The sequence below is a fragment of the Ursus americanus genome, chromosome 24, assembly GCF_024610735.1.
Source record: "Ursus americanus isolate L20-20 chromosome 24, mUrsAme1.1.p, whole genome shotgun sequence".
Lineage (NCBI taxonomy): Eukaryota > Metazoa > Chordata > Mammalia > Carnivora > Ursidae > Ursus > Ursus americanus.
Window position 1 is genome coordinate 32,529,217 of NC_142150.1, and position 72,089 is coordinate 32,601,305.

Below are 72,089 nucleotides of genomic sequence, written 5' to 3' on the forward strand. Positions count from 1 at the left end.
ACTGTAAATCTTCTACCACTCTGTCTATCCATACACAATACTTTTCAAGGGCTATGGTCTTCCTTTTCTAATTTATAAAAATTAACCTGAGCATTTAGTAGAAGCATATGTATACATCTAATAAAATCTAAAGGCATTTACTAGAAGCATATGTAAAAAAAATGATGCCAAAGCAAAGGATCTGTTTTATTTTTATTTTTTTAATAATAATTTTTTATTATGTTAGTCACCATACATTACATCCTTAGTTTTTGATAGTGTTCCATGATTCATTATTTGTGTATCATGCAATATGTGCTCCATGCAATATGTGCCCTCCTTAATACCCATCATGGGCCTATCCCAATCCCCCAGCCCCTCCCCTCTGAAGCCCTCAGTTTGTTTCCCAGAGTCCATAGTCTCTCAAGGTTCATCCCCCCTCTGTTAACCCCCCCTTCATTCTTCCCTTCCTTCTCCTACCGATCTTCCTGCTATTTCTTATGTTCCATAAATGAATGAAACCATATGATAATTGTCTTTCTCTGCTTGACTTATTGCATTTATCATAATCTCCTCCAGTCCCATCCATGTTGCTGCAAATGTTGGGTAATCGTTCTTTCTGATGGCTGAGTAATATTCCATTGTATATATGGACCACATCTTCTTAATCCAGTCATCTGTTGAAGGGCATCTCAGCTCCTTCCACAATTTACCTATTGTGGACAATGCTGCTATGAACATTGGGGTGCATATGGCCCTTCTCTTCACTATGTCTGTATCTTTGGGGTAAATACCAAGTAGTGCAATTGCTGGGTCATAAGGTAGCTCTATTTTTAACTTTTTAAGGGAACTTCACACTGTTTTCCAAAGTGGTTGTACCAACTTGCATTCCCGCCAACAGTGTAAGAGGGATCCCCTTTCTCCACATCTTCTCCAACACTTGTTGTTTCCTACCTTGTCAATTGTTGCCATTCTGATTGGCATAAGGTGGTATCTCAATGTGGTTTTGATTTGAATTTCCCTGATGGCTAATGATTTGGAACATTTTTTCATGTGTCTGTTAGCCATTTGTATGTCTTCATTGGAAAAGTGTCTATTCATATCTTCTGCCCTTTTTTTGATTTGATTGTTTGTTTCTTGTGTATTGAGTTTGAAAAGTTCTTTGTAGATCTTGGATACCCGTCTTTTATCTGTAGTGTCATTTGCAAATACCTTTTTCCATTCCATGGGCTGCCTCTTAGTTTTTTTGACTGTTTCCTTGGCTGTGCAGAAGCTTTTTATCTTGATGAAGTCCCACAGGTTCATTTTTTCTTTTGTTTCTCTTGCCTTTGGAGATGTGTCATGAAAAAAGTTGTTGTGGCCGATGTCAAAGAGGTTGCTGCCTATGTTCTCCTCTAGGATTTTGATGGGTTCCTGTCTCACATCGAGATCTTTCATCCATTTGGAGTTTATCTTTGTGTATGGTGTGAGAGAGTGGTCAAGTTTTATTCTTTTGCATGTAGCTGTCCAATTTTCCCAGCACAGTTTATTGAAGAGACTGTCTTTTTTCCACTGGATGTTTTTTCCTGCTTTGTCAAAGATTAGTTTTAGAATAGTTTGTGGTTGGTATCCTTCTCCTCATTCTAGGAGTAGAAATGGAGATGCTGATCTAAGCCCTTTACATTTATAAAAATCATTTAATCTTTATATTACCTTTCCATTTTATAGAACATGATACAGAGTCACAGAGTGGTAATCTGGCCTATTCGTTGTACTCAGAAGTGAGAACTGATTGTAGTGTGTAAAGTCAGGAATTTTATATAGATCTTTAAAATTATGTCTCTTACTACCTATTCCCAGTTGAACTCCAGTCCAGCAAGGTTTATGTACTCAAAGCACCTTTAACTAGTGTAGTAGGGGTGTATGTGACTAAGTTTTATGAGATACCAAAACTATAACATCCTAATACACATTTGAACTATAATTTTTGTTAATATCTTTTCACATTTAATGTTTATAAATGTAAATATCAACATCTAAACTGTAATGCTAGGAGCTTATGATGTTTAATACAACAATTCTGAAAAAAAGCAACTGAGATTTGAAGAGAATTTGTAACTTCCAGTTAATTACATCCCTGGAAGGTCCAGAATGAAATGTAGGTTTGTGTGATGTCCAAGTCCATGTATTTTGACTATGTACATTATGTTTTTCCTTCATGCCTTTCTCATGCTGTTCCTCTTCTTGTTTACTTTCTACATTATAAATTTCGAGTTTGCTAAATTCTCATGTGAAGGCATAGCTCATTTCATTTTCTTTGAAATCTATAGACCACACTGATAATTTTCCCTCTGGAAGTGATATTATACACGCATTGTTTCAGGAGCGCTTATCCTGTCTCCCTTTCTATGGATAGGGCACGTCCTATATCCTCACATTCTTGGATATGCTCTAGAAAGGAAATACGCACTGCCTAGGTAATAATTAGAAAACTGAAGAAATGTAATTCTTCAGTTTATATGAACAGATTTTTTTTAGCAATGGTATTTCACAGGGTCACTGGAAAAGAGGATCTGAAGGCAGTTGATTCAACACTGAACTGGAAGTCCAAGGTATGGCTCTGCTCTTGGGTTTGGTTAAAGCCTGTGTAGGAGTAGGAATGAGAGAGCTGAAAGGTGGTAAGTGGGATATGTGAATATGTGAGCCTGGATGCCAGAGGAAACACAGCCAGGATCTGACAACGGCACTCTCTCATTTCTGGAGGCAGGACTGCCACCACCATTGCCTGGGCCCCATGGTTCGATGCTACTTTCCTTGGCTGAAATCAATTTCATAGATTTAATTAAATTTAATTAAATGCCTAGTGTGTACATAGCACAGCATTAGAAATTTGTGAAAATAGAATAAATGAGCTATCCTTAAGCATCCACACAAAAGAATAAAACCAACCTGAAATTAAATTAAAAAATCAGCTAAGAAAGCAATTGAATTATTGCTGATATGCACCCAATATGGGTATTGTAACAAATATCCCAGATGTTGGTAGTGAAAGGGACACTGGGGTGGAAGTAAGGCAGAAGGGAAGAAGAATGGATTTTTTGAAAACAGACGGCATTGACAGAGGCAGAAGGAAGTCAAGAGTTTAGAGGAATAGAAAGTAATCATGGGTAGTAAGGAGGGCACGTATTGCATGGTGCACTGGGTGTTATACGTAACTAATGAATCATGGAACTTTACATAAAAAACCAGGGATGTACTGTATGGTGACTAACATAATATAATAAAAAATATTATTAAAAAAAAGAAAGTATTCATGAATATTTGGTTAGTGTTCCCCAAACATTCTCATGCAGGTACTTCCTTTGATGCTCATGAAATTATTGTTAGGCAGGGTATATAATTCTTAGAGAGGCTTCAGAAGCTGGTGGTTAGTAGCCTGTGCTATGACCTTGGTCAACGGCTCACCCAAAGTGCACAGGCTCTCCAAGCATTATCCACTGCATCAGAAAATCAAGACAATACTGGTTCCTGTCTCATATGACTTTTGTGGGACTTAAAAGAGGAAATCATGAAGCTCTTAGCACAGGACCCTCAAATAATAAGTCCATGACATGTACTAACTTTAATGATTATTACACTGTTTTACTTTTGCAGGACTGAAGATTATTTTAAGTCAGTAAGTGGCGTGAGTGGGACAGACATCTAAGTCTGCTTGCTCTGAACCCATGGCCTCTCCTACTGTACTACATAGCCTGAGGTCTGTGTTCTGGTAGTAAGACATGGACTTGACTGCTGTGGGAGGGGGACATTAAAAAAAATTAGGTTGATTAGTTATGGGCAAAGTCTTGAATGTCAGATTCAGGTACGTATTAGTAGCCAAAAAGAACTGTGATGAATTTATAGCTTTTAAGACAGAAGGGCCATTACTATCTATTCGTGTATTATGCTTTAAAATATTTTAAGTCCTCAGATGGCTCAAAGAACATCTTACATGGAAGTATGAACATTCCTTGCAGGTAGGGATGGAACTGCTGTGTTTGAGAGGGACAGAGTCCCTGAGCTGGCCTCTTTGAACCCCTAGCATGCCACTCATCTACCACAAATGCCTCTTCTCCAGATGAGGAAATGGAGGCCCAGTGTGGTGAGAAATGTCACAACACATCCTAGGAGTTAGAGGAATAATTTGAAATAAAACCCAGTTATCCTGATTCTGAGACTATGTTCCTTCTACTATAGCATTTTTGAAGTTTTTGGGCTGGAGATTGGAGTTAGCCCATATTGTATATTGCAAACAGTGTCCTGGTAGCTGTGTACCTTGTTTAGTAAAAGGGATAATATGAAGAACGTGTCTTTGGGTATATAGAGGAGTCTTGCAGAACCTTATTTTATATTCTCAGTTAAAATAGTGGTCTCTAATGTATTCCCACCAAGTGGCAGACAGCCTCTGCCTAAGGATCCATAGCCAGGAGAAGTTCGCTACTGGAACGGTACTTTCACTGTATCATTTGGCTGCACTAACACTTGTATTTAGCTGATTGAAACCACTGTTCACTCCTTCAGGACTACAGTATCATAGTTAAGAGTTTGTGTTTCAGTCTGGTCGCGTGCGTGCTCCCGAGCTCCTGGTATCAGTCCAGTTCCAGTGAGCATTAAAGAGTTAAGAAACAGAAAAAAATTAAATAAAAATAAAATAAAATAAAATAATAAAATAAAAAGTAAAAAAAAAAAAAAGAGTGTGTTTCAAAAGGAGATCACACGGATTCCTAATCCCCAATCATTTTAGATGAGATGCTCAATGTCTCCAAACATCAGTTCCGTCATCTTCAGGAAGGAATTTGTGACAGCACCCACCTCATGTGATATGAAAAATAATTGCTATAATGCATGTAGCAGACCAATACCTTGCTGGTACATAGTGAGTGAAAAATAAATGAGTTGTTTCATTGATGTTTTGATTATTCTTTAGAATCCCTTGTTTCATCTGGGGCACTCCTTCACAAGGAAATGGGGAAGGAATGACTTATACTGATTCAGGCTCCTGTGCAGGGATGGATCTGGGTCTTCCTGGAGCAGCAAAGGAGGCAAAGTTTTATTTTCTTTAATCAGCATATCTGGAAAATTATTAGAATCTTGGAGCCTTAGTTAAGGATTATAACTTCTAGTTTCAGGATTGCATTATATATGTAATTAGAACATGTTCTTTATTGTAGAATTGTCATCAAATTCATAAAATTTTACTCTATAGAATTTGTTTAGTAAAATGAGCACAGGAAGCACAAATCACTCACTGGATTGTGTGATACTGAAATTGTACCATGAAGCACATGTCTCTATCATATTGAGCACTTGATAGGCTCTTAAGAGAAGTAATATAGCTTGCTGCTTGTATTTGATTTTGTTTCAGAAGAAGCTAGATTTGAATTTGGTTTCAATGTTTTCTAGCTAGGGAACTTAGTTTCATTATTTTCTACCTTAAGCCTCCATAACTTCTCTCTGAAATGAAGAAAATGTCTCATAGGGTATTCCACTGCCTGAGACAGAGTAGGGGTTCATTGAATATTTGCAATATGTAATAATAATCCAATTTGAGAGGAAGGAATGTATAGGGAAAGAGTATCATTCTTACTAAGTGGAGAGTCCTTGGGATATGACCTGGCTTGTAGGTTGTTCAACTAGTTCATTCTAGATACTCAATAAATATATGGAGAAAAAGAATGAGGATTTTTATGAAATGTTCCAACTTCTTAGCTCTTGGGTATGTCTAATTATAAATTAATGTCAGCTTTCTAGTTTGAGGTTACCAAAAGTCAGAGGCGGAGAGAAAGATTTGTATGTAGGTGGTTTATTCTGGAAAACAGAATGGAGAGAGTGAATGGAGAGAGTGAAACAGGGAAGAAAGGAAAGTTAATCCAAGATTGTGTTAAGTTGGTTATCATTTATTCACTGTCTCCTACTTACTAATGATCTAGAATTTCTTTACAGTATGTTAATCCCTTCATATTTCCAAGTGTAAGCATGCTCCAGAATAATGAAGCAGGATTTTCCAAGTGTCTGAAGTGCAAATATTGGGACAGAAAGCAAGAAATTTACTGGGACATGGAAATGTTGCTGGAGGGTCAGTGAGGATGGAGGGATGGAGCTGTTGTCAGGTTACACTATTAGCAGCTGGTTGCTGTATCAGTGGTAGAGAAAAAAGTAGCTCAAGAGGGTATATCCTCAGATAGGGACCACTGCAGTCCTCTAGGGCATGACTATAATCAGAAAGACAGACATTACCAAGTTTTGGTGAGGATGTGGAGAAACTGGAACCCTCACACACAGCTGGTGGGGATATAAAATGGTGAAAGTACTTTGGAAAATAATTTAGTAGTTTCTTAAAATGTTAAATATAAATTTACCATATCACCTAGCCATTCCAGTCCTAGGTATCTACCAAGGAGACATTAAGACATATATTCCCACAAAGACTTGTATGTGAGTTTCATAGCAGCTTTATTCATAATAGCCAGTGAGCAGAAGCAACCCAAATGCCCATTAAGTAGTGAATCTGCAAACAAAATGTACTATATCCATAGAATGGAATATTATTCTACCATGAAGAGAAATGAAGTAGTGATTCGTGCTTCAACATTGATAAACCTTGAAAACATTATGCTAAGTGGAAGAATGCAGACCCAGAAGGCCACGTGTTGTATGATTCTATTTATGTGAAATGGCTAGCAAAGTCAAATCTATGGATAAGGGAAGTAAATTAGGGGTCAGCTGGAGTGGAGGGGTGGGAATGAGAAGTGACCGCAGATGGACAGGGAGGATGTTTTGGGGGTGACAAAACTGTCTTAAAATTGGACTGTAGTGATGGCTGCACAACTCTATAAATTCATTAAAAATCATTGAATTGTACACTCAAACAAATGAATTTTATAGGATGTAAATAATAACTCAATAAAGCTGATTTTAATTAAAAAGAAAAATTACAAAAATGAAAAGAGGGCATGAGTCACAGTGTAAAAATTGGACAACACACTTAGTGACTACTAATTAAAAATAATATTCTTTTGTAGATTTTCCATCTCAGAGTGGTGTGCTTATATCAGACCATAGTAAATGGAGAATCCAAACAATGTGACTGAATTCATTCTTTTGGGCATTACAGAGAACCCGGAGTTGCGGAAAATGTTCTCTGCTGTGTTTCTAATTATGTACGTGTTCACAGTTTTGGGAAACCTACTCATTGTGGTAACCGTAATCACAAGTCAGAGTCTGAGATCACCTATGTATTTTTTCCTTACTTCCTTGTCCCTCATGGATGCCACCTACTCTTCTGTCATTGCCCCCAAGATGATTGTGGACTCCTTCTCGAAGAGCTCTACCATCTCCTTAGAAGGCTGCCTAACCCAGCTCTTCGCAGAGCATTTCTTTGGTGGTGTGGGAAATCATCCTTCTCATAGTGATGGCCTATGACCGCTATGTGGCCATCTGTAAGCCCCTGCACTACATGACCATCATGAGCCCTCAGGTGTGCTACCTACTGCTGGGAGGGACCTGGGTGGGGGGAGTTATTCACGCAGTAATACAGCTTCTCTTCATGTATCAAATACCCTTCTGTGGCCCCAATGTCATTGACCACTTTATGTGTGATTTGTTTCCCTTGTTGAAGCTGGCCTGCATGGACACCCACACCTTGGGTCTCTTAGTCATCCTCAACAGTGGGGTGATGTGTGTGACCATCTTCCTTATTCTCATCACATCCTACGTGGTCATCCTCTGCTCCCTGAAGTCTTGCAGCTCTGAAGGGCGGCGCAAAGCCCTTTCCACCTGTGGCTCCCACCTCACCGTGGTCATCTTGTTCTTTGTGCCATGCATTTTCCTGTACGTGCGACCTGTGGCCACCTACCCCATAGACAAGACAATGGCTGTGTCATTTACTATTGTTGCACCCATGTTGAATCCCTTGATCTACACCCTGAGGAACGCTGAGGTAAAAAATGCCATGAGGAAACTGGTGAAACGAGGGACTGGGTGTCATTGGCTTACATGCTAAGGACAGATCTTTCCTAGAAGGACAATGAGGTCTTGCCAGTTCCATTCGTTCCAATCCATTGGGCACACAGCAGCCAATGGCATCTTTTAAGTGTGCAAATCAGCTTAAGATACTACAATCAAGTTATTTCCTACCTGTCTAGTACATGTTGTGCTCCAGCCCTTTGCTTACAAGACCCTGGCCACCCTTTCTGCCCCCCCCCCCCTTTTTTAAATTTAAACATTTTTTTTAAATAATTCAAGCCTGGTTTTCAATAATTCAGGTCCTGCTTCAGGCTTTTGTTTGTTCTTACTCTGCTGGCTGCTGGACCTCTCTTTCCCAGAGCTATTGCTTGGCTAGCTCCATCTCATTTTTTCCCATTTTCACCTCCTTACAGTGAAACTTCCACCTCCTTGAACAAGTCTCTCCTGATGACTTTCCCTGTCATTCCCCTCAGTAACTCTCTGCCTCTTCATTCCTGGATTCATCTTACATGTCCTCATCGTGCCTCATGTGAAATAAGAAGAAAAAGCCCATGGCAGCATAAATAACTTGTTTTTTTTTTTGTAAAAGAAAAAAAAAGATTATAATTTTTCTGTTTTAATTATAGAACTACAGAACTGGAAGGATCACAATGATATTCCTAGCCCTAAATATTTGTAATCTGTTTGGGAATTTCCCCACTGTCAAAAGTAGGTCCAAAAGCTACATCTTCTATTACATAGGTAAGAGCTGTTCTTACCACTTGTGGGAAGGTATTATCTGTCACTTTGATTTCACAAATTTCTTCTCTTATCTGTTCAATGGGTTCTCTAAATTAATTTAAATAGCTTTACTCATTAAACACATTACTTAGGAGTTCAATGCCCGACTTAACACTAACATCTGAAACAAATTTGGTCTTACTGCTTTTTTATAGGAACTTGCTGTCAGTAATGTTAGCTTGTTAATGGAGTGATTCTCTCTATATTAGAATTGAAAAATTCAATATTATTCATGATACAGAGGTATAGCAAAATAGGTTCAAATGGTGCCTTAGTTTGAAGAAGAATATCTGCCTAAAAAGCTATTCTATTGCAAACATCAAATTTATTGGGAAACATTAGATGAACTTGTTTCCTATTTCACTGACAAAAATTAAGCTATCAGGAGAACATTTCCACAGTGTCATGACTTTATCTACCAATTTATTAGCATCTGTTCAATTATATGCTACCTTCTACCTTCTCCAATAAACACATTACTTGTGCTCCTATCCAAAGACAACCAATCTTGTTATAGTCTGTGTTCTGAGCCTCACCTCCTTATCACTCACATAAAGGCATCTCTTATTTCATCTATATTTCCCTGACTAATGGATCATTTGCTTCAGTGAAGAAAGTCTGTTATTTCTTTCATTTTTAAAATGAAATCTTCCCTTGATCTTATTTCCTTTATGAGCTACTATTCCATTTCATTGTCTCATTTTTGCCACAAAAGTTAAGAGGTTCTGTAAGGCCTGTTTCCCATTTCCCTGTTTCCAGGCATACTTTCCAGGCATACTTCAGTGAAACATACTAACAGTGAAAACACTCTTTTCAAGGTCACCAATGATATCTGTGTCCCTAAATTGAATACTCTTTCCTCATTTCTCATCTTATGAACTCCATCACTGAATCTAGTCTCCCATGGTATATTCTTCCTACATGAACAAGATTCCCAAATTATTACCTCTAGTGTAGGCATCTTTCCTGAGGCTGAGTCCTTGAAATCCAACCTCCCTCATGGTATTTCCACTTGAATGACAAATAGATTCTTCCCCATCTCTAAACCCACTCCACTCACAACATTCTCTATCTCAGAGGATGGCATATTTGGAATCTCTTTCTTATATGTCACATCCAGTTTATCTGGAAATTCTGCTGACCTACGTTCAATACATATTTCAAATTCAACCATGTTTTATCACGTTTGGACCTATTTTCTCATTCCAAGCCACGGTCATCTTTCATCTGACTGATTGCAATTCCCTCATACCTACTCTCCTTCCTTTCATCTTGGCATCTTTGCTCTTATATTCTATTGTCAACACAGTTGTATTTTCATGCTGAGAAAAATCCTTTAAAACCGTAAGTCAGATGATAGCCACTCGTCTACTCAATACTTTGGAATGATTCTTTATGTCACTCAGGTCAAATGCTAAAATCTTTCTAATTACTAAAAATCAGGTAGTTCTTTGCCCTGTTGTTTTTCTGGTCTCCTCGCTTACAACTAAACTCTCAGTAACTCCTCTTGCTACTCTGGCACCTTTCTGTTCCTCTTACTGGTCAGTTATGTTCTTGCTGTGGGGACTTTATATAGGCTATTCTCTCAGCCTGAAATATGTTCTTCCAGTCATCTGCATGACTAACTCAGTTTATGTTCATAAATGGGAAGAACCTATATTTTTTATAGTACTACCCTTAGGCATGGGCAAGCAAAGCTTCTGTTCTTGACTCCACACTTGGAAGTGTTTTTTGTGGAGTTTTCTAGGTTCTCCAGTGTCTGGGACTGGGCAGTGCCGTCTGGTGGGGTACCCCAGCCTGGACCTGATTGCATGGGTCTCATCCTTGTTTCTTCCTCTGGAGTGCTCTTTGACTCTCTATGCTCCTTATGGGGTCAACAAAATGTTCTAGAAGCTCTGGATTCTCCACCTATAAAGTATCCCAGGTTCTATGCCTAGAACCTTGGTTCCAGGAAGGCAGTGTGTCGAGAAGAGGCATTATTCCAACATACAGAGGCTCTGTAGAGAACAAGAAGAGATGGGTTCTGTCTGAAAAGGAAGACATGCTTAGACACCAGGAAGAATCTTTCTGTGTTCTAATTGGACAATAAGCAAATACAAAAGTACCTCCTCTCTACCTGCAATTCTAGAACTTCATCAATAATTCACTATATCTCACACTGAGTATTCACTTAGGAAGAGGTCCTATAAAAATATTTGGCTGTCTCTGTCCACCATAGATGAGGTCCTGATTTTAGAGACACCAATTTCTGTGATGAATTAATAACACCCCTCCAAAAGAATGACAGAGTGTATTTTCGTGGAAATTGATAAACTGATTCTAAAATTTGTGTGTATGTGTAGCTATGTTTGAACAGTCTTGGCAATAAAAACAGTGTGAGGGACATAGAGATAAGGGGACTGGATCTTCTACATATCAGAATATACCAAAAAGCTCTGTTTTGTAAGCATTTGGCTGTAGGCCTGTTAATAAAGAACTCTAAAGAACAGAAGAAATGGCCCAGAGATTAAGCCATCTATCTTTGGAAAGTTGGTATAAATTTTGTAATTTAATAAATGATGAAGCTGGGATTTTAAATCTGTGGGTAGAATGATTTATTGGATCAATTCTGGAAAGGCAAATTGCTATTTATTTCCCCTTACTCCATCCCCCAATTTTATACATTTCTTTGTGAGTATCTCTGTCTCTGTCCTCTCTTGTTTTTGATGTAAACCTATTTTTTTTAAACTTCACCTTATATTTGCACAAATAACATGATTGTTATATTATCTGTCCCATCCCATCTTCACACTATTATTTTGGTGTTACACCACTCATTTCCTCTAACAGAATCAAATAATTGATGATGAAGCAGAGCAGGGCATATGGAATAAAGTAGAAGATGCTGGGTGTGGTTTGAAATAGGAACCAGGGTCCCAGGATTAATTGCTGGAGTCCTGCTATTGAGGCATGTGTTTAAAAGATCATCTCTTCTGAGAGTGTCGTCCTGGTCAGATGGTTCTTTTGGTCAGGGAAACTTTCTACAGTGTCAGTTAAAAGAAAATAATACTTGTCTCTTAATCCTACAGGAGAATAACCTGTTTCTTTATACCACAGGTGAATAACACCTGTCCCTTAATAACACGGGTGAAGGTGCTTCTGCACGTTCACTTTTCTGATGAATCGCTTCCATTCCACTTCTTTTAGTCAGATGAGAGTAGACATAAAATAAGTAGGATCGAGAGTGTATAGAACAATAAACTCTTTGTTATGGATGCTTTCTGAAGGGACCTCAGGAGCTAAGTCCAAGTTTCCCTCAAGCCTCAATCCCAGGGCTACCTAGATTCAGAGTAAGCAGACCTGACATTCCTTCTCTTTAAAAAAAATGGAAAGAGAAAGTTTCCTTTAATGTCTAAAAATTGTGTTCTTTAGTTTTAATGTCATGGCATATATAGCTTATGTACTGAGGAAGAAAAAACACGTTTTTGGATTAGTCCATACATCTTTGCACATTATTCATAAAATGTGTTAATCTTTAATAAGCACCTGTTGCTACTCTAATCCCAGCACATTACAAGTCCTTGTGGATTGATGTTGTGCTTGATCCCAGAACTCAGCTCTTGTATTTAGTAAGTACACCAGCATTTTGCCTTAATCCTGCACAGAAATATCGTATTCCATCCCAATGCACAGTTTTCTATTCCTGAATATGAAAGGAATGGAAAGCAACCTCACATGGAAACCCAGGAGAATTTGGAAAAAGAACAACAACAACAAAAAAAGAAACCCCTGTAATTGGTTGGAGACGTAAAAGTTTTGCAAATACTTGAGCAAATGAAACCACAGGTAACTGTGTCTTGAAAAATCATACTGATGGGAAATTTCCAAACCCTGAGGAGAACTGAGAAGCAATTCTATAGGGTCGTGACCTCTCAGGAAACTTCTTTAAATTCCAGTTGGAAATGAAGGAGGAAACTTTTGCTTCTTTCTTTCTTTATTTTTTTTCCCTGAGACCATGTTGAAGATTGATAAGCAGTGGGGCACATTCTCTACCTTGTCTGCCACAGATACTCATCCTCTCTCTCTTCTATGTAGAAGTAAGACTTGGAAACATGCTTCACAGTTTGGATAGCTATTGAATGGACTTTTTTCCATGGAGTATAGAAGATTGCCATCATCAGAATTTTCAAGAAACTGACAAATGGTGAGATTTATAATGCACATTTTTGCATTTTCAGAGAGGATTTGAAGGTGTGCTGTAGTACTTAAAAGTATGGGTGTTGTGGTCCAAGCTACCAAGTCTAATTAATGCAAGCATGGGTCTATCACTTAACTGTGTACACTTGGGCTAGCTACATAACCTTTTTGGCCCCAAATCTTTATTTTAATTTATATTGTATATTAAAATGCTCCAAGGATTTGGAAACAAAATAATGCATTTAGAGTTCAAAGGACAGCACTTGGCACAATAATATGTGCTCAATAAATAGCAGCTGTCAGGTGCAAACTTTTTTGGAGGGTTACGAGTACCTAGTATTTCAAATCTAATGAAATTAGAACTTTCTTTAGTTTTTCATCTTCAGGTTAAATCCAGATGACAATGAAATGCAACAAGTACCTATTTTGGTCCTAGTCATTGAATCCTATTTTTAAAAATTTTTTTTCTAATTATATTCTCATTTATCATTCATCTTCTAATGCTGTCTCCATCCTGATGTTTTAGGTTAAAAGGTGGACATTTTTGAGGCTGTAAGGAGTACTGATTCACAAGCATGTGAATGTAAGTGCTGTTTACTGTTCACAGAGTTATTATATATAATACAGAACTCTATAGTGCCACCACAAACGCCCAAAAAATGGCACATGGAAGGACATTAAGGGTAGGCAAGTGTCTTATTCAAGTCACAGAGCAGAGGTTTCTTATTTTAAATATGTCCACTTAATTTTCTCTAAGTGCATTTGATGCCAAAAATAACATTAGATTTCTGCCTCAGAATCTTTCAAGAATATATAAATGGCTGAAGCTCTGCACTGCTTTAGTGCTGGTTGTTGGGTTTGTCTCTCTTAAAGTTTGCTAAGTCACTAAGACAACAGAAGAAAAGAAGGCTCAGACATCCCTCAGGAAGGACACAGGTAGAAACAGAGAAAGCTTTTTATTTTTTTTCCAGTTGCAGAAATAGTAAGAGTATAAAAGATTCAGGGGAATCAGCAGAGCAATATTGAAAAGAGAGAAAGGAATCTGATCTGAAAGGAACATATTTCCCAGATTGTAGTGAATAGAATATGTTTCGTTAGACAGACAAAGCATAATTCTTTATATTGCTGAAGTAAATAATGATCCTGGATCATAAAATACAGTGGATTTTAGGATTCTAGGGAGAATCATTAGGAATGGAGGTTTAATCTTTTCTTTTAATTTGTAATACATATATATTTTAAAAATACATGCAAGTATGATTGAAATGTACTAATAAGTACATAAAAATATAGCTTAAATTTAGTTTGACATATAATTACAGAATAGTATTTATAATGGTGACCTTACTTTTAATTCCTCATTTGGTTTTTGTTTTGTTTTGTTTTTTTGGTATTGTTGTTGTTGTTGTTTTATTCTTAATATCCTTTGCCACAGAACTAATGGTATGGATATAAGCAAGATGTCAGAGAGAGAATTCAAGAGAGCATTTATAAAGTCAATAGCTGGGCTGGAAAAAAGTGTTAGTGACAATATAGAATCTCTAAGGGTAAAAAGGAGGTCTAATCAGGCCAGACTAAAAAATGCTGTGAATGAGATGCAGCCTAAACAGGATACTCTTAACAGCCGAGGTAAATGAGGCAGAAGAGTCAACCAGTGATCTAGAAGACAAGCTGATGGAAAGGAAGGAAAGGAAGGAAAGCAGAGATAGGCAGCTAGTAGCACATGAAAAAAGGTTTGAAGAGATTAATGATGCCATGAAATGGTCCAGTGTCAGAATTATTGGGATCCTCATATAGTTTTAAATATAGTTTTAAAGATATACTTCAAAGTTGAAACAGGAATTTCTATTATTTTCAGAATGATTGATGCTAGAATTAGTTTTGTGCCAAAATGAGTGGAAAGGAAACTGTGGGCAAAGGGGATAGTGGGGAGGCAAAATTCCTAAGGTCGCAGCTCAGGAGATGTCCATCGTCCCGTTTATAGCCATGAGAGCCCCTAAGCAATCTCTGGTGCACCTCCAATGTATTAAAGAGTATGGCTATCAAGAAAGGGTAGACCTTTGAATCTTTGGGAAAATTTGGGCCCATGATATGTGTATTTATGAAAAGTTTATAATAGTTTAACATTTTGAGTTTAAGAAGCTATGTTATGATGTGTTAGTCCCAACTACACAAATTAATTACACTGGACAGTTAATAAAATTATCCTCAAGGCCCATCTCTTTTTTTCTGAACTGATAAATTGATGGAAAATGATGATGTTATGGACTTTAAACCAGATTTTTAGGGGTGCTTAGGTGGTGCATTGGGTTAAGCATCTGACTCTTGCTTCTGGCTCAGGTGGTGATCTCAGCATCTTGAGATCAAGCCCTGCCTTGGGCTCTGCACTCAGCATGGAGTCTGCTTCATATTCTCTCTCCCTTTCCCTCTGCCCCTTCTGCTCACACTCTTTCTCTAAAATAAATAAATAAATAAATAAATAAATAAATAAATAAATCTTTTTAAAAAAGTAAACTTGATTTTTTATTTTAGATTTCATATAGTTATGTATGATACTTATTGAAAATAAAAGTCTATTACTTTTGAATGTTCACTTCTTGAGTTTAAAATTATATTAACATGTCTGTAAAAATGGGCAGTTATTATAAATTTTTTGTTTTTCTCATTTCATGTATTGTAAAAGTTCTTCACCATTCATGTCCTCACATTACTAATTAGTGTTTTACTGACAGCATCGTGTGCTATCAAATTGTAATAGTCTGATGTACAGAAGCATCCTCCCATTATTGACCATGTTAGATATTTCTAAGTTTTCACTATTATAAATGATATGACATCATCTTCCATTCTAAAATTTATACCACCCTATTTTACTTTTAGAATAATCTTTATGGAGGGAGTTACTACTATGAGGAATAAAAACATGTTTATCATTCTAGATAAAGTGCAAAAACATTTTTCAAATGATTACATGAATTAAGCTATTTCACTGCAATTTTAGAATTACTTTATTTTTAAAACCATGACTATAAAAAACACATATTTTATCTTATGAAGGATTAAAATTTCCAGCTCATTTTTTTGTGTGTGTCAACACTGCTTTAAAATAATACCAAATTGTTGCCAATTTGTATCTGTAAGTAATTAGACCATTATCTTCTGATTCTACACTCATTTGTTCTGTGTCCGTCATCAAAGGGCCTCATCCAAACATGAACAAGGGAATCAGAAGGCTTGAACCTCTCCAGGTAGATGGAGAATTGAATGGCCACCCTGACCTGCATTCTTACAAGAAAAGGAAGGTTCTTGTTCCTTTCTGTTGACATGCTGGGAAGAACTTGGGTGTTAGAGCCAGCGTTTCTCTGTTAACATCCCAGATCGAACATCTGCTGTTAACCTTATCTTTGCATGCATGAATTTCCTACCATTAAAATACAGATAAGACTGTTTTCTGGAAACTAGACCCAGAACACTTTTTTTTTTTTTTTTTTTTGGTATTATTTAACTTACATCATGGCCACACTCTGATATAGGCATTTTTTTCTAAATATCTCTTCTTATTTTAAAATGGTGAATGAAAAAACAAAACAAAACAACTCAACACATGGATACTTGTTTTGTGTTTGTGTGGAGGTTTCCCATGTATCTTTCTCTTTTATAAGGAATGAATGAACCCATCTTAAAGGCCAAGTTCATTTCAGATGTTTAAAGACATGTTTGGAGAGTAGCCATGATATGCAAGTGCCTCTTAACCTGGATCTTATTCTTCTGTTTGCAGATCAGGCAAACTCCTGGCAGGGATGGCATGCAAATCCCCCCCTACTCCCATTCTGTGCTCATGGGTGGACATGAGGACTCCATTGTCATGCTCCTTTCCTCAGAACCCTTCTCAACAGTTCACTCCAGGAAGCCATTAAGTGACTAGAGTTGGCAGTTGAGATAAAGTATTTCTCCACAGGTGGATACCTCCATTCCCCTTTATTGAATCTCTGGCTACTTTAAAGTATTTAATAATACTTTTTCTGCTCCTCAACTTGGCCTGACCTCCCACTACCACCTTCAACAAATTTTGAATTTTGTGTTCTTAGCAACGCTAGAAACACAGAAGATAATTTTTCATGTGACACACCAGCTTCTTAATGACTACTGTATCACTTTACACTGGCCTGAGACAAATTTTTCTTTCCCTTAATTGTAGACTCTACATGTTCCTTCTGGCAGCTTTGAGCTTTCCCTTGGAAATCATGCTAAACCAAACCTTTGTAACTGAGTTTGTCCTCCTGGGGCTTTCACAGAATCCTAATGTTCAGAAAATAGTGTTTGTTGTATTTTTGTTTGGCTACATTGCAACTGTGGGGGGCAACTTGCTAATTGTGGTGACCATCAGCAGCAGCCCAGCACTCCTGGGCTCCCCCATGTACTTCTTCTTGGCTTTCCTGTCCTTCCTGGATGCTTGCTTTTCCACTGTCATTGCCCCCAAGATGCTTGTGGACTCCCTCTATGAGAGGAAAACCATCTCCTTTGGAGGTTGCATGACCCAGCTCTTTGCTGAACACTTCTTTGCTGGGGTGGAGGTCATTGTCCTCACAGCCATGGCCTATGACCGCTATGTGGCCATTTGTAAGCCTCTACACTACACAACCATCATGAACTGGAGACTCTGCGGCATTCTGATGGGTATAGCCTGGATGGGGGGGTTTCTGCATTCCATGATACAAATTCTCTTTACTTTCCAGCTGCCCTTCTGTGGCCCCAATGTCATTGATCACTTCATGTGTGATTTATACCCATTACTGGAGCTTGCCTGCACTGACACTCACATCTTTGGCCTTTTGGTGGTCGCCAACAGTGGGTCTATCTGCATCATAATCTTCTCTTTGTTGTTTGTCTCCTGTGTTGTCCTCTTGCTCTCTCTGAGAACCCATAGTCCTGAAGGGCAGCGGAAAGCTCTCTCCACCTGCGGATCTCACATTGTTATTGTGGTTTTGTTCTTTGTCCCCTGCATATTTGTGTATGCACGACCCCCATCTGCTTTCTCCTTTGACAAAATGGTGGCTGTATTTTACACCATCTTAACTCCCTTGCTCAATCCTTTGATTTACACTTTCAGGAATAGGGAAATGAAAAGTGCCATAAAGAAAGTGTGGAACAGACTAATGGTTTGTAGTGACAAATGAAACATTAAGTTTTTAAAAAAATTGTGAAAAGTCAAATTTTTTAGAGAAAAGCTTTGTGTTTGGGCCTCTTTCATAGGAGCTAATGTAATGGAAAAACAAAACAAAACAAAAACAAACAAACAAACAAAAACCCCACAAGAACAAAAACCAAACATCAAAACTGAAAACAAAAACACAAAACCCAGTAACATAGGGTCAGGAAAATATTTTCCCACTTAGATCACTTGTCAACTTTGGTTTGGTAATCCGGTATCTTCATAGTAAATTAAAAAGAGTTGGAGATTATGTTTACTTAAAATCTAATATTCAATAAAAAATTGTAAAGAGAAATTACCCAACAGAGGGGAGGGGGGTGGGGGAATGGGATAGGCCAGTGATGGGTAGTAAGGAGGGCACATATTGCATGGTGCACTGGGTGTTATACACAACTAATGAATCATTGAGCCTTACATCGAAAACTGGGGATGTACCGTATGGTGACTAACATAATATAATAAAAAATCATTATAAAATAAAAAAAAAAAAAGAACTCTTGCCACTCACCCCCTGCTTTGGTAAATCTTTGTGGAGGAATGACAAAAATATCTTAGAGATTAGAAACAGAAACTCACACTATTTCAAGTGAAAGAAGGTTATGCATGGGGCGCTGATCTCCATAACTGGTGAAGACAACAGTCAGGACTCAAGTGTGGAAGAGATCAAGCATTCGCAGAACCTGAGCTGTAGGTGTCTCTGTATCATAGGACTATGTTCTGAAAAAGAGCAACGCACACCTTGGATTTCATGACTCCAGTTACCCATCTACTCATATTTATTTTTTAAATTTTTGAAGAAATGTTATTACTTTCTGATAGCTGATATAATTTATTCAGTTTTCTTATTTTTAATTTTTTGGTCAGTCTCCTCTCATGGACTATAAGCTCTAGGTGAGGCAGGGAATTTTTTTTTCTCTTTTTGATTCATGATGTATCATAATCATCTAGAACAGCCTAATGTAGGAGTTCAGTAAATAAGTGAATAAATGAGATATCTTTCCATATTCACATTTAAGTCTATCTTGAACATTAACACACCTACGTGTCAACTTTGGCAAAGGAATGTAGTTATTGCTGATATTAGATCTTGGTAATGGTTTCATATATATATATATACATATATATGTATATATATATATGTATATATATATGTATATATATATATACACACACACACACACACAGACACACACACACACACATAAATTCAAATAGAATATTAAGCCATTGTTCTCTATGCACTTTCTCATTCTTTACTCTCTATCCCTCTTCCATTCCCTGCAACAAATCTTGCTCTCAGTGATCTGACTTTTAATCATAAAGTATTTCTGATCCCATTAAAATCATTCGTTGCCTGTATGGTGACTCACATAACATAATAATAAAAAAATCACGTATTGCCTCCAATTTGCATTGTATTAGTTGGGTTTATCTAGCCAGAGTTTCTGAATTATTCATTGGAAACCTTACATTAGTAAGATACAACTTTAAACAAGCATAGTTTAAATCAGGGCCCTGATTGATGCTAAGATGAAGAAAGGTGGCTCAAACTAGTACAAACCTCAGTTGGCATTTGTTCTATTTTCACAGTTTCCATGATGGAATGAGCATAGTCAAGTGCATTCAGCAAGTCCTGGCATTGCTTCGACAGAACCTGGAATCCAGATGTCCTCCAGTCCTTTGGTCTACAAGAAATTTAATGAGCACTAAAGGTCATTTGACTCAGAGATTGAAGAAGATTCAAGTGATCATTGACTTGGCTTTTGGCATGTGGCCACTTCAGGATCTCCTTGGAAACCACCCTCCAAAATTTTTCCAACAGAACTGAGGAGCTTAATCATTCCTTCATATTTAAGGAGTTCACTTAGGGCTTTTGGATTGGGAAGTTCAATGCAGGGGTCATTCATTCCCTGTTCTTGTTTTCCAGGACAATAAATCTTGTGACATTACTGTGCACATCATATGAACATAATAGAAATTTACACTTACGCTTAAAAGATGTGGATTCTAGGCTCAGTTCTGTTACTAATTAGGTGTGGGAACTTTGTGAGGTATTTCACTTCCCTGGTTCTCAATACCTCATGTTTAATTAGGATTAATAAAGACACATAAATATTTCTTCTGTGCTTTCTCTGAGCCAAGGATTCATTCTTTTCCTATGTTGTATATTTTAAGATTTACAGAAATATTTAAAAAAAATTTTTTTATTATGTTAGTCACCATACAGTACATCCCTGGTTTTTGATGTAAAGTTTCATGATTCATTAGTTGCGTATAACACCCAGTGCACCATGCAATACGTGCCCTCCTTACTACCCATCACCAGACTATCCCATTCCCCCACGCCCCTCCCCTCTGAAGCCCTCAGTTTGTTTCTCAGAGTCCATAGTCTCTCATGCTTCATTCCAGAAATATTTTATAGATAAGGTCTTCATATTCCCATTTAATTGATGGGGAAGCTGGTTTCTAAGACCTTAACTGGCACACCGAACACCTTCCTGAGGATTCTTCTAGTCCATTTGTAATAAAAGTGGCCAGGTGTTGGGGTGTGATTTTCTCTCGGATGATTCTGTGAGACACCAGTGCTTGCTGGTTACCAGTAGACCTTTCAGCAAGAGTGCAAAGCATTGTGCATTCTTTTGTGGGATCCTCTCACCACCATTCCTGTCTCCACCTTCTGTCCTTCCCCTGTATCCTGCAGGGCTTACCTCGCTCCCATTGAACGTGTCTAGCAGACAGTGGCACACCTGGCAGGTGATTCTTGGACCAGAGTGCTGGGTAATAACATGTTGTGCCACGTGAAAGTAATTTGTAATGCAATCTACATCATCTTTTAATAGCTTTCTCTGGTAAGTGAAAAGGCACATATCTTTTTTTAAAGATTTTATTCATTTATTCATTTTATTTATTTATTTATTTTTTTATTTATTTAAGAGGGAGGAGAGAGAAAGCAAGCAGGGGGAAGAGTAGAGAGAAATGAACAAGCATACTCTATGCTGAGTGCAGAGCCCTACAGAGGGCTGGATCTCATGACCCTGAGACCATGAACTGAGCCATTGTCAGGAGTCAGAGGCTTAACTGACAGCCACCTAGGCACCCCAAGAAGGTGATGTATCTATAAAAATAAAAAGAAAATACAGAAGACCTATATTCAAAAAATCTTTCCTTTTTTCTCTCCTGTCTTCCTCTCTACATTGACCTAGGAATATAGGTAAGATTAGGAATGGGAGAACTGAGCATTAATGTTAAAATACAGAAATAATTCAGGTGCCTGCTTGGCTCAGTCAGTTGAGTGTCTGATGTTAATTTCAGCTCAGGTTGTGATCTCAGGGTCATGAGATTGAGCACTCTGTGGGCCTCTGCGCTGGGCATGGAGCCTGCTTGAGCTTCTCTTTCTCCCTCTGCCCTTCCCCTCAGCTCCTGTGCACTCTTTCTCTCTAAAAAAGGTACAGAAAGAAAGAAAGAAAGAAAGAAAGAAAGAAAGAAAGAAAGAAAGAAAGAGAAAGGAAAAAAAAAAGAAAGCTTATTACCAGCTGACCTTTCATAAGAGAAAATTGGAAATTAAAGAATGTGAGAAACTTGCTTAACATCAAATAGCAGATAATGGTGTGTCCAGTTCTTATGTCTGTCTACCTGTCTACTTCATCTATCTGAGCCATTACCTGGCTTCAACAACTTTCATGCTTCTTCAAGAGATGGGCTTAAGCAAAGCCTACGGAGAAGTGAACAGATTTTGTCTCCTTCAGTTCACAGTGAGTTGAAGCTAACTAATTGGCCCCAAAGCACGTGTTTGCCCATGGACTATCTGAACAGGGTAGCACATTGGACATCCTTTGGGACTGGGTTGGGAGGAATGGTTTTCCTGGAGGTCCTGAGGCTGGAAGGATGCCTTAGGCATTTTTTAATTTGTGTGGGAATTGCTATAAATATACAGTGCTGTAAGAAGAAATCAGTTACCTCCTGTGCTTTCCAAAAGAGCATGTCTGGGAAGAGAGACAGCTTCAGAGGCATTTCTCTCTCAGAGTTCAGGGATAAGGTTCCTCCATAAAGTTTTGAGTATCTGAATTAAATTTCTCTTTTTCATGACCATCTCCCTTGCTCCAATCTAGACCGTGTTGTTTTTGTCTAACTTAGTGCTTCTGGGGAGGAACCGTGTGATGTACAGCCACGTGCAGAGTCCCTCTTCTCCATAAATCTCTACATCCCATCACCTCTTGTGATAAAAACAATGATAAATCTCAATGAAGTATAGTTTGCATGTTTTATTCAGGCTTACTATGATTTACCTTAAGTAAATTGAAGTGGAAGATACAAAAATTTTTACTATATTGGAAGTCATCTATTTCATCATAAGCAAAGAGGTAAGTTTTCAATATGTCTGAGATAATTTCTTCACCTTGCTTCTTCAAGACGGATCTGATGGAATCTATACTCAGAGTGTCTTCTAACAAATGATGAAGTTCCTGCATACTATTTCCAGCCATGAAAGGTTGAGGTGGTCCAGAGCTCCCAAGCCTTTCCTGGCCTCAGCACAAAGCTTTCCTACCTTTCAAATCACCTCTGCTTAATGTAGGGGTGGGGTAGAGCAAGAAACTGCAGCATGGTATTGAGGCCAACGTGGCAGAAGTTTCTATCTTGGGGAGTCCCCTGATTTGAAAAGTGTTAGATCAGTGGTGATGTTTCTGGGATGGAGTACAAGAGAGGAGTGCACTTTCTACACACTTGGGTTTTTAAGACCTTTGTTAACCCCTTGCTCATGACCCACAACTGCAACTTCTGTCTGGTTTTGGGGTGGGGGATCGTGTTGTGGGTCAGGAAGAAAGAAGCTGAACTCTCTGATGAAAACTTGGACCAAATGACCCTCTCCACCATTTTTAGCTCACCTCTTTTCTTTTGTATGCCTTTTGTATCTTATTCCCTAACACATCGCTCCCTGGTGTCTGCTCATTCTCACTCTCCTCACCTCTGGTCTGACTCTATTCTGTCTTTGCTGTGTCTTCCTCTTTACTGTTATTTACTTGGGTATCTAGTTTTCCCTTTAACTCACCATGCAGTTTACAGAACCTGATTTTTGGAGTCAGGAATGAGAGTTAAGGTATCAGTTGGCATCCTTCTCTGATGGCTCAGGATTTGTCTTCTCTTGGATGCAATCTACATGATGATAGGGATTTGATGTTTATATGCTGGGGAGGGTGAATGCTAGAGAGAGATGCTAGTTTGTAGCATCCATTCTAGTTCTAGCCTGTACTCAGAGAAACTTTATGTATCACAGGTAAAACTCTGTAGATAGATTTCTCTGTACAGAAAGCAAGAGGATGCACCTACCTTGTAAGAAAATGTGCAGGTCAAATGAAATAACGAAAAAGAAATTTTGTTTGAATGACATTTGAAGATTACGGAAGAATAATAATATATAATCTATGATCACCTTATTCAATTGTGTATTGTTTGTATGTATTATATACATTATATATATACATATATATACATATATGTATATATGTATATATATGTATATATGTGTATATATATATATATATATATATATATATATATATATATATATATAATAAAGCACATTAATGTAAGAGGTAGAGGCACAACCCTATTGACCTGGGAAAATCAAGGGAAGATTATTGGTACCAATATAATTTGAACTGTAACATTTCAACAGGTAAAAGTAAAAATTAAGGATTAAGAAAGAAAAAAGCATCCTCTATTACTGCTATGTCCCCCAAAATCAGGGAGATAAGACAGTTGGGGCATATCAGGAAATGATGACTGAATTCAGTGATAGAACTCTGAGTGGTGGTATTGATCGCACATAATGTATACATCTTTTAAGTACTACTTTCTTGTCTTAATGCCCCCAAATCTTTTTTTGCTTATTTAAAATAAAACAAAATAGAACTACATCACCTGGCTTTCATGGTTGTCTATTATCTGCCCCCAAATTTCTCTATTACTACCTTTTAATTTAATGAGAATATAGTTTCTATGGAGATCATCTCTATGTTAAACTGAAGCTATGCATGTTCCTTCCTCTATGATATTTTACTGACTCTTCTCACCTAACTGCTCCTGTCTTCACAACCAAGTACTTCTTCCCTTTGGTTCCATCACGTTTTAGGAATCGAATGTTCCTTTTTTTTTTTTTAAGGTTTTATTTATTTTTTTGAGAATGAGAGAAGAAGTGGGGAAAGAGGCAGAGGGAGAGAATATCCAAGCATACTTCTGCTGAACATGGAGCCAGATGAGGGGGTGGCGGTGGGCTTAATACCAAGACCCATGAGATCAAGACCTGAGATGAAACCAAAAGCTGGTCAATTAACTGAATGAGCCACCCAGTGCCCTAAGAATCTAATGTTTAAAACAAAGTAATCTTTTTTTTTTTTTATTTTCTATAGCTATCAGAGATCATTGGAACTGCCCATCAGAGCTTGTAGTTATAACATCTCTAGTTTATCATAATGCACTAATATTATTTAAGCTGGATGGCAAATAAATTTTAAATTTTATTTAGATATGGAATTTCATTTGGAGTAAATGGGTGATTGGAGTCAGTATTTTTAAAATATATATTTTACTTAGGGAAAGCCAGTATAAATTTATGGAAAACTTGAGTTTAACAGAACTGTGTTGGAAACTTCACTTTAACATATTTAAAGCCCTTACTTCATTTTCTCATTTTTGAAACTTCATTGACCAGCCAATTTGTGAGCAAGGGACCTTTGTACATTTGGATCCAAAATTCACTTGGTATTATTACATAGAGTTGTGTGTAATTCTTATGTAGTTAATGATCTTATCTAGAGGACTGTTATCCCTCCAAATTGTTGTAAAGAGGTTGAGGACACATTTCTATGCCTCATTACACAGATTGCAGATATGAGTATGTACTTAGTACATATTTGTGACTGATTTGATGGTGTTATTGATTCATTGAAGGATTGATGATTTATCAGAAAAAAAAGAGTTTCTCAAAACTCATACTCAAATATATTCTAGATCATTTGACATCAATATTAAAAGGTACAGAAATATTATAGACAGAATAAAGATAAATTGTAGTAATTTCTTAAATTGAAGTAATAGAAGATAAAACTATGGCCACCAGGAACCTGAATTTGCAGAAGTAATTTCTTCTCCAAGCATAATTGAAACAAGATATTCAAGAGTTCAGGAATAATAGGTGCAAACTGGTGTCCAAATCAAGAAATGTGTTTTTTTTAAGAGAGAATCTCCTAGTGTTTATATATTAAAATTATATAGGGATATAACTTTTCAGCAATTGAGCTGCATATACATTGTATTCACATCATACACATAAGTATATACTTAATTGTGTATCTATTAGCGTGTCTAATTGTCAAATGAAGAAAAAGCTTCAAGACATTAAAGTGATCTGATCAAGATCATACAGCAAAGTCATTAGTTCTCAGAATTTGACAGAGCTCACCATCGCTTGAGAGCTTTGTTACCTCTGAAAATCTTGGTCCACATAGGAAGACCTTCAGTTAATGCTCACAGTTAACGCATGGACATCAGCATCAAAAAATTAAAATGAAACAAAACAAAATTTCCCAAGTGATTATAATATATGAAAACCTGAGAGCCATTGGTTTATGTGTTGATGGAATTAGAACTATAAAAGTGCAATTCTGAATCTAATTTCACCACTATTGCCGGGTCACTATTTCCCTAATTTTCTCTGCAGATGAACAATTTACATTCACTGTAACCATGGAGTTGAATAGCAGTGTGAATGAGTTCATTCTATTTGGGTTGACACAGAATGTTCTAAAGGAGAAAGTCGTGTTTGTGGTCTTCTTGTTTCTCTACCTTGCAACTCTGATGGCAAATTTACTTATTATGATGACCGTAAGATACAGCCGGACACTTGGGAGCCCCATGTACTTCTTCCTTTTCCACTTGTCCTTTTCTGATGCCTGTTTCTCAACAACCACAGCTCCTAGGTTGATAGTAGATTCTGTATCTGAAAAGAAAGTCATCTCCTACAATGAGTGCATGACCCAGATTTTTGCAGTTCATTTCTTTGGGTGTTTGGAGGTCTTGGTGCTCGTCTTCCTGTCCTTTGATCGCTATGTTGCCATTTGTAAGCCCCTGCGGTACACAACCATCATGAGCCAGCAAGTCTGTGGCACAATGGTGAATGTGGCCTGGGTGGTATCTTGTATCCATTCTTCTTCACAGATTTTCCTGGCTTTGAAACTACCATTCTGTGGACCCAATGTCATTGATCATTATTTCTGTGACATGACACCTTTGCTGAAACTTGCATGCATGGACACTTATACAATCAATTTACTCATAGTTTTTAATAGCGGGGCTATCTGCATGGTAAGTTTCATAGTCCTGCTTACCTCTTATATTTTCATCTTACGTTCTCTGAATAACCAGAGTGCAGAAGGAAGAAAGAAAGCCCTCTCTACCTGCACATCCCACATTATTGTTGTCATCTTATTCTTTGTCCCATGTATATTCACATATACTCGCCCTGTAACTACATTTCCAGTGGACAAGATGGTGGCTGTGTTTTACACTATTGGGACACCTGTGCTCAACCCTTTGATTTACACTCTGAGAAATACAGAAGTGAAAAAAGCCATGAGGAAATTATGGTGCAACAAACTGTGACTTGCAATGGGAAAAAAGAGGACTCCAACTTCTAATTCTGTAACAGTTTAATAAAATTGGATTGACAGAAAAGAGAATATGTTTTCATCCCAACATGGACAATTGAATCCTCTCCCAGTAGGGTGTTTGGAGACATAAGTAGAATGACCACAGAACACAGACCCGTTTCATTTTGGGTCAATATCACAAAGTGCCACAATATCAATTGCACTTGTATTTGTGGGAAGATAAGCCCACTCCTCCCTTCTGCTCTGTGCACAGCAGCTTCTGAGTCAACTTCTGCTGCGTCTATAACTGTACCTCCCTAATTTCTACATTATTCTGGTTTGTGTTTCTCCTTCCCATGTTTCTGACCTGGGTTGTAAAATGTCCCCTGAACTTGCCTGATGTATTTTGTTGGCAAATCAGTTTTGACACTACCAAATCTGGATCTTAGCTTTTCTGGCTAAACTGTGAATAGCCCAAAGTTACTACAAGAAACTGATGATCCCACAGGAGCATACACATCAACTAATTAAGCCTCTATTTGGTGCTCGTCTTCCCTTTGTAACATCTTTAAAAATTGGCCCTTTTTTTGACTCTTAAGCACGTAGAAGGAGATAACTCATGACCTTCTATTCAAATAGTATAATTGAGTTATAACAAATATATTCATTGTATTGATCCACGATTTCTATGTACTTTAATATCTCTCTTCTCTGTTTATCATGTTTCTCATTATTTGTCCATATTCTTGGTTTCATATACATTTGTAATATAAGTCCACGGGCATTTCCCTAATTCTTGGTTGGTGAATTTGGGACATTTTTTTCCGATTCTGAGAGTTATATTATAAAAATCAACACCTCATGGATAAGATCATACATATGAGAAAAGCAGCAACTGACAGAAAAAAACAGAGCTAACATTATAATATTTCATCCAAAAAGGAAGATGCAAGGAAGTGTCTCACTGACTAGTGGGTAGGATTGCTTGGTTGCCCAGCATAGCATGTACACTTCTGGGTTGGGAGAAACGTTTCAGGCTATCGCTTCTTGAATTCTACCTCTATTAAGCAAACTTTGACTGGTAATTTGGCTTCCTATAGAGATTTTCCTCTCTGGAGAGAAAAGTATTGATTAGTGACTAGAATAAGCACTTTGGTGTTTTGATTTATATTTTTCATGTATCTCATTAGATTTACATTCTAGTTCAGGTCCTGTTAACGAATGAGTGTTGACAACAGCAGCCAGTCCCTGTGAGAGTGGGCAATGAGTCTGTCTCTGAGTATAAATATAACCAAGACTATCTTCCTACAGATCTGGTGACTGAAGCTTGGAGTGTGGCAGATGAACCCATCTAAAGCCACTTTGAGAGGTTTTGCATGAGTATGCCTCCTTGAAGATAAAGTTCAACCTTCAAACTCTGATAATAAAAGTTTGGAAGATTTATCTAAAGATCATCTCCTGTACCAGAAAATCTCTCAAAGTACGACCCTATAGGGGTACCTGGGTGGCTGAGTGGGTTAAACCTCTGGCTCTTGGTTTCTGCTCAGGTCATGATCTCATTGGTTGTAAGAGTTAGCCCCATTTCAGGCTCCATGCTTCGTAGGGAGTCCGCTTGAAGACTTTTTTCCCTCTGCCCTTCCCTCCGCTCTCATGCTCTCTCTCTCCCTCAAATAAATAAATAAATCTTTTTAAAAAAGTACAAATCCTGTAGGTGATGAGTCAGGAATTTCTTGGTTGATAGCAGAAGCATCAATAAGCTACTTGCCTTGCCACCTTTGCCACAAATTTATCCTTGCTGTTAATTGCTATAGTTAGTATTGCTATAGAAACAGAGGGAAGAAGAGAAAAGAGGAGAAAGGAGAAGTAGTAATGAATGTGAGATTATGAAGGAGAGAAAGCTTTTAGCCTTGAGTTTTAGGAACCTCCATTAGGAGAATGTTTGTGGAAGATCACTGCTAATCAGGAAGACTTTTTTTTTTCCTCTCTATCATTTCTGATTAGTGGAGATTTCTCTGAAAGTGCCTGTATTTAGGCAACTAAAGCTCAGAGGAAAAATTTCATTTTATAAGTTATATTGAAAGTAAAATAAAATCAAGGGATTTCGTGGCTTTAAATACCATCTCTATGCTGATGACTTGCACATTTAGACTTCCATCCCAGACCCCCCTCTTGAATGCCAGACTTGTGTACTCAGCTACTTGCTTGATACCATCCTTATGTATCTAACAGAAAACTTTATATTTAATGACTGATTTTTTCCCTTTCAAAAATAAATTTAATATCCTGGAAACCTGTGTGTGTATACATTTCAACATACTGGAATTCTATGTGTATATAAATTAACAACTTAATATTGGATATTTTAAATTCATAGGCACTATTTGGATGGACATATTGCTCAAGGTGGAACAATCTGAAATCCTATTTTTTTAAAAAACTAGTGGAGAGGATTAGCCTAAAGTGTTTTTGTCCAGTTACATTTTTGTTTTTGATATGTTTCAAATGTTCTATTTGATTCTTTCTAGGCAACCAGACATTTTGGAGAATAACTTGACTAAATAATTTATTTTTTCAGGGTAGCCTTGTAAGGCAGGTTAAAAAGCCATAGAATTCAGGTGATTTAAACTGTATATGACTTCACCTGGAAGATATTTTGGGGCATAATTAAGCAGTCTTGGTAAAAATTGCCTTGCTGAAATACAAGATTCCTGAAACATCTAAGCCTGGGCTGCTTCACATTTACATAAGGAAGCATGGTTCTAGAATAGTGATACTTTTTAAATGTTAAGTATTTTCATTTAGTTTCTTACAAAGGCATAATTGATACTGTGGTGTATGTACTCAGAATTCAGCAAAGATTATGAATTCCAGAATGATCGTGTTGAGAAGTCTTGGGTCAAATTGAGCAAAACTAGGCTGATGTGGTTTAGTGCAAGTGTGACCGTGTGGCTGAGCTGATGACTTGGTATCTGCTCAACCACTTCAACTATTTGTTGCTTCGAGGTGTCAGGGCAATCACCTTTCTTTGGTGTTGTGTATATTGCACAATTACTTTCAGAGTGAAATGCACATTTCATTACTGCTGGTTTTGCTATCAAATCTGGTGAAATTCCATCATGAGACAGTCATGTTGAGAAACCTTCCAGTGGTGCAGGTGTTCACAGGGACCTCAGTGTGGAGCTCAGAGGTGGTGTAAGGCTCAATCTTCACATTTCCAGGAGCGCAGACAACAGTATCCTCTAGTCACTCCATGCGTGCACAATATGACGCAACATCTACCTGTGACTGCAGCATGCGTTTGGTCAGTACACTTTTTTCTTTTTTGTTTTTTTAAGATTTTATTAATTTATGTATTTGACACAGGGAGGGTGGAGAGAGAGAGAGAGAGAGAGCACAAAAGCAGGGGCAGCGGGACAGGGAGAAGCAGGTTCCCCGTTAGGCAGGGAGCGTGAATCTGGGTTCAATCCCAGGACTCTGGGATCATGACCTCAGCCTAAGGCAGATGCTTAACCAACTGAGCCACCCAGGCACCTCTTAGTCAGTACACTTCTATTTGATTTTAAAGTAGTCATTCTTTAGATGTAAGTTGTCCTGTTTTGAAGTCTTTCTTTTTTCCAGTGGGCTTCACACCCACAATGGAGCCCAACAAGGGGCTTCAACTCATGACCCTGATATCGAGACTTGAGCTGAGATCAAGAGTCAGAGACTTAACCCACTGACCCACCCAGGCAACCTTGAAGAACTTTTTTAATACCCATGATTCCTGGGGCTTCTACTCTGATCCAGCCCTCCAGTTAGTTTATGTCAGAGGAGACACAATGTAACAATTTTGGTAAAGACAGATTCTAACTCAAAGTTGCCAAATGCACCTCCAAAATATGGAAGTATCTTCAGTGAGTTGACAGTCTGTTCTAGAGCCCAGTAGCCCTGAGGCTTTGACTGTCTGTGGGAAGAAGTCCATGGCTCCTGAAAAATGGACCTACTCCTCTACAGTGAGGAAGGAAGAGGCTCTGAGCTTTTACTTTTCTTTTCATCATGTTGAAGGCAAAGGAGAGAGTCTGGGCCGCCTCAGTAGCCAGGCAGACCCTGGCAAAGTTCTAAAGGAGAGAGAACCGATCTCAGAGTCCTGTCCTGATTTTCTCTAGGATCATGAAAACTAGAAGGGAACCAGCAGAGAAAGAAATAGATCCGAAACAGTAAAATAACCCCCTTGACAAAGGACCGGGAATCCTTCCAATGGTAAATAGTAGAAAAAGCACAGAGGATATGCCTGTAACATGGTTCCAGCACATTCTGCACAATTAGCCTGGATTTGATGAGGTCTGTAGGATGTATCACAATGGTGAAAATAATGTCTGCCAGACTCCCAGCCATGATGGAGCACCACTGGGAAATATAGTCCAGGTCATCTGTGAACAGCATTGAACTTGCGGTAGGCATGGTGCTGCAGGGGAAAAGGTGCAGGCATGCCATCATGTTTCCCTTCCAGGTCCTGGACTCCCTATGTCCCCAGGACCCCTCCCCCAGAATCACCACCACGCTGAGACTCCCAACTGGTCCCATCCTGGCTTGGGAGACCAACAGTGACTGATTGTTGTTGCAGTCAAACATCTATGGCCTTCCCCAGAAAATTCCATCCTTCCAGTTTTCCAGGCCCAAAAGATGGAAGTCCAAAAAATTGATAATATCACAGCTCACACCTAACCTATTAGAAAAACTTTGCCTTCAGAATATATGCAGAATATGAACTCTTTTCCCACCAAGTCCCCTTTCATCCTGGTCTAAGCTGCCATAATTTCTCACTTAAATCATAGTCCTGAATCAGAATTCTCCGTACTTCCACTCTTGCTCTGCTAAGTCTATTTTCAGCACAGCACACTTCTCTCCTTAAAACCCTGCAGTGATTCCATTTTGCTCAGAGAAAAAGACCAAATTCTTACAATGATTTGACCTTGTATTGCCCTTTTGGCCTCTTCAGGTACTTCCATACTTGCTCCCTGACTCCAGCCATACTGGCTTCCTTGCAATTTCTTGATGACATCGGGCAGCCTTTCCCTGCCTAAAATATGGGTGCTTGCCCTATAGCTTCATCTACTTATGGGATTATTCTAATCTCTCCTTAGTAAGGCCTTCCTTATGCCTATTTAATATCAAATTCCTCTTAGCATGACTGATCCCTTTCTCTTGTTTGACTTTCCTTTTTTCTTTTTCTTTTTCTTTTTCTTTTTCTTTTTCTTTTTCTTTTTCTTTTCTTTTCTTTTCTTTTCTTTCTTTTTTTCTTTTTTTTTTTTTGTTTCTTTCAGAGAGATAGTGGGGAGGGGTATAGGGAGAGACATAGAGAGAATCTTAAGCAGGCTCCATGCCCCTTGCTGTTTCTGTACATTGTCTCTGTTCCTTTCCAGTCTGTTCCTTTACTTTCAGGCTCTCTCTTCACTGAACAGATCCCCTTTAATATTTCTTGAAGGGCTGGTTTAATGGTCACAAATTCTTTTAGTTTCTGTTTGTGCTGGAAGCTCTTTATCTCTCCTTCTATTTGGAATGACAGCCTTGCTGGATTAAGTGTTCTTGGATGCATAGTTTTTTATTTAGCACCTTCAATATATCACACAAGTCCTTTCTGGCCTTCCAGGTCTCTGTGGATAGGTCTTCTGCCTGTCTATTATATTTATACCCATGTAGGTTAAGGAACTCTTTTCCTGAGCTGGTTTCAGGATTTTTGCTTTGTCTTTGAAATTTGCAAGCTTCAGTATTATATATCAAAGTGTTGACCTATTTTTAATGATTTTGAGGCAGGTTCTCTGTACATCCTGGGCTTAAATGCCTGTTTCCTTCCCCAGATTAGGGATGTTCTCACATATGATTTGTTCCAAAATATCTTCGGTCCCTCTCTCTCTTTCCTCTTCTTCTGGGACCCCAACTAGTCTAATATTGTTCTGCTTTACGGTATCACTTATCTCTCAAATTCTCCCCTTGTGATTCAGTAGTTGTTTCTCTCTCTTTTTTGCAGTTTCTTTATTCTCCATCATTTTGTCATCTTTATCACTGATTCTCTCTTCGGCCTCATTTATTGTAGAAATTAGAGCCTCCTTTTTTTATTATATCCCATTAATCGCCTTTTTAATTTTGACCTGATTAGATTTTAGTTCTTTTATTTCTCCAGAAAGGGATACTCTAGTGTCCTCTATGCTTTTTTCCAGCCCAGCTAGCATGTTTATAATCCTTATTCTGAGTTCTACTTCCAACATCCTACTTATGTCCATACTAATCTGGTTCCTGGATGTCAGTACTGCCTCTTGTTCTCTTTTCTGGGGCAAGTTCTTCCATCTTGTCATCTGTCCAGAGAAGAATAGATGAATGAGAGAACAAAATACTAAAATAGCAATAATGACCCCAGAGAAATATACACTAAAGTAATCAGAAGACACAGAAGCTGTAATAGAAAAAAGAAAAAGAGAGAGATAGAGAATATAATGAAATAGTTGAACAGAAAAATGCAATACATTAGATCCTGGGTATATTTTGGTTTCTTTTTGAGAAGAAACTAGATCTTAAAATTGTCAAGAAAGAAAAACTTATATATATTCAAAAATAAAATTAAATACAATGAAAAGGTAAAATGTACCCGTAAAAATGAAAATTAAAAAAGGCTAAAAAAAGCATTGAAAAAAACAAGATTAGTTGAAAAGGAAAGAAATAAATAATTTGAAGGACTAAAGAATCATGAGAAATAAATTTAAATTCTATATACTATTTTCCTCTAGCCCTGCAGTTCTGCAGTTCTGTGTAATCAATAAACTTGATGTTAGCTGGATGTTCCTGCTGGTATTCTGGGGGAGGGGCCTGTTATGCTGATTCTCAGATGTCTTTGTCCAGGACAGTATTGTACTACCCTTGCCAGGGGCCTGGACTCAGTGAAAGTGTGCCAGATTGTTCTATGTGGCTTTTGTTCCCTGAAATCTTTCCCCACTGCTTCAGAGGATGAGAATGAAAATGGCGGCACCCTGATTTCTAGCCTTAGGGATGAAAGTTCACGCTCTCCCCTCTTCAGTGAGCCCTCAGAGAAAAGCAATCAATCACTCTGGTCTCCCTGGTTTCACTCTGCACTCTATGTTCACCTAGTCTGTGACCAAGAATTTCTACAACCCCATTTCCAGTCTCCAAGCATTAGAGACTCTTGCAGTAGGCACCAGAGCTGTTCCTGCCAGGGAGGGGGAAGAGGGGATCTCTCTGTGGTTCTGCCACTGGCTGGGCCCCTGCCAGAGGATTGGTCACCAGACTGTGCAGCAGTTTGCAGTTTATGTCAACACTGACCAGAAAGCTGGTACCTGGGCTCCTTGTTTGCAACTGGCTTCCCTGCTCCACTGCCTAGGAGCTCTGCTGCACTAAGTCACCCCATTCTTTTTGTGGCCCTGGGGATGCTGACACCACACTGTCCCACCCGCGATTCTGCCCCACTTCACCTCCTGAGCACCTTTCAGGCAAACTTCTAAAAGCTCTCATTTTGTGCTCTATTGCTTATACCATTTTCCAGTACCTGGCTTAGTGAGATTCCCCCTCCCCCCCCCCAGTTTATCTTCCCATAGATCGCCTTGGATTCATGTCTCCATACCTCCTACCTTGCAAAAAGTGGTGACATTTCCATTTATAGAATTGTTACAATTTTTTTTCAGATCTCTCATTGATTTTTGTAGGTGATCAGAATGATTTTATAGCTATCTAGCTGATTCCCAGAGACCAGATGAAATCAGGGTCCCCTACTCCTCCACCATCTTAACTCTCTCCCCAGTCTGCCGCTTTGAATAAGTAGTCAGAGTAGTCTTCATGGAGGACATCACATTTGAATAAATACTTGAAGAAGGGGAGGGAGGCAGCCATGTATATATGCACTGCAGAAATGTGTTGGAAGGTTTGAGTCCAGTGATACGGGAACCCAGAGAGTATTAGATGAGGTCAGAGAGGGGTGGTGGGTCCAGATCACATAGAGCCTCGTAGGTTGCATTAAATGACTTCACTTTTGATGAGACCAAAGTGGAGCACCGTTGGAGAGCTTTGATCAGGGGAGAGGCAAGACTTGACTCACCTATTTTGTCTGACATTAGTATTCCTACCCTAGCTTTCCTTTTTGCTTCTATTTGCATGGTAGATGTTTTTCCATTCCTTCACTTTCAATCCACATGTGTCTTTATGTCTGAAGTGACCCCAACAAGTGAGTCCAACAATCTAACAAGAGGATATTTCAAATGTAATTATCTATGCAACAAACACGGGTGCAGTTAAATACATAAAACAACTACTATCAGACATAAAGGGAAAAAATGACAATAATACAATAATAGTAGGGAACTCTAACACCCCACTTACACCAATGGACAGATCATCCAGACAGGAAATCAGTAATTAGGAAAAAGTGGCTTTGAATGACACACTTGACCAAATGGACCTAACAGATATATTCAGAGCATTTCATCCCAATGTAGCCAAAGACACATTCTTTTCAGGTGTACAGGAAACATTCTCCAGAGTAGATCACATGTTAGGCTACAAAATAGGCCTTAATAAATTCAAAAAGATTGAAATCATATATAACTTTTTTGACCAAAATGGTATGAAACTAGAATTACCCACAAGAAGAAATGTAGAAAGAACACAAATACGTGGAGGAAAATAACCTGATCCTAAACAATGAATAAGTCAACCAAAAGAGATCAAAGAGGAAATAAAAAAAAAAACACGTGGAGACAGATGGAAATGATAAGGGGTTAGTATCCAAAAGATATAAAGAACATATACAACTCACCACCACAAAGACAAATTATCTGATTTAAAAAAGAGACATTTTTCCAAAGAAGACACACAAATAACATGTCAACACATCAAAAGATGGTCAACATCACACATCATCAGGGAAATACAAATCAAAGCCACAGTGAAATAACATCTCACACCTGTCAAAATGACTAAAATTAATAAGACTAGAAAGAACAAATGTTGGCAAGGATGTGGAGTAAAAAGAACCCTCGTGCATTGCTGGTGAGAATGCAAACTGATGCATCTGTTGAGGAAAGCATTATGGTGGTTCCTCAAAAAAAAAAAAAAAAAAAGAATTATCATATGATCCACTAATTCCACTACCAGGTATTTGCCCAAAGGACACAAAAACAGTAATTTGAAGAGATATATACAGCCTTCTGTTTATTGCAGTATTATTTACAATTGCCAAACTATGGAAGCAGTCCAAGTATTCAATGGTAGGTGAATGGATAAAGAAGATGTATATATGTACAATGGAATATTACTCAGCTTTAAAAATAATGAAATCTTACCATTTGCAGCATCATGGAAGGACTTGGTTTAATGTTAAGTGAAATATATCAGACAGAACAAGACAAATATCCTAAAATTTCACTCATATGTTGAATTTAAGAAAAAAGACAAAGAAAAGAGGAAACAAACAAAAAACCCAGACTCTTAAATACAGAGAATAAACTCATGTTTCCCAGAGGGAGGTGGGCAATGGGTGAAACAGGTGAAGTGTTTGAGAGTACACCAGCCATGGCAAGCACTGAGTAATGTATACAATTGTTCAATCAAAATTGTACATAAACTGTAACTTGATTTAAAAATTTTAAAAAATGTAAAAGCATTTTCTTTTTTTATAATAATTTTTTATTATGTTACGTTAGTCACCATACAGTACATCCCTGGTTTCCGATGTAAGGCTCGATGATTCATTAGTTGCGTATAACACCCAGTGCACCATGCAATATGTGCCCTCCTTACTACCCATCACCGGCCTATCCCAATCCCCCACCCCCCCTCCCCTCTGAAGCCCTCAGTTTGTTTCCCAGAGTCCACAGTCTCTCATGGTTCATTCCCCCTTCTGTTTACCCCCCCTTCATTCTTCCCTTCCTTCTCCTACCAATCTTCCTATTTCTTATGTTCCATAAATGAGTGAAACCATATGATAATTGTGTTTCTCTGCTTGACTTATTTCACTTAGCATTATCTCCTCCAGTCCCATCCATGTTGCTGCAAATGTTGAGAACTCGTTCTTTCTGATGGCTGAGTAATATTCCATTGTATATATGGACCACATCTTCTTAATCCAGTCATCTGTTGAAGGGTATCCTGGCTCCTTCCACGATTTAGCTATTGTGGACATTGCTGCTATGAACATTGGGATGCATATGGTCCTTCTCTTCACTATATCTGTATCTTTGGGGTAAATACCCAGTAGTGCAATGGCTGGGTCATAGGGTAGCTCTATTTTTAACTTTTTGAGGGACCTCCACACTGTTTTCAGAGTGGCTGTACCAACTTGCATTCCCACCAACAGTTTAAGTTGGATCCCCTTTCTCCACATCCTCTCCAACATTTGTTGTTTCTCACCTTGTCCATTTTTGCCATTCTAACTGGCATAAAGTGGTATCTCAATGTGGTTTTGATTTGAATTTCCCTGATGGCTAATGATTTGGAACATTTTTTCATGTGTCTGTTAGCCATTTGTATGTCTTCATTGGAAAAGTGTCTGTTCATATCTTCTGCCCATTTTTTGATTTGATTATTTGTTTCTCGTGTATTGAGTAAAAGCATTTTCATTTCCATTTTGTTTCTCTTCTTTCCTTACTTACTGGCTTAATGGCTTCAAAATATTTTAGAAGTTATAGAAATTTTAATTAGTAGTTTTCATTGCAATAATTTATATTTTATTAGTAACATTAAGATGGATAATAATTATTATGTCTACAGTAACATTTTCTAGAATAGGAAACTGTGGGAAGTTAAAAAATTTGCTTAAAGTCAGAGAGACATAAATCATGAAGCTAGAATTGAACGTTGTCACTTGTGTTGAAATGTGTATATGTGCTAAGAGCTTTGTGGGCCTTTAAAAAAGATTGGACATAAAGAGCAGAGCCTTCAGAAACTTTTAGTAGTCTATACCACAGAGTGACTTTAAAGGTGTAGTTTTTCCTTGGAGCAGAGACATGAGTGGAGGATTTGGTAACTGAAATGAGTGGGGTCCCGTTGGGAGACTAGGAGGGGAGAAGGGCTCTGAGGACAGAATCTGCCTGTTGACAGCTTTACTCGGGATTCCTTGGCACCATGGTTTGCTGTGATCCAGGGCTGACTGAGCTAAGTAGTTCATAGAGCATATCTTTTGGGGTTGGCTGGGAAGGGCAGAGTCCTTATCCCTCCAAAGACTGAGTATTTGTGAATCTCTCTGAAATCTCTATAAATATCTGTTGGAGGAAGAAGAAATGTTTCCTCCATGTGCTCCACTAGGGAAATGTTCTGGGGTAATACAGCTGGCTTTAGAGGTGTTTCTATCACAGAACAGTGGGGATAATTCCTTTTTACTCTAGAAAGTTCTAAGAGTAGAAGTAAGAAACTTTCTGCTGATATTATAGACCCTTTTGAAAAGTCTAACTCAAGCCTCCTGGGAAAGATTGGCTATCTGTGGAGTATCTTCTCTCCCCATAGATCCTGCAATGGAAAGCCAAGTAGACATAGTTGAAGTACAGTTTGCATGTTGCAAACACACTGCACATGATTCATCTTCAAATTAAATCAGAATTGCAGGAGCAAAAACTATGAGCTCTCTATTGGACTTCATCTCTTTCTGTATAAGAAATAAGGTAAGTTTACAAGCCCAACTAAACTGTGTACTTTTTCTTGCCTCCCATTCAGGACTCAGTTCTCATGCAGTTGCCATTATATAGTTCTGTTCCCCTAGAAGCATGAAGTTCCAGAAACATATTTATCTCAGTGATGAGAAGATTCTGATGTGTCAGGGTTCCTGGCTTCCCCTGGCCTCTTCTTGATGCAGCACTGTCTCAGGTCTAATTCTTATTGAAACAGAGGTACATTGAAGGGGGCAGAGGTATATTCTCCTATATGGGGGGATTTTTTATTTGCAAGGCTGAAGGTCAGGAGAAGGATAGGGATATATACTGACCATATGCAATCAGTAGGCATTGCTACTGTAATGGCATAATTCTATGATACTGTGATACTGGTTGTTCTGATATTAATGATACTAATGTTGGCTGCCCAAAACTACTGTCACCTAAGAATTATATTCTCTTTCCAGTGTTGGAGTAAGGGACGGTATATGGAGAGGAGGAATGAGAAGCAAACTTTCTAGTGAAGTCCTAAGAGGAAGCACTCTTTTTTTTTTTTTTAAAGATTTTATTTATTTATTTGACAGAGATAGAGACAGCCAGTGAGAGAGGGAACACAAGCAGGGGGAGTGGGAGAGGAAGAAGCAGGCTCATAGCAGAGGAGCCTGATGTGGGGCTCGATCCCGGAACTCCAGGATCACGCCCTGAGCCGAAGGCAGACGCTTTAACCGCTGTGCCACCCAGGCGCCCCAAGAGGAAGCACTCTTTATCCCTAAAAATGTTCTTTGCCCAGCCTTCCACTGTGGATTTATAATTAAATAGAAATATAAATGCTGGTCTCCGTTTTTGACACATCCTGAATTTTCCATCCATTTGATAGTGAGGACATGTACTGGACATGCCAATGGTTTTCTTCCTTACCTATTTATGGGTTCTGGCTTTATGCTGGCTATACCCTTATGGTTGGAGTCTGATGCTTTGCATGGCAGTGGAGTGTTCAAGAGGGAGAAGTTGCCATGGAGCACAAAAGCTACAGATCCGGCACTGGTTTATTTCTGACAGCTCTCTGCCAAACTGCCTGCCAGCCTACCTGAATTGCACAAAACAGAACAGCGTGAACTTGCCTTACTTGGTATAAAGTCAAATAAACAAAGATATTAAATCAAAAAGAAAGAAGGCTATAATTAAGTGTTGTATGATTCATTAAACACATACACACACAAACGTTTTACCAGGGGAAGGCCCTTAGCAAGATAGTTGTTCGGGAAAATGTGGAAGTCTTTGCTGAGGAGATGGCATCTGAACTGGGTCCTCTGTGCACCGGTAGCAATGGAGAGTGGAGGTTGTATCAGGGGAAGGGCATTTAGCCACTAAGAACTATTGAAAATTCAGTGAATGAGATGGTGTGGGCATATTTATGAGGGACAGCAAGTGTCAGGCGTGGCTGAAGCATGCATGCCAGAGGCACTGGGAGGAAAGGTGGTGAGCAGGATTGTGGCCCAGCGCTCGAGGGCTGTGAAAGTCATGGTGAGTGTTTCAGCATTTGCATTTGAAGACCATAGTAACCATTTAATCATATTTATGATTCATCATATTTTTAGAATGATTACTTTTCCTTTTCAAGTTATAGCAAGGAGTTAAAAAGAGGGAGAGGACGGGGAGGGAGGAGAAAGGGAATATCTGTAATAGTGTCCTTTCTTCCTGTTTAGAAACTTAGAATGTCCACTTAACGAATTCTAGGATTGGCCATTTGTAATACCCACCTTTTTGAAATACTAGCCTGATTTTCTGGTGTCTATGAACTAATAATGCACACAATGAAAACTCACGTAGATATCTCACTCAGTGTGTTTTTTTTCCTTCCACAAAATAGTGTGAGACATTTTATTTATACTTCAATGAATACTAGACATTGTATGAGAAGAATTATTATGTTCTATGATTTGGGAATCTAAGATGATCCTGCTTTTAGGGCAGTGAAAATACTCTGTATGATATTATAATGATGGGTACATATCATTAACTTGGTTCCAATTCCATAGAATGTATCACACCCAGAGTGAACCCTAGGGTAAACTCTGGGCTCTGGGTGATGATGTGTCATGGTTGTGAGAAATGTGCCACTCTGGCAGGAGATGCTGATAATGGCGGGGGGGGGTGATATCTGTGTGGGGGCAGGGACTGTATGGGGACTCTGTACCTTTCTAGGTTTTGCTGTGAATCTAACACTGCTCTAAAAAAATAGTCTTAACAACAACAGAAAAGATGAAAGCAACAATAGAATGATCCTATTAACACTGAGGGGAGCTGTGTAATTTTGCTACCCACCCCGCCCCAGAGACAGCTAAGAGTAGGCACTCCTGGTCCTTCACTGTGAGCGGAAGTAACAAGCCTGAAACCATCACAGATTCATGTTGTTGGGGATACAGCAAATACACTTGTATGCTTTCCACTGAGTTTCTCAGTGCAGGGGATACAAAGATGGATGTCTTCAGTGCAACTCTGACATCTTGAAGGAGGGAGATGCTTCATTACAGATAAGCTCAAATTCCAGTTGGACTCAATTTAGAAAAAAGAGAGATGACTAAATTTTCTTAAACTGAATAATTTTGTTCTTAGGTGCTGAATAAATCTTAATAAAATCAGTTCTCATATTTTGTATGTCTCCAGATTTTATATTTGACCACAAGAATATATGCAAACTTCATTATCTGGCTCTCATGTCCTTTGGCAGGGAAGAAAATTTCCTTTTCCGAGTTTATCCACAATGACTTTAGAATCTGTCTAAACCAGAGATTTCATATTGATCTCTTCTATTGGCCCTACCATCTCCATTAAAACTTATTTGATTTTATTTCTTTCACCTCAAATGCTTTCTCCCCTCTGATTTTCATATCTTTTGGATCATAAACTCTACAACTAAGGGCCTAATTTATTTCCCCTTTCCTCCTACATAATGAAGCTGTTATGTACCTTTTACTGTTTTTTAGTATTTATTAAAGGTATTTGGAGTTGTCATTTCCAGCTTTTGACCACCATGAGCAAATTAGCATGATCCACAGTGCCAATATGATTTCAGCCAGTCAGCAAAGGAAATTGGCGTGTAAAATAGTTGTGTGGCTCTATTACGGGTAAAGGACAGGTAGATTAACAACTTTGAAAGTTGATATTAATAATCGGAATGTTCATACTAATACTCATAATGAAAGTAATCATTCCAATTGCAGGGAGTACGGACCTGCGTTTCCCATGCTTTGTACATACCGAATTATTTAGCCTTCATAGATACCCTACAGAGTAGGTTGTTTTACTCTTAGTGTTCACAGGTGAAGAAAATCAAGCACTGAGATATCAAGGGACTTGTTAAATATGGCACCATAGTGGGCAGCAGGTGGGGTATGTGGCTTCAGCTGTGTGGCTTCAGCCTCTATGCACTAGGTGCTAACAGATGTGCTCACCTACCTCTCTGCTCTGCTTTAGAATAGCTGCGTCTCAGGGAATCTGGCTTAGAACCTGTCTTTCTTCAGTTAAAGTTACAGTTCAGCTCTTAACATAATTATGAATTTTTCACTACCAATCTATCCTTTAGGAATTTGTATTCTTCTCTCTGCAGATGATTTGTATTCTTTTAACACCAGTCACAAAATGCCTTACATAATGAATTATTTCATTTACGTTTATCTTAAAACTCATGCTAAATTATTATGAATGGGAGAATATTGCCCGTTCTTTACGATAACTCCAGAGAATTGTGATTCAATATTTAAAATAAAAGATAATTATAGAATTAGGAGAGAAGTGAATAGATAGTATAATTTTAAAGTGTTTTGAAAGTAGACTAAGTTAAAATGGGGAAATTGGCAGCTTGGACGATATGAAAAGAAAAACATCACAGAAAAATAGAAAAAGTAAAAGCCTAATAGTGAAAGAAGCAGAGGCTGGAACTTACATAGTTCTTGCTTATTATGAGCCAGATCTTTTTTTCATTTTATCTGCAGAGGTACCATGATTATGTTTAAAGTGGCTTTCCCAAGTGAGTAAATAATAGAACTCAAATTTGAACTCAAGACATCTGACTCTAGCAGCTGTGTTCTTGGTCAAGATGTAATTATTTTGCTTGACTAATAGTCATTCCAGGTAAAATAACAAGATTGTAAAATATGAGCTGACAAAGGATAATAAATTATCAGAAGAGGAATATTTTCATAAAAATGTAGTAAAAATGGGGGTGCCTGGGTGGCTCAAGTCACAGTCCCAGGGTTCTGGGATCAAGCCCCTCAATGGGCTCCCTGTTCAGCAGTTAGAGGTAACATAACATAGAACAAAAAGAAGGAATTCAGAAGTCAGTCTACTGGTCTTCCCATGATGTCACTTCTTTTCTTCTCTTTGCAGATTAATCCTTTGTCAACTGCACCCTACCTGCAGCCACTCCTATGGCAATGAATAGCAGTGTGACTGAATTCATTCTGTTTGGGTTGACACAGGATGCAGGAAAGCAGAAAGCAATATTTGGGGTCTTGTTGATTCTTTACCTTGCCACTCTGCTGGGGAACTTTCTCATTGTAGTGACTATTAAAGCAAGCAGGACCCTCGGGAGTCCCATGTACTTCTTCCTATTCTATCTGTCCTTTGCTGATGCCTGCTTCTCTACAACCACAGCCCCCAGATTGATTGTGGATGCCCTTTCTCAGAAGAAGTCCATTTCCTACAATGAGTGCATGACTCAGGTCTTTGCAGCCCACTTCTTTGGGTGCATGGAAATCTTTGTGCTCATCCTCATGGCTTTTGATCGCTATGTAGCCATCTGTAAGCCCTTGCGATACACGACCGTCATGAGCCGCCATGTCTGCAGTGTGCTGGTGATTCTGAGCTGGGTGGGATCCTGTATCCACTCTTCAGCTCAACTTTTTCTGGCTTTGAGATTGCCTTTCTGTGGCCCCAATGTGATTGACCACTATTTCTGTGACTTGCAGCCCTTGTTGAAACTTGCCTGCATGGACACTTATGTGATAAACTTGCTAGTTGTTTCCAACAGTGGAGCCATATGCATGGTGAGTTTCATAATCCTGCTTATCTCCTATGTCGTCATCTTGTACTCTCTGAGAAACTACAGTGCAGAAGGAAGGCGGAAAGCCCTTTCCACCTGCACCTCCCATTTTATTGTGGTTGTCTTATTTTTTGGTCCGTGTATATTCATATACACACGCCCAGCAACCACATTTCCAGTAGACAAGATGGTGGCTGTGTTTTATACAATTGGGACACCCTTGCTCAATCCTCTGATCTATACACTGAGGAATGCAGAAGTGAAACATGCCATGAAAAAGTTATGGTGTAGCCAAGTATGACTTCTGTTGATACATGATATTCAGGGATTCTAATGTGTATTTCCTTAACAGCTTGGTTTTCCTTCATAGACATGAAAGATAAAATATTCCCCCAGTGCAAAAAAAAAGAATTAATTTTAATTGTACTAATATTTTGTATATTTATTTGTATTAATATTAATAAATATTAATAAATACATATATTCTGGTATTCTGAGAGGATTGCATTAGAATAGGGTTACTTACAGTCCATCACCATATTGAACAACCTGTGATGGCCATTAGTTGAATGCTATTGATATCTGATCTTGTTCACATGATAATTTAACTTCCTGTACAAATTTCTCTTCAGAAAGAAAGTACTGACTAGTTAAAGAATGATCATGTGTGTGCACAAACCAATTCTTTCTCTAGATTTTATTCTAGTCTTTAAGAGTGTGGTCATAAGAGCTAATCCATAAGGAACTGGAACTTGGAGAGTAGAGGTTGCTGTCTTGAGAATCTGGGACTTAGAGAAGGTGTTCTGAGAAAATTCTACTCTGGAATCTATTCCTGAGCCTGCCTCACAGGGGAATCTACATGGATGGACCCTCAAACTCCAATCAAAGCTAGAAATTTCAGTGAAAACCTGGACTGTCCCTGGAGAACCTCTCAAAGTTCTGTGAATGGTGAGGGAAGGAGAATCTCATACTTGGCGGTGATGAGCGGTATCAGCCAGGAAGCTGACTTTTGGTGGGGTCCTTCCCATTGCTCTTCTCAAGGGAGAAGGAAGAGACAGTGAGGGTGTTTGGCAGCAGGAATATGCAGAAGGGAGGATGAAGGGTAGAAGGGAGACTAAAGAACCATGCACAGTGACGAGCAAGAAAAGGTAAAAGGAAAGTGGGAACTTTGTCCAGGGTGGAGAAAGAACTTTGCCTTCTTGTATTTTGAGAATCACTTCTGGGTATATGAACATTTTCAGGGAAAAGAAAAGAAGTTTCAGAGTATCTCTATATTATTGACCTAGTGTAGCTTAGCTTCCTTGGCTGCCATGTTTGTTCAGGTATCAGGAAAAAGCTTTTTTTTTGTTTTGTTTTGTTTTTGTTTTTGTTTTGTTTTGGTTTTGGTTTTTGGTTCCTAACAGTATGTGCAAAATCAAAATTCAGATTCCTTGGAAGAACCCAGGATTGAAAAGTCTGCTTTAGTGCTTTCCAGTTCTGGTCTTTCGGTTTTATATGAGAATGTTTTAAAATATGTATTTTCATTTCTGAAGATCACCTACTTGATATGTAGAATACCTACCTACCACCCCCCTCCATCATAATATGTGATGCTCTTTCAGTACCTGAGTTTACGATTCCCATCAAATTGGTGCCAGGGAGTATTACTTTAGGTGATAGAGGCTAAGGAGAAAAGAACTTCATACGTATGTGAAAAATTTCTGCCAATGGAAGACACAATGTTATCATGTCCCACCAAAGATTCCCAGAATTTCTACATAGGAAGTGGTGGTGGAATACATATTTAAGTCCCAAGGAGGACGTTTGTCAGAGAACAAATGAGAACATTTGAGAAATGTTTGTTTGCACTCACAAAAAGGATACACTTTTATGGACAAAGTTTGTATAATTAAACCTATCTGTAAATGGGGAAAATTTCAAAGTAAATTGGGTGGAGACTGATATTAAGAAGTAGTCATGAGGAAAGGGGAAAAGGAATCACTCCAAGCATTGGAAGGGGAAAAAGGAAAGGAAGTCTGAAAATCAATTTTTGATTGGTCAGGGAAAAAATAACAATAAAATGACCTCATGAGAGATCCAAGAGAGCTCTTATAAAACCCTTTTGTGACTTCAGTGGTGAGGGGAGTCATTTCCAGTTCCTCTCATCTCTATGTTCAGGTTGGAGACTTCTTGTGCAGCTTGGGGCTGTCCTAGTGCTCGTCTGATCTGTTTGCTTTCTCTAAGAGATCCCAATACTATGTTGCCCGTCGGCCAATACTGAATATAATGTTTCGTATATATTTGTGCAGTCTTTAGTGACAGCAATAGGGAATTCCAGTGACTGCATTATGTCCAGAAATTTAACACACTGCATTTTCTTTAAAAAAATGTATCAGGTTTGTTTTTATATTTTTAAAAAATAATTATTATCTATGGACAATGGAAATGAGTGCATTGCCTTGCTTAAAAAAATAGGATAATATTATAAGGGAGTATGTAATTCAGTTTAAACATCACTTTCCCTTGCATCCCATCTCCCATGTCCCCATTTAACTAGATTTAAAATATATTTAAAATGTAAAAACTGCATCCTTTACCTCTTTATTTTAATGTCTCCCATACACATAAAATTTTTTTATTGATTTTGTGAAGTAGGTTCTAACTTTTTTTCCAAATTGATAGTCATTTATCTTAAAATAATTTATTTGCATGTGATTAATATTTACAAACTCATCATATATTAAATTACCAAATATATATGGTTGAATTTCTTTGCACGATACTCTGTTCTATTCGCGTTTGTTTATTCTGTAATTTTAAAAATTACTATGGCCTTATGATATATTTGCTCTCAGTTCTTCTCCCCCTGTCCCCAAAAATCCTTTGACTATTCTCAACTATATATTTAACCATGTGGAGTTCAGAATCATGTTCTCAGCTTCCGTGGAAATCACCTGCAAAGATTTTGATTAGGAATTCACTCAGTGTGTCAATTGCTTGGGAAAAATCAACAACATTAAAATGGGAGTTCTTCCCATCGTGAATTGTATAACTCACTTGACTCAGTCGTTGTGTGTTTATGAAGATGTTTAGTGTTTTTCATGAAGATTGTACATGTGTTTGTTACATCTCTTAGTCTTATTGTTACTGTGAAGGAGATTTATTTCCTTTTATAATTGCTTTTTAAACCTACATTTGGAGGTATTATTATGCTGATTTTTGGCTAAGCTCTTTTAATAAACACTATAATCTGTTGGATGATTGTCCTGGTTTGGCGAACTAGGTGAACTCACCAGACAGTATTGGGTTGTGTTGTTTCATGTTTGGTTCTGATTGTTTTATTTCCTTCTACTCTTATTTCATTGCTTGACACAGAATTTCCAAAGTGACAGGCTGGTGGACCGAATTTACCTGAAAATTTGTAAATTTGTTTAATCTAAAAATTGTTGTTTAACAAAAGGTTTTATAAGCGTAATCAGTCGTCAGTATATTGAAGTCATTAAAATTTATATAAAATATAAATGCCTGATTTCCCCTAAAAACCTGAGTGTGGGACAGTTTTGGATATATGTTCCTCAAAAGGCAACAACACGCCAGAACTTAGTCTTGGCAGACTCTCAAAGGGGACAGGATTTGCTCCCTTTTTACAGGGAGCAAATGTTTTAAATTTCTACTTAAATGTCTTTGCAAAGTTTAGCTCTATTCAATTTTTTAAAATCTTCCTAATCTCTGTAAGTATATGGGGTTGAGAACGTGGCATTGAAACTAGCAGCTCTAAAGAGTGGCCTTAACTTATTCCTGAATTTAATGGTTCTCTCTTAGAATGTGTGACTTTTCCTTTAGGTTTAAGGAACATGCCCTTTGATCAAGTTAAAGAAACTCATTTTATTTTTAGTTTACTGTGCTTTAATTAGAAATCAGATGAAATTTTATCAAATCCCATTTTGGCATCTCAGAAATATCTTTCTTATTTTCAAAATGTAATTTGATTATCAGAAAATCCTGGTAACAGGGGCTCCTGGGTGGCTCAGTCATTAAGCATCTGCCTTTGGCTCAGGGTGTGATACTGGCATTCTGGGATCGAGCCCCGCATCAGGCTCCGCCGCTGGGAGCCTGCTTCTTCCTCTCCCACTCCCCTGGCTTGTGTTCCCTCTCTCGCTGGCTGTCTCTATCTCTGTCAAATGAATAAATAAAATATTTAAAAAAAAAAGAAAGAAGAAGAAAATCCTGGTAACAGAAATCAGCAAACTAAGGATTGTGTTGGAAAGCAGGACATGTAAAAAAAATTTCCAGGCCTAATCTGCTAAAATGTATTTAATGAGAAATGGAGGCATGTTATTACTTGAGAACTAATTTAATCCTCTATAAAAAGATGTGAACATACTGACAGTGGACCCTACATTATATGATGGCACAGTCGCAAAAAGCTCTCAATAATAAATGAGAAACAGAAAACTAAAGCTAACATCACACTATTACTTTGATTGACTTTTATCAAGTTCTAAAACCTTACATATTACACGGATATAAAGACATGGACCCCATTCTAAGGTCCTCCCCCATGTTTATATTATGTGATATAATAAAATAAAGACCATCTTAAGGGTTATCAAAAGACACAAGTCATGACACCATTATGGAATTTTTCTTCTGTATTGATAAATGGAAACAATTTTAAAATATAAAGCTAAGAGGAGTACTTTACTGTGATATATTTTCAAATTCTGTTGTAAAGTTCCTCTACAATAAAAAATTAAAGGACAAATGGAAGCTAGCTGAAAAAGCTTTTCACACGTATTCCCCCAACTCCTCTATAGCACAGAAGTGAGAGTCAGTCAATGTTTGTGAAGACTTTTTGAGTCTTGGTCATTTTTAAGAGACAATAACAAGATTCATGTTTTTTGTGGTTTCAGGGAGTGTTGGAGCTCTCAGCACTACATAATCTGACCCTATGTGCATTTTTGATCTTGCTTTTTGCCACTCTCTTCCTGGACCATTATGTTCCTGGTCTTTCAGAGTTCCTTGAAATTACCACAGTAGTCCTGCTTTAGAGTGTCCCTTTCTAGAACATTCGCCCCACTAATCCTCACATGCTGTTTCCTCCTGATCATTTGTGTTATATATCGTAGCTCATCATCTTTAAATATATTGATGAATATGCTTCAGCACTTTCCCTCAGAAAATCTCAACAAAATTCAAAATCAGCTGACATGTTACCTGGTAATAGAATCCTTTCTGCCTACTCAACATGAAGTACCTTCCATAAAGCAACCAGAGTCCTCCACTTCCACTAATTCTATTCTAATGCTCACTCTCTACCTTTGTTTTCAATGATTTGTTGATTTTCTCCTTTTTTTCCCCCAACCATCTGAATTAGGGTTTTTTTTTGGGGGGGGGGCTCTTGCATTCTATAATCATTCAACAGATCTTTATTTGAAACTTAATAGATGCCAAGCATAAATAGACAAAATCCTTCCTTCCAGATATCTGTCATATTAGAGAGATGGTAAGTAGCAAAAGTCCAATGATAGTGATGCCAAAGTAATTATACATTTGATCATTTTTACAAAGAAAATAAGGAAGATGTTGACATAGGGAATCATGGAAGGAGTGGAAGAATCTTTAAAACAGTCATGGGAGAGGCTCTCTGAGATAGGGGCTCTTAATCTCTTAAACCCAGACTGTAAAGAGGATGGGGCCTTTTTCAGAAAAAGAGAAGCAAAAGCACTGAGGTGAGAGAATCCCACAGAGCCCTGGGGGCAGATGAAAAAGTCCACCACCTGCTGATGCACAGGGAGGGAGGAGGTGAGGTGCTCCAGATGGGGTTGGAGACTTAGAGGCATTAGAAAGAATAATCAGGGAATTTTATAACAAAGGAAGATGTTTCTAAAGGCAATGGGAAGCCAAGAAAGGAAATAAAGCAGGAATATGTATACACACACACACACACACACACACACACACACACACACACACATACACACATTTTAAAGATTTTACTTATTTATTAGAGAGAGAGAGCATGAAGAGGGGGGGTCAGAGGGAGAGGGAGAAGCAGACTCTCCATGGAGCAGGAAGCCCAATGTGGGCCTCGATCCCAGAACTGTGGGATTATGACCTGAGCGGCAGACTGATGCTTAACCTAATGAACCACCCAGGCACCCCAAGTAGGTATCTGTTTTTAAGAAATCCTTCTGGCTGGACAGTTAAATTCTCACACCTTTCAGAAAGAATTTATCTTTATGGGAAACATGATGTTCTTAGCATGACAGTCACTTGCCAACAAAAGTCCCTCATTTCCCCAATTTCCTCATGGCATTTTTCACCTCAGCACTCCTCAGGGTGTAGATCAAGGGATTTGATATGGCTGTGATGATGGAATCAGACACAGCCATTGCCTTGTCTATGGAGTAAGTGGCCATGGGTCACACATACAAGAAAATGCACGGCACAAAGAACAAGATGACCACGGTGAGGTGGGAGCCACAGGTGGAGAGGGCTTTGCTCCTCCCTTCAGAGCTACAAGACTTTAGGGAGCAGAGGATGACCACGTGGATATGATGAGGATAAGGAAGATGGTCACACACATCACCCCACTGTTGAGGACAGCTAAGAGACCCAGGGTGTGGGTGTCCGTGCAGGCCAGCTTCAACAAGGGAAACAAATCACATATAAAGTGATCAATGACGTTGGGGCCACAGAAGGGTATTTGATACATGAAGAGAAGCGGTATTACTGCGTGGATAGCTCTCCCCACGCAGACCCCTCCCAGCAGCAGGCAGCACACCCGAGGGCTCATGATAGTTGTGTAGTGCAGGGGCTTACAGATGGCCACGTACCAGTCATAAATCATCACAATGAGAAGGATGATCCCCACACCACCAAAGAAATGCTCTGCAAAGACCTGGTTCAGGTAGCCTTCTAAAGAGAGAGTAGAGCTCTTCGAGAAGGAGTTCACAGTCATCCTGGGGCAAGGACAGAAGAGTAGGTGGCATCCATAAGGGACAAAGAAGTAAGGACAAAATACTTAGGTGACCTCAGACTCTGACTTATGATTACGGTTACCACAATGAGTTGGTTTCCTCAAACTGTGGACACATACATGATTAGAAACACAGCAGAGAGCATTTTCCACAGCTCCAGGTTCTCTATAATGCCCCAAAGAATGAATTCAGTCACATTGTTTGGATTTACCATTTTTTAGGTGCTGATATGAACTCCAGCTGAGAGCTGGAAATCCTATAAAAACAACATGTGATTGATAATTAATGGTGATTTGGTCTCATGTCTTTCCAGGACTTCACAGACGTTATTTGTTTTTATTCATCTATTCACTATTCAAGCATTTGGATCTTAGTAATATGCTCAATAAAGTGTTTAAAAGGTAGATACTTCATTAATGCTAGTTTCTCCCATGATATTTCCCCTCTTTCTTTAAAAGTTTCTTCCATGTGAAATAGTTTTCCTCCCTTTATTATTATCATTATTATTATTATTATTATTACTATTGGTCCACGTTTTTCTACCTACCTTACTCCAGGTACCAGAATAACCCTATGATTGACTCTTTTTACAGAGGATCAAGCAGACCCTCATAGAGTTTAGGAAACAATGAAGGTTGCACAGCTCGTGAGTGGTGAAGCCAGCAAGTGGACTGTATTTTCTGAATCCTGTCAGTGCCCTCAAATATCAATATTGCTTCTCTAGTACTAGTAATTACTCTGTGAGTTGATCATTTATGAATCACTGTGCTAATTACATTACAATATACTTCCTGTTTCACCTTCAAAACTGTCTGAAGTGGGTTATGTTTCCTATGGTCTTTTATAGACAATGTGACAAGTCCGTTGTAATTTTGTGCTGTACCTGTAATTATTATATGATTAAAATACAGGTAGGACTTGTGATTGTATCATATCTGGGTAATATATTTTTCCTCGAAGATTACAAACAAGGATGGTCCAGCCAAGATCCGGGTCACAATATACTAACTCAAGCCTGTAACAGCCTATGTCTTTCCTTTTGGTTTTCTCTGTTCCCTAAATGGAGCAAAGGATTCTGGAACATAGTAACAACACCAGTTAAGCAGTTAGGTTTAGGTGTATTAACTATGTTGCTGGGCGCTGTGCTATGTATGATATAGTATTACCTCACTTAAGCCTCATGCAACCACACGAAGTTAAGTACCACTGCGACTCCCGTTTTAAAGAAGAGAAATTGAGATCGTGGGAAGTTAAATTTTGTACATAAGATTAGATAACTGTGGACTGGCTTTTGGATTCCACAACTCATATTGTTCACTACTCTGTTCCCCCACTGCAGAAGAAAACAGATGATGTGAAGTTTCAAGAGAGTTACTATTGCAACCCAGAAGAAATGCCTTGTGTTACTACTGGGAACTTTAAAGCAGAGGCTGGCTGCTATATTTTAGGAATTTTCTGGAACACAGCATCAATCGATACATGGACTCAACCACTCTATGAATGCTGAGAAGTTACTCTTATGACTCAACAACCTCACTCCCACTCCACCCTATGCACAGCATGCAGAGCTTCCACAGGGATGGCTGAAATGCCATTTCTTCCCACTGCTTAACCTCATCCTCTCTCTCCTGACTTCTTCAAAGAACTGAGATCTTGCCTGTAAGGACCCTTGTGGATTAGAAGGAACACTGACTCCAGACTCTTCCAATGAGAAGTAGGCTTTCTTCCAGGCTGTGTCTCTAATGTGGTCTGCTACTGGGGCATGTTGCTAGGACCTCCCAGCCTCAGTGTCCTCATGTGTAGTATTAAGGATGAATCACTAGCTGAGTAAAAACAGAAGGGCTTGCTGTTCTTCAAAAACAAGCATCCATCTCTCAATTGCATTGATCGTTTATGGCTCTGGGTAGGGTATTCTTGGAAAGGTGATTCATTTAATGTTTAAAAAAATGGAAAGCCACTGCTCTAAGTAATTTCTGATACTCCATCGGTCTAATGTTCCCTATTGATACAGTGCAGAACTGAATTTTTGATCTAACATTCAACCCTGTCACCAGCAACCCTCAACAACATTTCTCTGTTCTTCTCACTTTATTTATTCCACTGTCATCCCATCCAGTTCCTGCCAGACTCCTAGCACTGCTTTTCACAGCTGCTTTTTTGTCTGTTAGGGATGTCACTGGATCCAGACACAGCAAACTTACTGCTAAATCACAGCCAGTCCATTTACTGGCTTAGTGAGCTCAGCCTCTGTAAGCCTCAATTTCTGCAGTAGCACAGTTAGTAAAAGAGAAGCCTAGATGCATACTCACAGAATGAGAGAAGGGACAGAGAGAAAGAGGGTAGAGGGAGGGAGAAAGGGAGATAGAGAGAGAAGGAAAGAAGGAGGGAAGGCAGGAAGGCAGGAAGGCAGGAAGGCAGGAAGGCAGGAAGGCAGGAAGGAAGGAAGGAAGGAAGGAAGGAAGGAAGAGGAATTGGAAGACAAGCCATCAGAGAATCTCCTTGTAATTCTTCGCAGGTACATTATCCACACCTACCCTTGTTGCTTCTGAGCACTTTCTAGATGCTTATATGATTTATTTATCAAATTTCAATTCTAACTATACACTCATTCATTTAGTTTTGTTTTGAAACATTTGCTTAAAAGGAAACAAAAGTAGATCAAGCAAAATAATCTAACTCAAGTTAGAAGTCAAGTTCATAATCAGGTTTCCTTACTCAGTGAGTTAGTGTTGCTTACAGATAAAGCAAATAGGTATTGAGTGTGAATTACTCACATACTTTAGGAGTAATAGATATGTATGCGCTTATTTAATGTAATTGATTCATTTAATATTATATTTTAAAATTAATATCTAACCTATAATTCTATGAAATAAGTAAAATGTACATATGAAATACTTAACCCAAAGAATAGAGGTGATTCATAGAGTCGAGTTTTTATAGCTGGTCAACAATGGAAAGTTGTATAAATAAAGATCCTAAGGTCATTTAACCCAAGATCTCACCAATCTCGAGATTTGGTCACATGACATAACTTCAGCGAGTCCAAGAACCAGGTGCAAGTTTTCTAACTTAGTTTTTCTGACTGTGGAGGCAAGCTCGTTGGGACATAAATGAGGGGAAAGTCATTCAATTATTACATCTTGGTCAAATTTGGAGAACTAGGATTTGTATTGCTTTCAAAGAGAGATTTAAAACACAAGACCAAAGTATTTATGATCCTGAGGAGGAAATAACCTTTCTAGGTTACCAAGGGATTTACATTCCCTCCAATTAAGGATGATTGCTACAAGATATGCAAGTACGGTGTTTACCGAATCATTCCGGCGTCTTTTTGAACCCTAGTTGGTTGTATTCTTAGATTGAAATAGAAATGGCTCTCGTTCACCTTCTTAGAAGATACATTGTGAGATGAATGTTCTCCTTTTTTCCTGATGGACCTGTGCTGTGGGAGCCCAGAGAGCCTGTGTGGGCAGCGGTGACATGACCCAGAGGACACCATGCTGGTTTCATCCCCTGAGGCTGGTTCTCCACTGATGGAGGAGCTATTCACCGACCCAGGGAATTTGCACCCATCTGCTGTAATAACAGGGTGTTCTCACTGGGCAAGAACCTCACATGGGCCATAGCAATGCTGCACCACAGCAGAAGTCTAGATCAGAGTGAACTATTTAATCATTTGCTCCCGTACGGTGATCTGTACCGCAGTTACAGAGTGGCCACAAGTGTAATCACCCAACAGAGCCACGTGCTTCTTAACAGGCATTTCCCCCTCCCTTTAGCATAATCACTTTTTAAATGACAATGACACTTAGGATCCTTGAGTAGCTCCACCACATAAGTGGAAAGCAAGACTTGGTTCTTTTTTTTTCTTTTTTCACCATTAGTTTTACTTGTTATTTAGTTTAACATTTTGATTCTAGTGTAAACTTGGTTCTTTAAAAGAATTCCTAACCTGTGAAGATTCTCTACCCTGATATAGTCAAACTGACTTACAACACCTCCCAGAGTCTTATTATTTCCTGATTTGCTGTTGCCAATTTTTAATTTTTGTGTCTCATTCATAATCATTTTAGCACCTCCCTCACTGAGCTCCCGGTGACTTGCAGTCAGACTCCCATTTATTCGTTTTGATATTATTTAACTACTATGTCCTGGGTGAAATGGTATTTCTTCCTTGCTGACCGTTGACTTGTCCACGTGTGTATTCCAGCCTCCCGGGCAGGATGTGACTATCAGATGACAAAAAGAAGCCAGGAGTCTTTTAGTTTTACTCGAATTCCCACCATTTCTAATATTCAGTAACAAAGGCAAATTTTGTCATTTTTAGTAGTTAAGTATTGTGTGTAATATTCCCCAGGAAATAGACTTTTTGGAAGCAAGTATAATTGTCCAAAAATCGAATAAGCAAAGGGTCCTTAGAAGTGCAGTTGCCCAGCAGTGGGAATGTCAAGCTCTAGAGTTAACAGATTTTCAGCTGATTCAGAGAGGGAGGGAGGTTGAGAGATGCACAATGGTTTTGCAAAAAGAAAGATATTGTGAGAATTTAACATAAGTTTTGATTCTCAGAGTATCTTTACATGTTTCTCTGTCAAGTATGCATTTTGTATTTTCTCGGAGGAACCTTATCGCTAAAAGTTACAGGTGATGAAGTGTGGTGACAACCTTGTCATAATATTCCAACTAGTTAGTCAAATTTTTCTTTTCCTTTCTTTCTTTTTTGTTTTTGTTTTGCTTTGTTTTGTTTTTTGCGTGTGTATGTGTGTGTGTGTGTGTGTGAGAGAGAGAGAGAGAGAGAGAGAGAGAGAAAGTGTGAGATAGAGAGTGAGAACAAATGGGGGTTAGAGAGAGCAAAGGATGGAGGAGAGACAGAGATCTTAAGCAGACTCCATGGTCAGCAGGGAGGATGAGGGGCTCAATCTCATGACCCTGAGATCATGGCCGGAGCTGTAATCAAGAGTTGAATGCTTAACCGACTGAGCCGCACAGGCACCCTGTGAGTCAAATTTTTTTTTTTAATGAGTGAAGGTGTAATTGAAATTCAATTAACAAATATTATCTACAGGAATTTATGCACCAAATAAAGCTATGTTTTAGTATATAGGACATTGAACTAGCAAAATTCTATATCAGATTGGATATGAGGTATGAAGAGAAGAGCCAACAGTGACAAAGATTTCGACCTGGGAAATTGCTAGGATGGACTTTCCATCAACCGAGAAGAAAAAAGCCTTTCCTAAGAGAGGAGCATGGTAGTGGTGGGAGGGTGGGGAGCAGTGACTGGAAGTGGAATCAGGAGTTCATTTTTTGACATTTTGATACTGAGATTTTATACGACAACAAAGTGGAGATTTGGACAGGCGGTTAGATACACAAGTGCATCTGGAATGCAGCTGTAAATGTGTGAATTTTCAGCAGTTACGTAACATTTACAGCTATGGGATTGGATGCATTTACTGCAGCTGTGTGTATTGACAGAGGAAAAGAGGACCTAGGACGTACAACCTTAGCAGTCAGAAAAGGCGGAATCAACAGGAGAATGAAGAGTGACCAGCACAGTAGAAGGGAAATCAAGAAACCAAGGTAAATAGGGAACTGAATGGACAAAGTACAAAATCCTCTGGGACTAGGTGAAACTTGGAGCCCGGATTTAACCTACTACTTGACTTGAATGCCACCTTGTGGAAAGATCTCATAAGAGTCAAGTTAACCAAAGCGGTGTAGAAGCCACAGAAATTACCATTAACCAGGTCACCCTCATCTAAACAGGATGAGGGTGTGTGGGCCTTTATAAACTATTTAGGAAATCGTCCTGGAAATTGGTCTTTATTGAGTTTTATGGTAACATTGGCTTAGTTTATCTGTCCACAGGTGTGACAAATCCCCCCTTAAAAAATATATTTTCAATTCTTTTTAGTAATAAGCCTTTCCTTTTTCCTCCTGGTTTAAAATTCTTTCTGTTTTTCTCTTAAAGATTTGAACAGCGTTGTGCTGTAGTCACAAGGTCTGTAAATGGTTTATTTGACACCTTCTCCAACTAGATTTCAAAACACCTCAAATCTGGCAGCAAACCAGATGTGAACCCTGCTATTGCTACCCAGAAGCAATCTGGAGAGTGTCATCTACTGCTGATTTTATGCCAAATACATGTTGCTACCTCTTCCCATAATTAGCAAGATCCTTCCACTTCATCATACGTATTGTTGTAAATGTTGTTCAAATCCATTTTCATTGGATAGATTATTAAAGTCACTTTACTCACACAGTTTCATTTCCCACTAGAGCATACAATTCCAGGACCGTGGGGCTGGCTCATGTAGCTTCTGTTCTTTGGGTGACCATTTCCAATCTCAGAGGGAGGAGGTTATCTAAGCTGATAGATACCTGACAAAGCAGAATTATTATAGTATAGAGCCATTCTTTAAAATCCCCTGGCTCTCCAGTCAAGAAATTGGCAGAAGACATGAATAGATTCTTCTCCAAAGAAGACATACAGGTGGCTAACAGACACATGAAAATAAAAGCTCTACATCACTGGTCATCAGGGAAATACAAATCAAAACCGTGATGAGATATCATCTTACAACAGTCAGAATGGCTAAAATTAACAAGACAGGAAACAACAAATGTTGGTGAGGATGTGGAGAAAGGGGGACCCTCTTACACTGTTGGTGGGAATGCAAGCTGGTACAGCCACTCTGGAAAACAGTATGGAGGTTCTTCAAGATGTTAAAAATAGAGCTAACCTATGACCCAGCAATTGCACTAGTTGGCATTTACCCTAAAGATACAGATGTAGTGAAAAGCATGGGCACATGCACCCCAATGTTCATAGCAGCAATGTCCAAAATAAACAAACTGGAAGGAGCCGAGCTGTCCTTCAACAGATGAATGGATAAAGACGATGTGGTCCATATATACAATGGAATATTACTCAGCCATCAGAAAGAATGAATACCCACCATTTGCATGGACAAGGATGGAACTGGAGGGGATTATGCTAACGGAAATAAGTCAAGCAGAGAAAGACAATTATCATACAGTTTCATGTATATGTGAAACATAAGGAATAACACAGAAGACCACGGGGAAGGGAGGGAAAACTGAATGGGAAGAAATCAGAGAGGGAGAGTAACCATGAGTGACTCTGGACTGTGGGAAACAAACCAAGGGTTAGAGAAGGGAGGGGGTGGGGGATGGAGTAACTAGGTGATGGGTATTAAGGAGGGCATGCGTTGTGATGAGCACTGAGTGTTACATGCACCTACTGAATCATTGAACACCACATCAAAAACTAATGAGGTACTATACATTGGCTAACTGAATATAAAAATAAAGGAAACTGTCCTCTAGTATCTATAAAAAAATAAAATCTCCCAGTTCTCCTGAAGATGAGAACATTTTTTTGGATACATTTCTGGTATTTCTCAAAGTCTACAAGGCTTTAAAAATTGCACCACATTCAGCTTTTAGCCTAGTTTGGGGATGTTTTATGGGAAGCTAGCACACAACTTTCAGGGATTTAGGAGGGAGGTTGTGGCTATATCAAGAGGACATTTAAATTTAGGTTTTAAAGATTTGGTACCTGGATGGGAAAGTATTAAAATGGAAATTCTCTTATGTTTAACAAAGCACACCTTCTAGAGTCAGAAAAACGAGTTATTGTGGGCTTTTGCTGATGTAGAAATCGTATGACTTGTATTTGCACATATATTTACCACTCCTGCTGGTCTTCATTTCTTTCAGATCCAGAGTCCCAGTTGGTAGGACTCATCTGCCCACTAAAGGATTTCCTTAGCCCTCCTTGTAGCGATGGCTGGTCCTGAAGACTGTCTTGAATTTGGTTTGTCTGAAAGTCTTCACTTCAGCTTTGTTTTTAAAGTTGTTTTTGGTGGGGGCACCTGGGTGACTCAGTCCTTAAGTGTCTGCCTTCGGCTCAGGGTGAGATCCCAGGGTTCTGGGATTGAGCCCCCCATCGGGCTCCTCCACTGGGAGCCTGCTTCTTCCTCTCCCACTCTCCCTGCTTGTGTTCCCTCTCTGGCTGGCTGTCTCTCTCTGTGTCAAATAAATAATCAAATCTTAAAAAAAAGAAAAAAGATATTTTTGGTGAGTATTGAATTTGAGGTGGACAATTTTTGTTTGAGTATTTTAAAGATGTTTCTCCATTCTCTTCTGCTCCACTGGTCTACAATGTTTCTGGTGAGAAGTTTGCTGTGATTTTTATCTTTATTCTGCTGTATTTAGAGTGTCTTTTCCCTTGGGCTGCTTTCACCTTTTCTTTTTATCACTGTTTTTGACCAATGTATCATGATATATCTCTGAGTGTGGTGTACATCATGACTTTGTGTCTTGTTTGATTTTTGGCTCTGTGGATTTATAGTTTTTACTAAAATTGGAAATAATTTGGATATTATTTCTGTTTTCTGTCCTTTCTCCCAGCCTATTCTTTGAAGATTCCAATTATTCATACGTAAGTCTATATGAAGTGTTTTCATGGCTCATGGATGCTCTGTGTATTTGTTTTTCAGTCCCCTTTTTTATTTGCTTTTGTTTTGATGGTTTCTTTTGTAGTGTCTTCAAGTTTACTACTCTTTTCTGCTGCAGTGGACAATCTGTTCATCTGCTATTCTCATCTCAGTTATTGTATATTTAATCACTAGACTTTTAATGTGGCTCTTTTTTGTGTTTCCCATGTCTCTACTTACCATAGTCAATCTTTTTCTCTACATTCTTGAAGATATTTAATGCAGTGATAAAAATAATTTTAATTCATTTACTAATTCTATAATCATTGTTATTTTGTGGGGGGCGGGGCATTGAATAGGATGTTTTTGCCCCCATGTAATGGATGATATATTCCTACCTCTTTACATGCTTGGTAATTTTTGATTGGATGTTAGGCATTATGACTTTTACCTTGGCTGCTGGATATTTTGCATTTCTATAATTGTTCTTGAACTTTGTTAAATGGGACAAGAACAGTGTTTTTAGTTTATGATAAAGTCTCCTTCCTATTGAGGCAATGCACTTTTGAATAATTTACCTGGTGCTCTGTGAATTATGAGGTTCTCTATTCTGGTGGGTGGGAAACCCAAACTATTCCAGGTCCTCTGTGAGTGCCAGGGATTGCTTCCTCTAATTCTGCCTGATATCTGAAAGAGACAGAGCATCCAAAGATCTCAATTCTCCACAAGTTAACCTACACATGAAAGAGTTCCCCAGTAAAATCACTAATAATATATATTTTTAAGCAGAAAAATTGTTCCTCTTGAAGAATAAATATGCAAAACATGGGCAGGTGATTTGGAAAAAAATTGGGGGGAAAGGTCTAGGACTATGAGAAACAAACTGAGGGCCTCAGAGGGGAGGGGGGTGGGGGAATGGGATAGACCGGTGATGGGTAGTAAGGAGGGCACGTATTGCATGGTGCACTGGGTGTTATACGCAACTAATGAGTCATCGAGGCTTACATTGGAAACCGGGGATGTACTGTATGGTGACTAACATAATATAATAAAAAATCATTAAAAAAAATAAAAAATAAAATAAAATATAGCACCCAGCTACAAATAATTACAAATGTGTAGTATAACAATGGAATAGACATATCACTGAAGCTGACCACAAATCACTGAAATAGAACATAATAGGTATAAGATTTTAGAATAAAGTTAATGCAATATTTTTATTACTGGGAAAAATAAATGATTCAAAAAAGTTGCTAAGACACTGTGTGTGCAGCTATCTGCAAAATATTCTTCATACCATGAGAAATAAAAATAGCTAAAATTTTAAATAGAGAATACTTGTCAGTGAAGTAAAGGAAACTATGGTAAAAGCATGTTGCCCCTTTGTGGTAGAGAAGGCTTTTCTAATAATGATGCGAGGGCAGCTGGAAGTGAGGAGCTTTCCTAATAAGATTAAGCAGAGGGGAGAGTTAAGAATTGAAGAGAAGTGAGAAGTGGGGGGGAAAGGACAGTAAAGTGGTAATTTCCTAAAAATACAGGGATCTGCACTTTATATTTTGGAAAAGTTTTCTAGTCTTAACAGTATTTGTGGAAAGACATGAATGATTGAGAAAGTCTGGCCTCATGTTCTCAGAAGAGCTCTGCTTCCCATGGTCCAATGTGTTTGAGAATTTTACTGTTAATTATACTTTTTCTGCTCCAAGTTTATCAAAACACAGCAAGGATAGAAATCTTGTCATTTTTTAATTCTTCAGTCTTCTTTCAGTGGCTGGGAACCACAGGTCATTTTCTTTTCCTTTTTTTTTTTTAAAGTTTTAGCTTTTATTTTTTATTTTTTAAAATTGTTATTATGTTAAGTTAGTTTTTGATGTAGAGTTCCATGGTTCATTGTTTGCCTATAACACCCAGTGCACCATGCAGTATGTGTCCTCCTTAATACCCATCACCAGTCTATCCCAATCCCCCACCCCCCTCTGAAGCCCTCAGTTTGTTTCCCAGTGTCCATAGTCTCTTGTGGTAAACAGAAGGGGGAATGAACCACAGGTCGTTTTCTGCTGTAGCATGCTCTGCTGGGAAGCAATCTGGAGAGATTATTTTGAAGATCTCTGCGGGTACCAAAAGTGGTACCTAGAGCATTTACTATCCTCAGATGGTTTCCCAAAAAGCTGGTTTTCCTTCCTTTAGCAGAGTGAATTTCTAACTTGACCCAGTAACCTGCATCTTAATGTTTCTTTCTTTTCTTCCTCCTTTCCGCCCTATGCTGGAAACTTTCTTCAATGCCTCATTGCGGGGATTCATCAAGACCTTTTTTCAGTGCTCATTATTCTCTACAAATGTTCCAAACCAAACAAAAAGTAAAAATATTTCTAAAGATAAATTTCATTCGTTAAGAGATTTAAACATTTCAGCAAATATTATAATTTAAATACCACAGGACTGTGCTAGCCCTATTAAATAATTTCTCTAATTAGTTTGAGGCAAGAATCAAAAATAGGATTCCTTTCTTTATCAATGAGGCATTAGATTTAAAAAAAATTGTGAAAAGAACTTGTGCGATTTCATTTGCTTTGTGATCCTATTTGTGCCTGTTCCTGAAGTGATTTGCTGTCCGTTGCAGCTGTGGCTGTCATGTGTGTGTTCACATTTTGGGAAAGAGGTTAGTATTCTAATTATCTGTATTATAAGAATGATGGTCCAAATCATATCCAAAATATTTCAAACCCAAAAGAAAACAAAGTGAAAAAAATAAAAACAAATAACAAGGTATTTTCTCCAAGTCACACTTAGAATGGTAATTAATACTTGAAAGTAAATATTTGTATATTAACAGTAAATCTGAATGCCATGACTAATCTGTAATTGTACCATTAGGCAGATTGGACCCAGTCCAATGCAGTCCTATTCCTGAAGGGCAGAGACAACCAGAAATGACACTGATGCAGGCCTTGGTCTCTTAGCCTTTCAAATGCTGAAGTCTAAACTGATAAATTATTTTGGCTGAATACCAAGACTGAAGCTGAGCTTCAGAGCATCCCTATTTAAAAGTCTTCTGCAAATTTGAGAACAGTGATTTGCACATCATCAAGGTACACTTAAGTGCCATTTGAGTAAACAGTGGACACTTCAATGGATCACACAAGTCTTGAATGTGTAGATGGCACTGTGCCCATGCTCTGAGTGATAGGAAGCAGAAGAGTGATCTCAGGAAGATGTTCCATGTAAATGCAGGGAGTTGGCATGAGCTCATGGATAGGGAGAAAGACAGGAGGCCTCAGTTGCAGTTCATGACTGGGCAGGGCACTGGAGACATCATTCAAGGTGGCTGATGAATGTCTTTCATTATGTTGGGGGAATTGGGTCCTGCTTGTATGAACCTTTTCAGTAGCTCAATAGTAGGATTTGGCTCTGAAGCTTCTTGCCAAGAAACCATTGGCTGTTGGAAGAAGTTGTCACTGGGGACTTGATAAACAAAGTGCCTGTTAGTGTGGAGGTGGTTTTGGCACCACACATTCTGATAATTAAAGGATTGCATCAGCCTTGGAGACCAAGAGACCATGTTGGAAGGCATTATTGACCACAGTTTGCTGTGTACCTCAGGGAATCCACTTTTTCTTTCCCTGTGTCATGAGCCAAAGGCAGGGGCTGGAGTTCCAAGGAGTCTGTAAGTAAGGCTGACCTAAAGAATACATCATTGTCTTAGCCTCAGGATAAATCATGACCCCAATAAATTGTAGCTCAGAGAAATACCTGGCGTATGTGTATAAAAGTCTATACATCAGATAGTAAATCATTTTATTAGAGTGCTTTTATGTTCACAATAAAATTGAGAGGAAGACATAGAAATTTCCCATGAATTTCCTGCCTCCACACATGCACAGCCTTCTCATTATCATCATTCCCCACCAGAGTCATATGTTTGTGTCAGTTGAACTTACACTGACACATCACAATCACTCAGGGTCCATGGTTCACCTTAAGGTTCACTCTTGCTCTTGTATATTCTGTGGGTTTGGACAAATGTATAATGACCTATATCCATCATTATAGTATCATACAGATTGTTTTTACTGTTCCAAAGTTCCTCCTGCTTCACCTATTCAACTCCCTCCACTACCTTTTCAAATTGGGTTTTTTAATTATGAAATAGGACAAAGGTAAATCTATTTTAATTAGGCTATCTTTTTAGAGTTCTCCACTTCTAAGTTCTTTAAGAGGTTCTGCAGGCAATCTATTAGAAGGTACTAGGTCCACTTAGGCCTCAATGTTCTGGAAGTTCATCTACTTATGGAGGTTTGTAACCTATCAATAAGACAGTAAAAAATATGCATTTCTTTATCATTTTCCAAACAGAAGATCTTATTCTCCTTGACTAGGCTTTTGAACCCAGGCTATTTTGTGGAGAACAAAGAAATTTATGATATTATGCAATTCTCTAATTTGTTACCATGTTTCACCTACCCTCTGCAAGTCATCTTTAATTAATATAGGTTGTAGGAGTGGATGGAAATATGTTTATACATACGCTTCTTGTTAATAGAAGTGCAATCGTATATGTCAAATCTAACTTTCTAGATCAAATATTCTAATATTATCTAATAAATAAGGGAAAGTTCTTCTGTTTCATAGAAACTCTTTTCCATTCACAGGACATCAGTCTGCTTTAGTGCTCAAAAATTTTATTCTAAATATGACACAGATAAAGTGGCTAAGAATTGGCAATTTTTTAATTTGAGTCACTCATTTATGGAACATAAGTAATAGCAGGGAGATCGGTAGGAGAGGGAAGGGAAGAATGAAGGGGGGTAAACAGAAGGGGGAATGAATCATGAAAGACTATGGACTCTGGGAAACAAACTGAGGGCTTCAGAGGGGAGGGGGGTGGGGGACTGGGATAGGCCAGTGGGTATTAAGGAGGACACATACTGCATGGTGCACTGGGTGTTATACGCAAATAATGAAACATGGAACACTACATCAAAAACTAAGGATATACTGTACAGTGACATAACATAATAAAAAATTATTATAAAAAAATAAATTCGAGTATAATTCACACACAATGTTAATTTCAGGTGTACAACTTAGTGATTTGACAATTTTATACATTATGCTGTGTTCATCATAAGTATAGCTACCATCTGTCCCATTATATCGCTAGCAATTGACATTTTTTAATTGATAGTGAAAAATATAGACCCAGATTGTTTTTTGGTCTACAAATTTATCCGTGCTTTTAATTAAAATAACAATAGCAAAATAGAACATTTTTTTTAACTGAATTCTTCCCTCATCAAGTGCAGGTATTAGATCTAGTCTCTTCTTTTTTGGCACATAGTTCAATTGCATCTCCTAGACCCCTTGTGGAAATTTATGATATTATTTTATAATGTTGAATATTGCCACATCCTGCCACATGCCAATTACATTTGTAGGAGACATGTTTATAAATGTTCATAGTTATTGTACATAGTAATCAAATATTCTTTGACAGGATAATGGGTAAATACATTTTGAGATAATCATACAATAGAGTATTTTATGACAGTAAAAATGAATCTACAACTTATTCAAAAAACAATATAAAACTTTATAACATACATAATGTTGAATGAAAAAAGAAAATCAATTCCCAGAAGTCTGCATATAGTCTGCTACATTCTTTAAAATTCAAAACTATGAAAAACTGAAGAATATATATATATTCTTCATATGCATATATACCGTATATATGTGATATAGATAGATAGATAGATATAGATATATATGATAAAGATATTTTCAGGAAACAAGGTAACAGTACATTAAAAATTCAGGATATTCTTTACCTTTAGGGTGAAGCAGGGAACAATATAAGGATGAGCAAAAATCAATTTAATTTTTGGTAATATTTTAGTTCTTGGGATAGAGTTAAATTTACAAGTATTCATTATATTATTTAAATAAATGTAAAAAAACAGTAATATAAATGAATAAAATAAAAGATGGTAGGATAGTTGGAAATATGTGAATTCTATAGTTAAAATTTTATGATAAGAATGTGTTTCTTCGGGGCGCCTGGGTGGCACAGCAGTTAAGCATCTGCCTTCGGCTCAGGGCGTGATCCCGGCGTTCTGGGATCGAGCCCCACGTCAGGCTTCTCCGCTAGGAGCCTGCTTCTTCCTCTCCCACTCCCCCTGCTTGTGTTCCCTCTCTCGTTGGCTGTCTCTATCTCTGTCTAATAAATAAATAAAATCTTTAAAAAAAAAAAAAGAATGTGTTTCTTCTGCTTGTCTGCTGGCTTCCTGTTGGGTTGGCTCCATTTTAGTTCAGGCTCTCCCCTCTTATTGCACTCTCCCCACTTACGGCAAGATCATCTCTATTAGGAAAAAAAAAATGACTTTTTTCAAGAGTCCAAGCAAACATTTTGAGTTTGCATCTCATTTGCTAATAGATCCCTGACCTGATCATTACAACGGGGGGAAATGCTTTCTGACTGACCACACAGGAGTCATATTCCCACCCTTGATGCATAACGCTACTCATAACTCATACTACAAATGGAGAATTTGTGGGTCCTCAGAGGAAAGATCAAAGTTCCTTCAAAGAAGGAAGACAAACTCCTTTCAGGTAGTATCAATCAGCGTTCACTAAGACGGTTTTTATAGCTGATCTTCAGCATCTTCAGGAGGCAGGCAAGGTGTACCTGCTGAAGTGTTAGATATGTTTCATCAAACTAGCAAATATCCACCAAAGGTCCTCCCTAGTGATGCTACATTCTACACCACTTCATGGAAACTATCAAACTGTATTATGAAGACAACCTGACATTTTCAAGGTCCTATCTGATGTTTAGTGGGATTCAGTGTCTCAGTGCCATTGACACTAAGTGCTACTGAGGCACATCACTGGAGGGACTCCTAGACGATTATTAGTTGTCTCCCAAGACCTGACCTCTCTTCAATTTGCTGTCTTTGTAAATTAGTAGTTTTAGAGTAGTCCAAAAAGAATCTTTTCAACTTATTTCTTCTACCATCATGTGGGTAATTTTTAAGGAGTAATTATAAATTATCACTCAAAACTTTTTTTAAAAAAGATTTTATTTATTTATTCATGAAAGACAGAGAGAGAGAGAGAGAGAGTCTCCAGTGAGCTGGTAGCCTGATGCTGAACTCAATCCCAGGACTCTGGGATCATAACCTGAGTGGAAGGCAGACACTTAACTGACTGAGCCACCCAGGTACCCCCGACTCAAACCCTTTTTTAATTTGGTTTACTTGTTCAATTCATTCATTCACTTAATAACCAATAGATAACTTAATGCATAATATGAAATGCTTTTTATAAATGCTTACTAGTAGATATTGTGGAGAATAAGATAGTGGTAATTTCCACCCTCAATGAGTATTTAAAGTTTATGGAACTTGCGAAGATTTTGAGGAATAAAATCAGAATTCCTGGTTTCTGATTCTCATGAAAAATTTTCTTATTTTTAATTTCCCAGTAACTGATCATTTCATTCAGAATTTGTATGCATCTGAGTTTTAGGCACTAGTATTTGGGTCGTCTTCTTATGCAGAAAATTCACTCCTTCTTGAAACTCTACTCCTTTGGGTTCCAAATCACTGTCCTCTTGTGATTTTACTCATGATTCTTGTGTTTCTTAAGAATCCTCAAGTACTCTTTTAAATATTGATGTAATCCTACATTTTTTTGTTGGCTTATTTCTCCAAACTATCTATCTGATGGGGGGGGGGGGACATGTGGAGCGACCTCACTTAATTTCTTGTTTTTAACTATCATTTACAAGTGGTAATATAAAAATCTAGTTCTACAGTGCTAACTTGAAATTCACACTTAAAAAAAAAAATCCAAGTGCCCACTCAACATTTCACTCATATATTCTATGGCTACCTACCTGTGTTTCAAGCTATTCTCATTGCTTTACTATTAATTCTAAACACCTCAACCTGAGATACCATTGCTAGCCATTAGGAATTTCCTTCATCACCACTTTCTAGTACTTCCTGGTTTTCAATTTAGGCTGGTGTCAGGAAAATGTGTGGAATGAGGAAAAACTATGAAAAAAGAGAATCATTAATACAGATCTCCACACTGAACTTACTAAATGTGAAAGCTGACAAGCTGCTTAACTTTCATGAGTTTTAGGGTTTTTTTTTTTTTTTCATACGAAATGACATTGTTAATACCTACTTCATGGAATAGTTATGTGAATGAAAAGATACCACATATAAAGTGATAAAGAAATAGTTTATTAAAGTATTTTATACATATTGGTGCAATAAAATTATTTCAATAAAACGAATTCCTTAACAAGTGACTTTTTACTAGTATTAGTTAACAAAACAAATGGAAATGAATTTGAAAAACTATGAGATATCTATTCAGTATACACAAGAATCCTCAGATCACTTGCTATAAATCTGTGGTTCTTTGGGGGGCGGGGGGGCTTGGCTATAACACACAGAACAAACCTCTGGTTTTAGAACACTCTGTATTGCCTTCCCTGGATTGTACTTGCAAAAAAATTACAAGAGCTAGAGAAGCTTGTCTCCTAAAGCACAGAAGATTAACTAAGGGCACTGGGTGGGGTCAGAGTAGTTTCTTGAAGACCCACATCCTCTTTTGCCAAGGACATTGTTTTTTCTTCTTCCTGTCCTCAAGCACCATTCATTTTTATTTTCCCTTTTTCCCCTGTATCTTTGGTCAGCCCAGCTAACTAATACCAATAAGCACCTAAAACCACCAAACCTGAGTCTGAGGAGGGTTATCTTATTCTACTGTGCAGTAAGTGGTTGAACCAAAAGTTAAACATATTACAACATCTGGGATGTTTCTGATTAATAAAGAAGGGAAGACTAGGGAATAGTATTCTCTAGGGTGCTAATATTTTATATCATTATGTTTTAACATAGTCCCTTTGGGGTGCAGAAAGGGCATTTTTTTTTTTTTTTTGGTGTTCTATGGAAAGGCTGCTTTCAAAAAGGGATGGAAATACTTGGCACTAATTTATGGTGTTCTAACAGGTAAGTGACAGATCGCTTACACTTCGTACTCAGAAAGGCATCATTATAGAATAATCCAACATATTTAAAAATATATTTCCATAGGTCTTGTGACTATTTCTCCCACTTCCTCTGAGGAGGGAACAGGAAAAAAGAATATTTTTTTCAAAAGTTTACTGTTCATATCAAAAAGAAATAAAATGAAATATAAGCTTTGGAAGAAAATAATCTTTTGAACTCAGCAAATATTTTATGAGTACCAGGTATGTGAAAGTCTTTGTGTGGCTTTCCATTGTTGTGTGGGGATGGGAGGATGAATTTCATGCTGTAAGGTTTATTATAGTTTCTTGAGGAAGCAGAATGTAGAAATATTCATAAATGCTTTTCACGTAAGGTAGCTGAGGAGCGTAAGTCTTCAGTATGGATGTTAAAAGTTAGAAGAGCTTATGCCTGGTGAGAAATTAGAGAAAAGTTGATTGAGGCAGTGACCTTGACAGCTTCTGGAGAATGCCAGCTTTCCCATCTTCAAGTGACAGTTTTAAATAGAAATTTGTGGGGTGCCTGGGTGCCTCTGCCTGTTGAGCAGCTGACTCTCGATTTCAGCTCTGGTCATGATCTCGGGGTCCCACGACTGAGTGTCACTTCCAGCTCTACACTCAGTGGGGAGTCTACTTGAGATTCTCTCTCTCTCTCTCTCCCTCTGCCCCTCCCCTTCTTGCTTTCTCTCTATATAATAAATAAATATATCTAAAAAAATAAATAGAAAGTTGTACATTACAGTATGGAATTATTATTCTTTACATGTTTCCAAAATAATATTGTAAGAATTTAATTTGCTGTTGACACACATCTGAGATTTAGTCTGAGAGCTGAATAATTATTTCTCATGGAAAGTTTGGAGGAAACATGGCAATGTGGAGGCAACATGATATCATGAAAATGAAAAGTAATGCACCATATATGTGGAATGGTTTCTTTTTTAATTCTTCTTCAGTTTGGACTTTTAAGGGATAAAAATTCTGGGGACAGCGTATTAACCTTCCCACAGAGAAGGTGGAGTTTGCATAGAAATGAGTGTAGGGATTCTCGCAGAGATGGAAGTCTAGTATAACCAAATCACAGAGGGTTGGGTAGTTGAACAAAGCCCTGAAGGAAAGCAGAGGTTTTCACCATGGCCGCTGCAGTGAAACAGATTTTTAGGATAGAATGATCCACCTCCAAACCCAACATGTAGTTTGTTTGTTACTGTGCTGACAACTTTAGCCATTCTAAAGTTAGCTAAACTTGTTTGAAAAGTCGAGGTAAGTACAATATGTATTAAAAGATATGCTCTTTCACTAGTGCTATTTGTCTCCAGATCATTGCAGCTCATTTGTACGTCAGATTCCTTGGAGAACCAGATGAAAAGTGTTAACATGTCTTTGGAAAAAATGGACATGTGGTCCTCCACAAAGACATGGACAAAAACATGCTTCAGTTGCAGGAAGATATGAAAAATGTCAAGGCTCTCCTTGCTCTCTTTATGGATTAAAGATTCATGTAAAAATGCTAATGTTTAAGATGATCATTTTTATGGTTGTCAGAGTCCCCAAATCTTACATGGCTGTGTGATGTTCTCCAGAATACACCATCTTCTACTCCATGATTACTACATTGTTTAAAATTGATCTCAGCTTACACCCTGAGTTTATAAATTGGGAGTATACTTGTCTGTCTGCCATATGTAATAGATAGAGAGCTGCAGGGGATTAGTGATGTGAATGTGTTTTATAATCAGAGTATTACTAAAACTATAAGGTAAAAACTGTATTTGAAGAGGTAATGGAGAAAATTTAATTAAAAATAGTTAGTACCTACATGGTACAAGGCATTGGGATTGGAACTATGGAGAATAAAATCCTGAGAATAAATAGTTTTCGATGATTCTTATTCCAAAGAGAAGCTAAAGAAAGCACTCATGTAATTGAATGTAAGCATCATATGTTATAGTATAAGAAGAGCTATAAAGGATGCCGTTGGAGAATAGGAGTGAGAATTTTTTTTAATCACAAAGTAATTACTGAAGGCCTCCAGAGGAGAGTTCTTAGAATCTGGGTCCTGAAGTTTTAAGACAATTGAAGTAGGTAGAAATGAAAGATATTCTAGGAAGGAATGAGATTATTGATTAAAGTGTTGATTAAATATTTGATGAGAACTCACAGTTACTAACAAGTTATTGAAACCATATATATTTATGATTCTTAATTTATCTTAAAAATATATGTCCACATGTGTGTATAATTTATTGTAGGAATGAACAGTCTAAAGGATTGATAACATAGAAACCAAAACCATATACTCAAAAGTGTGGTCACAATCATGGGCTATATTTTCAAGTGCAAATATTTTATGACGGATCACTCTTTCAAATGAATAAGGAAAGAATGAGCTTATTGTACTAAGTATGACACTGACTCATTTGCTTTGTAGTTTAAAATCTTTGAAAAAGATTACACAATCCAAAGAGAATTAAGCAAAAAAAAAAAAAAAAAAAAAGAAAGAAAGAATTCTAAAGTAAATAACCTCATCAGACACTTTCCTAAGAGTGGTTTTTTATTTGGAGGAAGATAAGGTACAATTCAAGTATATTGGGGAGAAGAAACTACTAAGGGAGGGGAAAACATATATAAGGGAAATTTTCTGTCTGTTTAGTCTATCTGTGCTGTGGACACTCACAACTTTCAAGACAGATATTGAAGGTATGGATGACTTTGAGAAGGAACACAACGGGATAAGTAAGTCTTCCAAATTACATTTCAATCCATTACATTTCAGGTTATATTTTTACTTTCATGTAGTGAACTTTCAACTCCATCTTGACAAGAAAAGGTATAAAGAAAAAATTTTGTGCTTGGAAGTGAAGTTAGTGGTAATTTTTTCCCCCAAATTTGAAAAAGGAAATCTTCATTTGAAAGGAGTGAATTTTCAAAGCTGGATGATCATCGACTTTGCCAGGATAGAAAAAAAAAAAAAAATGAATGAAGTCAGTTCTGATTATTTACTATTCTTCTTGTCTAAAACTATATCTGCCTCCCTCTTCTGAATCTCTGCTTTGTTACAAGGAGGTGGGATTTTTGGTACCTGGATAATAGAAACCTTCCTGGGGATTACAACCATGATCTGGTCCTATATGAACTGTGTGGTGACATTTCCCCAAATGACCTCAGAGCCAATGTGCTTTAACTAAAATTTGGATTAGTGAAAACATGAGATACCGAGCGATAATATACCCTTTTCATTTATACATACCTCAGGGATTTTGGGTCCACTAAGGAGTGCTTTTCAGAAATGGGAGGGAGAAAATTAGAAATGCAGATATTTGTGATATTATCAACTATCAAAGAACATTCATTCACTTATCTGCATTAGTGTATGTCAAATACTAAATATCATAAGGGCATTTCAAGGTAATAGCATATTATTTAGAACCTATAAGTATTTCCTGGTTCTTCTTTTCAAGCTGTAATATCAGGGAGCAAATGTTTAGTGAAGGAGGGCATATTATATATTTATAAAAATATACATTTCTTATATATAGCATATATATAATATATATAAGATGCACAAAAATATTCTCTATAAATATGCATAACAGATACAAGGTGATAAATACATGCATAAAGAAGAAGTTCTTTATAGAGTGAAAATGAGGTGTGATTTTATATTTATGTCATGAGCCTCCAGGGGTGGTCAAATATATCCAAAATGCCAAATGATACACCATCAAAACATGGGCCCAAAGATTTATTAAATATGAAAAAATAATGACAGTAATAGTAAAATGCAGCCATATCTTTTAACTTTATATTCATAGAATTGGCAAAATTAATCAGAATCCCTTAAATGCTACAAGATTGTATCTGAAGAGGGCTCTAGGCAGCTATAACCTTCACAAGCTTGTTGAGATTCATAATGACCCTATGACGTGGTCATTATAAATGCAAGAACAAACTATTGAGGTGACTTGTAGGAACTCACCCCTAAAATATTCATGAGGAGGAATATTTATTTTTATTAAAATATTCCATAAAATCACATATCACACCATGAATTAATTCCTTTATGTTTTGCAGATCAACAAATTCACACTCAGGCTCCTCCTCGCTCATGAAATCATGCAGCTGAATAATAATGTGACTGAGTTCATTCTGCTTGGGTTGACCCAGGATCCTGTT

General features: G+C 38.0%; 4 protein-coding genes and 3 pseudogenes across 4 annotated transcripts in view; 5 read left to right on the forward strand and 2 right to left on the reverse strand.

Moving 5' to 3' along the window:
- Positions 1 to 7,062: 7,062 nt before the first annotated feature.
- On the forward strand, positions 7,063 to 8,027 carry LOC123784920 (olfactory receptor 4C6-like; annotated as a pseudogene).
- A 9,030-nt stretch (positions 8,028 to 17,057) lies between these two features.
- On the forward strand, positions 17,058 to 18,095 carry LOC123785180 (olfactory receptor 4C15). Its single transcript, XM_045786894.2, has one exon. The coding sequence runs from the start codon at positions 17,058 to 17,060 to the stop codon at positions 18,093 to 18,095; it is 1,038 nt and encodes a 345-aa protein (XP_045642850.2).
- A 7,778-nt stretch (positions 18,096 to 25,873) lies between these two features.
- LOC123785182 (olfactory receptor 4C11-like) lies at positions 25,874 to 26,788 on the forward strand. Its single transcript, XM_045786895.2, has one exon. It carries the CDS (start codon positions 25,874 to 25,876, stop codon positions 26,786 to 26,788), a length of 915 nt encoding a protein of 304 aa, XP_045642851.2.
- A 1,118-nt stretch (positions 26,789 to 27,906) lies between these two features.
- Positions 27,907 to 31,386, reverse strand: LOC123784921 (solute carrier family 25 member 43 pseudogene; annotated as a pseudogene).
- An 11,443-nt stretch (positions 31,387 to 42,829) lies between these two features.
- LOC123785183 (olfactory receptor 4C11-like) lies at positions 42,830 to 43,744 on the forward strand. Its single transcript, XM_045786896.2, has one exon. It carries the CDS (start codon positions 42,830 to 42,832, stop codon positions 43,742 to 43,744), a length of 915 nt encoding a protein of 304 aa, XP_045642852.2.
- A 5,950-nt stretch (positions 43,745 to 49,694) lies between these two features.
- On the reverse strand, positions 49,695 to 50,619 carry LOC123785184 (olfactory receptor 4C6-like; annotated as a pseudogene).
- Positions 50,620 to 72,029: 21,410 nt separating this feature from the next.
- LOC123785185 (olfactory receptor 4C16-like) overlaps positions 72,030 to 72,089 on the forward strand; it is a 933-nt gene continuing 873 nt past the window's right edge. Inside the window, exon 1 of the mRNA XM_045786898.2 lies at positions 72,030 to 72,089. This exon is cut by the window's right edge and continues 873 nt beyond it. Coding sequence (XP_045642854.2) covers positions 72,030 to 72,089 — 60 coding nt within the window.

Bases quoted from the DNA above. Each gene is read 5' to 3' on its own strand.
- LOC123785180 (XM_045786894.2), top strand. From the start codon at position 17,058: ATGACTACTGTATCACTTTACACTGGCCTGAGACAAATTTTTCTTTCC.
- LOC123785183 (XM_045786896.2), top strand. From the start codon at position 42,830: ATGGCAATGAATAGCAGTGTGACTGAATTCATTCTGTTTGGGTTGACA.
- LOC123785182 (XM_045786895.2), top strand. From the start codon at position 25,874: ATGGAGTTGAATAGCAGTGTGAATGAGTTCATTCTATTTGGGTTGACA.